The sequence below is a fragment of the Populus euphratica genome, unplaced genomic scaffold (genome assembly GCF_000495115.2).
Source record: "Populus euphratica unplaced genomic scaffold, PopEup_1.0 scaffold2.1, whole genome shotgun sequence".
Taxonomy (NCBI): Eukaryota; Viridiplantae; Streptophyta; class Magnoliopsida; order Malpighiales; family Salicaceae; genus Populus; species Populus euphratica.
This window is the reverse complement of record NW_011499846.1, coordinates 6,521,613-6,590,619: the sequence shown is the minus strand read 5'-3', so window position 1 is coordinate 6,590,619 and position 69,007 is coordinate 6,521,613. Positions and strand designations below refer to the sequence as shown.

Sequence of the window (69,007 nt, the reverse complement as noted above, 5' to 3'; positions counted from 1 at the left end):
ATATATATATATAGGTTCGATCCAAACATGCTGAAAATAAGTAAAGAATAAAAAATATATTCCAGGCAATTCCTGCTCACTGCATGCTCGGTAGATCAATATTAATGGCACTTTTACCCGATACGACGCGAGTATTATGGATGTCTAGCCATGACTTGATCTGGTTGAATTAATCTTAACACAATTATGATCGAATCTAATTAGATATATGTGTAATCCGACCAAGTTTAATTGATGTGGGTGCATCTAATCTATCACTCAACTTGTATCCTGTCACTTTTTTTTAACAAATATAGTTTTAAATTTTATTTTATGATTTTATATTTTTATTTTGTGATTCAATTGATGAAGATTTATTAATTGTATTGTTTTAGTTCTTTACAATTTGATTTTATGTTGTTTTTAATAAATTTTTTTTTAATTAAAGCGATTATACCAAGATAATTCAACTAGTGGCCGGTCTAGAGCCAAATTCCTTTTATATATATAAATAAAATCAAAATCGACATGTCTCTCTTTATTTTTACCTAATATTATTGTGCTTTAAATCACAAAGGCGATACCAACATTACCATCCTTCTCTCTGATCTCTCTCTTTTAAAAAAAAAAAAAAACTATTGGTAATAGATATTAGCTATATATTGGGTTTTGGAAATAATGATGTGTAAAAAAATCAATCTCCACCTATATAGTACTGCTTCTGTAGGTCCTTAATTTCCTATAACATTTTTTATGAGGAAAATATAATTCTTTATATTATTATTTTTTCATAATTGAGGCACGAGATCCAAATTAACAAATTAAATGAATATAAGATTTTAATTATAGCTAGATGAGCACAATATATATATATATATTAAACAATATTTTTTTTAAAGAGGTTTAAAATTCGAACTTCTTCCACTTAAAAAAGACATCAATGCTTAATAAATGTTTATAAACTTGCTCGTCTGTTTGCGTTTGTCGGTAAAGTTGCAGGTTCTTTTCATTCTTTTATTCCATGAATGAAACCTTCCCCAGCTGCTTTTGTGATGGGAGCCGCCAGACAACTAAGAATACGAACAGAAATCCATAATATATACTCACGAAAAAGTCTCATAATTCAACGGCCTAAAAATTATGGCTAATGAGTTGCCGATTCCCTTCTCCTCTTTTTTCTTCATCCTATTAGCCACTAGCTAGGCAGCTATGATCTTAATAAATTTTCTTTCTTCTACTGACTTAATATTGCTCTCTTCTTCTTTTTTCATCACCTTTTCAGTAAGCAAATTAATAAATGCCAGTAATCAAGGGAAAAAGAAGAAGACGCAGTAGGTATTAGCACTATATATAGGATTTCCTTTAATTAGTTCCTTTGTTTTGCCCTTTTGTTTTACACCTCAAAAGCAGCCTAGCTAAGCCTAGTTTCGGGTTTCTAGCATAGGTTTTACCCCCATTCGATTCTGTTGAGTTCCAAGTGTGCGCGAATGGGATTTTTATTATGGATCACTGACAATTTTACAAAAAGATGTGCCTGGCACTATTTACATCTTCAAACTTGAGAGCAAATTTTTTCACATGCTCATATGTATGGGTATTCATTGCACCATCTCGGAGATTAGAAAGGTGTCTGAGATTTTATCACACTTCCAAACAGGAACTGAAGATACGTTACTGATGCGGGACGAGAGAGAATAGAAGAAAGGAGAGGAGGAAAGGAAGAAAAAGGAAAGGAGGTGGGAAGAATGAGAACAGGAAGAGGAGAAGAGAAATAGAGAAAAGAATGAGAATTGCAATTCTTGTCGCCTTTCTTTAATTCATCAATAAGATGTCTCTTATGTAGAGAAGAATACATACATGTAAATAATGAGATTTATAAAGCTAGCAATTGGATTTATAGTTCATCAAAATTAATTAATGATCAACAATTAAACAAAATGAAATTTCATCACATAAATTTAAGCCTAATCTTTTGAACAAAAAATGACGAGTTAGATTATCATCGGTATCATACGTGTATATGAATTGTGTATCAAGTTTGAGATCTCCACTTTTTTTATATAAAAAAAAAATCTAGTAATTACGAGATTCAAGTGTCACATTTTTTTATCCAATTAATTTCTTAATTTTATCATTTGAACTAAATTTATGTGAAAGGTGACCCTAAGACACTCTAACTATATATATATATATATATATTGTTATTGAAAATGTAATGACAAATGATGGTTTTCGATTGAAATGAAGATGGGATATGTAATACTGTACATCTCCGAATAGAAAAGAGGTAGGCTAGCAAAAAAAACATTCTTATAAATACATTATGAAAAATTATTTATATAAAATAAAAGAGTAAAAAATAAAGATAAATTACAATAATTTATTTGAAAAATGATAAAATTTAAAATAAAAGGAAAACCACTAATTAAAAAAATAAACAATCAAAATTTAAAAAACAAATAGGAGGGCCCTATTTAAGATCTATTTGTTTTATTAGCAATTTATTTATCAAAATATTTATTTTTTGGACCAAAACTTTTGGAGAATCATGCAAAAATTTATAATTATCCTTTAGATGTATTAGAAATATAAAAATAATACATTATAATTTTTTGGAACCTGTTTTCAATGTGATTATAAAAGATTTGCAGAGAAAGCCAAAAAAATTAAACAAACTTGAAAAGAAAAAAAAATCGTGAAAGGCTAGAAAAAAATATCATGTTAATATTAAAGCAAATATTTTTAAGATATATTTCAAATTATATTTTGAAACTCTGAAAAAAAATTCAAAAAAAGTAGAAATATGCTAAAGAAAAGAAGTTACGTGGCTGAGTTTTAGTGGGTAAGCGCCTAGTCCATTGAGAGACAAGAGCCATACGCAGGCTTGCAAAGTCAAGAACATCTTCTTTTTTTAAAATAAAGGGGTGAATGATCCATTTCTTTTAATTAAATAATAATAATTAAAAATATCTCATAATATTCAAAAATTTATTAGCAACTCAAAACACCTTGAAATTTGTCCAAAAACACACAATTAAAACAAAACAAAAAATCTTTTTCACTCATTGTCTACTTTTTTGGCAAATTAAAAGTTAAAAAAACACCTTCATTCAATTACTCTCAAGAAGAAGAACCTATTGATATAAAAATCTTATGTTTTGGTATTAAAACATGGTTAACTAATAACGACCTCTTATTTTTCTCTTTTTGTTTAAGTTTCTCTCTCCTATCTAACACTAAAAAATAAAAATAAAAAATAATTTTTTCAACTAAAATAACTTTCCATGTAAAATCTTTATTAGTAATGTGGTTTCTTTACCTTCTACATTTTAATTCTCTATCTTTAAATTTTTATTTTTTTTTACAAATTTTATCTATCAGTCATTAAATAAAAAGCAAAAGAATCTAATCTAAAAAAAAAAAGGTAAGGATACGAATGAACAAAAGAGAAAGATTAAAGTGGTTCGCAGTTAAATTAACAATATTTTCACCTTAACTTTTTAGTTATATTGTTAATTAAATCTTGAATTTGTGTATTGAAATTACGTGGAATACTAACAGTCTATTTATTTTTTAAAATGTTTTTCATTCAAAAATATATTAAAATAATATTTTTTTTATTTTTAAAAAATTATTTTTGATATCAATGTATTAAAATAATTTTAAAATATCAAAAAGATATTAATTTAAAATAAAATTTTAATTTTTTTAAAATATAAAATAGACAAAATACAGATAAATAGAAATTAAGAAGGGCTCAACAGCTAAGCAAAAAAACCTAAGAAATGCGCAGGGAAAAGAATTTTAAAGCCCGGAATCTTGCGTTTGGCATTGCCATAGTTTAGGGTTTTTTATCTTAAAAAAATATAATTTTTTTAGGGTTTTTATAATATTTTTAAAAATTAATTTTTTAATTTTTTCAATTAAAAAATACTCTTAAAAAAGTCATCCGTCATACCATACCATGAAACACACACTTGAGTGAGTGCAAAACCTTCAACTTTTTTTAATGTTTTTGTTAAATACTATCATGCACCTGAATGCAATTTCTATTTCCAGCTGGGCAGATATGATTTATTAGGCATATATAATTACATTAATTGCTTGGATCCCATAGATTCAATATGGCACACTGTTTTGGTTAGAAAAACATATTTCTGAGCCATGGTAACTTGAAAAGGATTTGAAGGGGGGTTTATTTATTTTCTCTCTGAGAGGAAATTGAGATATTGATTTGGAGTGGGGGAACTGTACGTAGGGCATATAGAAGCCAGGTAATGAAAGTGAGATTTAAGAACTAGCTAGGGCACTGAATGGACGGTCCCGACCACCTGATAATTGAGGTAGAGTCCGATTATATATGTGATCGAAGCATGATCCAAATTCACTTTAAAAACGGGGTGGGGTCTTGGCTGGAGATAAGGCAGAGCATGCACGATAGATGATGACACTTTTGAGAGGTTTAATATCCTGTCAACAATGCATGTGATCGATTCGGTTCACATGATATAATTAAAGCCTGCATATAACCCAATGGATTTCCATGTCTAGTCTCCCTATGACTAAAAGACTTCAAATTCCTTTTGGGTTCGTGGAGCAATTGAAAGGGAATTTGGAAAATGAATATCTAGACGTCACCGCCTGCATTAACAATATTCCCCTCTCCCCACTAGCGCCAAGAATAAAATAAAAAAAACCTCCTTAAGTGCAATATATATACATACATACATACATATATATAAAATAAAACAAAATAAAACTCTTGAAGAGTTAGAAAACTTACAGAAAAAACAAAATTCTCCATCATAATCATATTTAAAAAGGCTCTCAATGAAAAAGTTATGACCATGCACTTCTCTATATGAACATGCTAAAAAACCACACATAAAAAATTAAATTGCATGTGGTATTGAATTCAGCTTGCAAGTGTCATGTCCGCATAATGTTTTTTCGTTTAACCCAAGTAACAGCATTGTAAAAATCAAATTCCACAACCCATTGATTTGAAAAAACATAATTGCAATCAATACTTAAAAGTAGTACCTTTTGAATTGCCAAGACCTTAGCTTCATTGGAGTCCATATTAACTATAGAACAAGAGAAAATACGGAGGAATTTATCTTCACGATCTCTTAGAACTCTACCAATTCTAGAAGATCATGGATTGTTATACACAGGCACGTCAACATTCTATGTTAGCATACATTTAATAAGAGGTATCCAAGATGAATCACTTCTCATTTTTATCTTATTAGTCTATATAAGAGTTAGACTCCGGAATTCATTGATTTGAAAAGGCATGGCTATAATTAATACTCAAAAGTAATGCCTTTTGAATTGTCAAGAGCTCAGTTTCATTGGAGTTTCATATTACATGTAGAACAAGAGATAATATAAATAGATTTTTCTTCATGATCTCTTGGAACTCCACCAATTCTTAAAGGTTCTAGATTGTTACTAGCAGATGTATCAACATTCTATTTCAAAATGCATGTAGAAGGAGGTATCCAGGATAAATCACCTCTTATTTTTATCTTATTAGTCCACATAAAAAAAAATCATTTAGTGAAAGTAGCAAATCTGACCCAATATAGCAGAAACTTTTATTATCATATTTTGCTCAAATTATAAATTGATGAAAAAAGAAATAATACACATTATCCCAATTTTTTTTTTATTAAAAATGAGGATCACTTTGAGTATTTCAAAACAGACCAAACCATTCACACCATATATTCTTTTTGCATAGATGCAACTATAATGCCATTCTACAATTAAAAAAAAAAAACTATCTAGATACTAAGGCAAGATTCATTGATGTCATGACCAATCTACCAACCCCAACCGAGACCATAACTTTCAAACCATATCATAATACAATATAAAATATATTTCATAGTTTCACTATTTTTTTTATATAAAATGAACAGATTAAATCATTACCTTGTTACATATATATATCTCATCGATATGGAAAGTCTTTCATAGACAGTGTAATTTAGTTTCTACTTTCTGGTTAGCTTGCGTACTTGTACAGGAGAGGGAAAAAGAGCAAATTTCATTCTCTTCTTCTCTCAGTAAATCATAAATCAAGAATTGATCTGTGATTGACTAGTTGGTATTGTTTACTATGTTTACTTGACAACATCCATTCAGCTGTATATCAATGCCCATGAATTCTTAATTTCTAATTTGAGCCTAGAGAAGCAGAGTAGAGCCGTTTTGTTTTGAAATTTAGCAGACGACATCATATTGGTAAAATTATTAAGATGCAAACTCTTTCAAGAGATATGGGATTTGAAAGATAAATAAGGGATTTGGATGTTACGAACCATTGATTTTAAGAGAGAGGTATCTGAGTTTCTTGCTTGTTTCATAAATAAATAAATTAATTCTTTTCGTGAGGAGATTTCACATGTAGGAAATGATGTTCGTTTGGATCTTTGAAGGAAAGAGGAAGGAGTGGAATGGCTACTGGCGAGGTTAAATAACCGGCGGGTAGTGGCTAATAGTTTGATCCAGTGTGTTGTAATAAATGAGCGAAATCCGAAGAATAAAAAGTAATTCTGTATCACTGTAAAACCCCAATACGAAAAGTATAACTAGGTTTTACTACTTCATCTACCAAATTATACTGCGGCGGGCATGCCAAAGAAACAAACGTTAAGGCAGGGAAGCGGAATTTTTTTCTTGTAATTAAAATTGAAAATCAGCTAGCAACATTTGATGATTGGATCTAGCTGGTTTTCGTATTGTAATTTTAAGTTGAATTCAGAATGAAATTCAAAAGGGTAATTTTCAGTGAAAAAATCATCTTTGTTTTCAATAAATTAACACTTTAACAGTTTTTTTTTTGTTTTTTATTGTAAAATAAATTAGAAAAGAAAAAAAATGAAAAAATAAAAATAGTTTTTTTTGTCACCAAACACACTTACATTCTAAGTTTCAGTTTTTTTTCTTTCTAAATTTATTTTTTTTAGAAAATTGGAGTAATACTTTAAAGTCTAATTAAACACTCCAAGGGTTTGTTCCCTGGATGAAAACTATTTTCCTTTTCTATTTTTCACTTTCTAATTTTCTTTTTTAGTTTTTTTCAATTAAAGATTTGGAAAACATGTTTATTTATTGATAATGAAGAAATTTTTACATAAAAAATAAGATATACATCAAGATTACAACTATTTTTCATAAAAAAAAGTCAAAATCATAATTTATAATAGTCATCTTAATATTTTGTAGAATATTAATATTTTTTTATTCAGATTAGAAATTACCATAAAAATATATTTTATTAACTCAAAAAAGGAAAAAGAAAATCTTTATTTTATATTAATAATAAAAATTAAATTTATGAAACTAACTAAATATAAGAATACTTATTTTAATCTTATATTGTTAAAAAATGCTTGTTTATAAAAGAAAAAAAATTATATTCTTCGTATATTTTCTTAATTTGAAAGATAATAAAGAAGTTGTGAAGAAGATCACTATATATGAATAACATCAAGAATGTTTTTTGTAAACTCAATATTTACAAATTTATAGTTTTTTGGCTGGTGAAATATGAATAGTAAACTCTAATTATTATTTTTTTTTCTGACTCTAATTTTTCAAAATATTAAAATATTATAATATTTATGAGCAACCTCTAAATCTTCAAAGAGCCAGTGTTTTTACTTCCACGCTTTCCATAGCACAAAAAAACTCAGAGGAGAAAACGTTTATACGAATCTTATTAATAGTTAAACAACCGCAGCGTCATGAATATAAAATATTAGATTAAAATTCTATGTGTTGTTTTAAAAGAGTTTTTTAAAAAATTATTTTTTTATTTTAAATTGATATTTTTTTAGTATTTTCATATTATTTTGATGTAACGATGTTAAAAATAATTTTTAAAAAATAAAAAAAATATTATTGTAATACTTTTTTGAATAAAAAACACTTTAAAAAATAATTGTAATTACACTCTCAAATATCTGCTAAAAATAGTCAGGCTTACAATAACGAGTGATTCTAATTGTCATATATAGATGTGCGATAACTAGATGAGGATTTGCTTTGGACATATTATGTAAATAGTTTAACAAATATATTTATAAATCAATAAAACAAGTCTAGAAACAAAAGAAATTTGGTTGCGCTAGACCAAAATGATGAGTCAAAAAAACCATAACTTTTTATTAGATTGTTAGATCAATTTAAAATATTTATAATAGTTTTCGAAGATTGTTTTTTCTATAATAGTCACTATGCGAATCATTGAATCTTTAAATATAAAAAAAAAAATCACACTTAAGCCTTAATTTTGATAATTTTGTTATTTCCCATGTGTTTTTGGATTTCCTACTTTATTTCAAATTTTTTTATGTTTTTGTTGTTATTTTTTAATTGAGATAGAATTTATAACCTTTTTAAGGTTTTATAAACTTTTTTAAAAAATATATTTTATAATTATTATTTTAGAGAGAATAAACCTTTAAATTTGAAGTTTATATTTTCAATTCTTTTGGCCCATCAAATTTCTATATTCTTTATTTGTTATTATTTTTAATTTATATTTGCATTAGTTTTCATCTCAATAATATAAAAAAAAAAAGATGTTATTTTAAAAAATTTTATAATTAATTTATATTTTTAAAGGATTGTTTAAGTTATTTTTTGACCGGTAAATAATCAGATGATACCAAGAAAACTCCTATATAATTTAAATTATTTTTCTACTAAAAAGCATGTTAGCAATAACTTAGATATTCTTTTACATTTTTTTTTTAAAAAAACCCACCTAATCTTACTTGTGACTTGGCGTGGAAGAATGATCCAAGCCTGACGCTATGAAAAGAGGAAAGATTACAGATGAAAACTGGTTGTAGTCTTCTTTTTCACGCCCGCGAATTCGGAGCTTCCCATATAAACATGCAGGAACCCCGGGTATCGGCCCATTGTTTTGTTCTGTATTTTCTTATTTAGCCTATAACATAAGTGGCTGGGTTCTTGAAAATAAACATGGGCCGAGCTATGGTAACCATCGATGTTATTGGGCTGCTAAACTGAAAAGGAGGCCCATAAAGAATCCTAATCTTTTCTTTTCTCGATAAGAGGCCTGCCAGTATGGCTGTGTACGGGAAACCAAAAACAGGTTAAAGAGCATATGATTGCCTTTATAAAATCATAATCTGGAACCACCATATCCCTAAATCAATTTCTTTTTATGAAGAGAGTCTCGATCTGTTTTACATGAAATCCAGCTACATGGAATTAATTACCACGCAGCTACTAATTGCTAGCTGTAAAAATTAAAAATTAAAAATTAAAAATAATGAAGCACGGGCATGTCGTGGCCCTCTCCGCACCTCACTAATTCTTCGCTACGTGTACGGAAACTAACTTATATCGGCATGGAAGATAAAATTATAAACGAGATTTTTTTAAAAGAATTATTTAACAGAGATAATTTTTATTTTATAAAACATAATTAATTAATTAATTGAAGTTCTTTATTTTACGTGGGGTGTCCGGGCCAGCTTACACGCACTACGACTAATCCCCACGGTCTACTGAACATTCTGCAAGCCCAGTGAACAAGTAAGATACTGTGAGAGTGACAGACATACATGGTAAAATTCAAATTCAAAGATGATAAGTCTCTTCCACCACTTATAAGAACCTCACTTGCAATTAATTGAAGTTCTTAATCATTACTCAAGTGTCGTCGTCATCTTAAACTGGCTCTAATTATGGTCAACCATACGTGCTTCCAAAGCTAGCATGGAATCTTCAGTCTTTCAATTACTCTGTTGCAACTTGTAATGGCCAACCATTCTCTTTCTCTAGCGTTCCACGTTTTTGCACGCGTGAGAAAAAATAAACTAAAATCCATTGCTCAGGCTCAGTCAACTCATATTATCTGGCGTGCTCTGCACAGGTAAACCACGAACTACCTTTTTTTTAATTCTAATTAAATTAAAAATTATAATTTAAATAGAAAGAAAAATCCAAATACAACAAGAAATATATTATAAATTTTAAATAGTCACTTCTAGTTATTATTTTAAAGCCTCCATTTTTTATGACAATGAGATTTTAATCTCATAAAAAACATGGTTTTTAGAATCTTTTATTAAAACATTTATTTGATTTCAGAGTCAAATTAAAAGTTATGTTCGGTTTATAGATTTTGTGTTGGATTTTTCTAAAATTCCTTAAAACCTATAAAATCTTAGCAATTAAAAAAATAATACAAAAATAATAATCATTCCAAAAATAATAAAGAAAGTGCCTTACCTCAATCTCTTAAAAACTTGCCCTAATTTAAACTTGACTATACCAAAAAATAAATATAATATTATCACTAATTCATGCACAAGTTAGCTTACTCTAAATATATTAAATCCAATTTTAGTAGAGATATATTCATATAAAATCTTAAAATCTAGAATTTCTTGAGACCTAACAAATCAAGATCACATGAAACTATTTTTTTTTTAAAAGAAAAAAGATGATGAAAACTTCAATTGATATATCTTGTTATCTCTTACAACAAAGTCTCGACCACCAATTAAATTTGTAGTTCAAAAAAATCAATTTAGTATAAATACGTTTACTTTGAATGACACGTACACACTTAATCAACCTCTTCAGCAATACAAATAAGTTGTTTTAGCTTTTCTTTCAAGATTGCCTGATTTAAAATATATTTTAAACTAATTCAGGAGCTTTTCTTAATTTCTTCTTTATAATACATCAACAAATATTGCAAATATTGCAGTTTTTGCAAAAGTATTGTTCTTGTCATGGTTATTACAATGATAAAACTATCTATTTTCAAGAGAAGACACCTCATTTATATTTTCCATCCTTGTTATTTGATATTTGATAAGGTTGAAAATAATAATAATAATAATAATAATATATTTTTTTATCATCCCAATATAAAATTTTCTCGTACAAAATCGTAAATTAATGATGGTATCAAAACTTTCCATTATGGAATTAAAGGCTTACCACTAGAGTTCTAAATTCTAGAACTTCAAATGGTGGTGATAAGGACAGTTTTGAAAGAAAAGGCCTGGTGGAGAATGTTGATGATGGGTTGAGATTATGGTGGTAGTCCCACAAAATGAAACGACCTTGCATTGCTCTTTCGGGCAGAGAATGCTGCATGTTCTTCCCGTATCAGAAACATTCTGTACTGGATTGTTATTTGCAACGAGGGAGAACCTCGGCTTACTAAGGAGAGCAAAAGTTTTACTGACGATTACTTCATCGTATCCAATCTCCTTGATCAAGACTGACATAAATGATCTTGCAGCATTGTTTAAAACAAACAAGCGCACATAAACAATTCAAATCACATAAAGTCCAAAATGAAGTTTGAACATAATAATCTTAAATGATGGTTGATAATCCCCTTATTACAATCAAAGGAATTCCCTCAATGAAAAAACATGGAACACGGCCATGTCAGGCGTCTACCGCCGCAGGGTGTGCAGAATGTACTCAGCATAAAGGTCCCTGCACCAAACAATGTATAAAAGTTCATAAAAAATGATACCGCGTCGAATTCGATAACTGGCATTGGAAGGAGATACTGAGCACAAATCCTTTTGTTGTTTAGAGAAACTTACATTGAGTACTGGATAGCTTCAACAGCAGAATTTGAAGGTAAAAAGTCATTAACTGCAACCTCCTTGTTCTCATTTTTCTTGTCTGTGCAAGCGTGTTAAGAAATCAGTACTCGTCACATTGTAAACAAACATCAAACAATACTTGCTAAAATTAACACTGGTTAGCACAAGAGAGAAAGGATACAATCTTCAAAGAAACGGCGGATCTCAGAAAGACGATGAGGGGCCAGCTCCCTGATATCAGTGTAGTGCTTGTACTCTGGATCATCAGCACACACTGCAATAATCTTGTCGTCTTTCTCTCCCTGCATCAAAATGAAAATGACAAGGTAATTTAATTGCAATATAAAGGAAAGAATTATCAATGGTAGAAACGTAAACTTTTAAGTATCAGTGATTCAATTAGCTTTAGAATTCCAGAAGATTACCTGGTCAATCATGGGCATAAGTCCAATAGCCCTGGCTCGCAGAAAACAGCCAGGAAGGACAGGCTCCTACTAAGATCAGAAATTCAATTGGATCACAAGGTGCGAAATTAAAAAACGGTACCATCAGGTTTGCAGGAAAAAAATTAAGCAGAATCTTGAATTTGACATTAAATATCAAATAGAAATCAAGTCACCTGCATGAGTACCAAAACATCCAAGGGATCATTGTCTTCGCATAATGTGCGAGGGATGAAACCATAGTTGTGGGGGTAGACCACCGAGGAATATAAAATCCGATCGACCTAAGCATTCATTTTGACAGAAAAAACAAACAAAAGGCTATGACTGATATGAAAAGAAAGTGTAAAGAACTTCCTCCATAGTCCAGGGTCTAGGACTTTTTTTTTCTTTCAATTTTGATGGATGCAGAATTATTCATACCTTGATTAGTCCTGTCTTCTTGTCCAGTTCGTATTTGACCTTACTTCCTTTTGTTATCTCAACCACCTGTTTAATTCAAGGGAAAAAAGTCAAGAAAATACTTCACCATGAAAACTACGAGCTTGGAAATCACCACTCAAATGTGCACTCTAGTTACAAGTCACAATTGTTTCTTGGGCAAAGGAACGTTAGTGAAAACATAAGCAAAGAAACAAATGATTTGATGCAATAGTTTTCATATGATCATAAATATGTCCTTTATTTCAGCTTTTTTGTTGGGTCTATGCAGTTTAATCTTATTTGATAGATAAAGTTAGAAGAAAGACTTACAACATTGAAAATGTGGGGAGCTCCAGGCCCTGCAGACAACATTATTTTGGAGCATAATTAATTTCACAACTCTTCTTGAATGTAAATCAAATACAAACATCAAATACGATCATCTTCTGCATAAATACCAATTTCAAGATCATGCCAAGGATGTGCAGCAACAGTTCTCCTTGACAAAGATGAAAGGATTCTCTCGTTCAGACGGGGTGCTTGGCGCTTAGCTTCAACAACTTCATTTTCCTGTGTTTTCGTTTCATCACTCATCTGTAACCAGAAGAAGAAGTTACTTCAATGTCTGATGATGATTGTTGAACTTGCAGGAAATTATTCTCAGCTAGATAAAGCTCAATTCAAGGCAAGTCTAAATATGGTATAAAGATACAGCCCAGGAGGGACCAAGAGAATGCAGACCATGGATCAATATTATTCATACAATTTAGGATTCATTTACGTTTCGTTGGTATAAATAGCTAAATGACTGGACACAATGACACTGATCTAGTGCCATCAAAGACTTATCAATAACATCCACACAGGAGGTTGACTATCCAAACCAGTTCTTGCAGTGCCAAGTTACTAAGACCTAATACAATGAATCAATATCATCAACTTCAATGGCGCGGAGGTGATTTATCGTGAAGATTAGTTTGTGTTTGCATTTAAATGGATCTCCAATTATTGTATCATTCTCAGGAATTCAGGACCACAAATTTAATTAAACAACTTTTCTCTTCAGTGGAGTTCAAGACATACATAACCAAAGTTTCTCCCACCCAAAAAAGAAGAAAAAAAGAATTGGGATTTGTGCCTGTGCACAAGAACCCAGAAAAAGACATAACATTATGAAATGTACGGTGATATCTACAAAAACAAAAGAGTATCAAAAAGTTTGATCGGTGAGTATTTGCAAAGAATCAGAAAAAGGCAAAAGAAAGAATAAAGAAAAGAAACCTTCTTTGTAAGGAAAGAAGAACATACCTTGGTCGATGAAGAAGGCACAAAAATATTGAAAAGAGAGTAGGGGCAGGGAAATGATCCTAACCTTGCGAGAAGGGTGTGCAGTATATAAGCGAGATATGTGCTGTATTGTATGGTATTTACGGAAGGAAGAGGGAGAGAAACAAGGGATGGTCAAATCGTCGTGTCTGAAGAGGAGAGAAGGTAGCTTGAAACCTCCTACCGCTATTTTTAGCTCAAAATCCTTAAAAGATTGTATGTGTTGTCATCGTGTGGAATGAAAACTGATAAAGAAACGCAGAGTACTACTCGTCTGGTATTATTGTGATGCTGGTTAAAGTTGACCTTGTCCATGGCCATTTAAAAAAGAAACAAAAAACAAAAAAAGGGGGGAGAAGACCTTGTCGATGCAACCAACACAGGATGACAATTGCAACCGGTTGGTGAGAACTTGTACAGTTTTTTTTTTTTTGTTCTTTTCGATTCCAATCACTCATCTCCAATTAAATTCTTTTGAAATTTGAGACCTGTGAGCTCACAGAAAAGAAAAATACTATAAATTACACATTACAAATTTAAAAAAAAAAAAAAACTTGTAGGAAAATCGCTGTACACTTGGAGAGAAAATCACAGTGGAGTATTCCATGATAATTTTGTTTTTTCAAAAATATATTTTCGTCCTTGTTTAATTCGTTGATATCAATGGGTTAAATTTTATACTTAGCTTTGAATAAAAAATCAGTTTTATTAGTTTAGAGAGATTAAAGTTTGGGGCCCCGATTTTAGAATTTAACAAATATTAAGTCGCTCCATTAGGGATTGTTTGTGCGTTCACGGCAATATATATATATATATATATATTTGATGAGTGTGTGTGTGGCGTTTCATTAATTTGATGAGTTTTGAAATTAACAAATAGATAGACTTATCTTGATTAATTTTATGAATTTTAAAGTTAATAAATATATAATTTATTATTTATTATTAATATTAATAATTACAAAACTTGAACTTAAAATTAAAAAAATAAAATTCTAAGTTTTTATTATTGAAAACTTATTTAATAGTTAAATATTAAATTATATATATATATATATAATTATCCTTTATATTATGGGTTGCATAGAATGATGTAACTCCTTGGCCATAAACTATATGCAAGATTTTGATTCAAATATTTTAGTTTTTTTTTATTATTATTAATATAGATATCTAGATAACTTATATATATATATTAACTAATTTTATAACTTTTAAAATTAATAATTATATAAATTTTCAATAACCTAGAATTTATCATACTCAAATTAATAATTTTTTAAAAATAAATTTTGGTAATTTAACGTACACCTATCAAAGTTAGATTTTAGTTATTTTTATTATTGTTGTAAAAGAGGGGACATCCGCATCTGTGCCTTATTCCCTCTTTAAAAAATCAGTCATTTGGAGATGTTTTCTTATCGGCAAGAAGGCTGGCTCCCTCCCTCTTTGATGCGCTTGTTGTGCTGCCATTTTATGTTAAATTTACGGATTGATGTCCTTCCCGGAAGATCAATTCTATTTTACAGCATAACAACAAACATTCAACAGGAAGGAGTGATGTTACGATAAACCTTGAATGGAGAAGAAGCCTTTAATGGAAAGGAAGTGTGTTGCAGAAGCAGAAGAAGAAGTAATAGCAGATTGGAAGCAGCAGGCCAGCATAACAGTTAGGGTGGTTAGTAGTTAGCAAGAATTTGTCGTGGGGTACCAACAACTTGACACGTTTAGTTAGATAGTAGATAAGTGACATGTTGTCCAATCACCTGGTCGGGTTAATTTTTATTTTAATATAAAACCGTTATAATCTCTGAGACATTTTTTTTAATATAAAAAAATGGCTAGGAGTTTATAACGATTTTAAAGGAGAAAAAAAAAAGAATTCGAGAGGTGCGTCATTGACTTGATAATCTTAATTAATTTAATAATATAATTAAAAAAAAAAACTTATAGCAGTTTGATGTGAAGGTTTTTGCCTTTAGACTTCTGTGAGATAGTATATCTAAACTAAAAAAAATCAATATGAGTCGAATTTTGATTTTTTAACTTATTTTTAGATTTTTAGAGTTATTAGGTGGTTTAAAAAGGGTTTAACAATGTTTATTTAATTTTTTTGTCAATAAAAATAATAAGTTGAAAAATAAAATTTTTAATCTAAAAACTATTTTCCTTTATTTTTAAAAAATAATGATTGGATTTTGGACATATAGATAATTAATTTGTATTGATTTAGATTGGTCAAATATATTAATATTTTAATATTTTTTATATAAAAAAAATAACATCTTAAGATTTTATATAGTGAATCCACGTGGTTGGATTTTTTATCATCTGATTTTTTTATATTGAAATAAAATTTTTAGTTTAATCCGGAGTGCGGTACAGTGGCATAGTAACCCGCTAACCGTCCTCCATGAACACGTGTAAGATGGTGCTTGATGGACTCCACATTGTCCAAGACACAAGGCCCATCATCTTTTTTGGGCTGGTGCCTCCTGTGTATTAAGGGCATCTTCAACTCGAGGGCACAGTTTTTAAATATTCAGTCAAATTTCAAAATCCGAATATCACTTTTTCCCCAACCCCCGAGACCGACAACTGCATATATTAGCCCTCGTTTGTTACTGTGGTTCAAACAGAGATTTATAAAAAAATATTTTAATATATTTTTAAATATTTATATGTTGATATTAAAAATAAAAATTATTATTATTTTTTATTTTTTTAAAAAATAACACCTACCATACCCTTAAATAATCATAAATATGCTTATGGATTATCTATATGAAAATAGTAGAGACAAGATAACAAAAGAAAAGAAAAGAAAGATATATTTGTATTTGTTAATGATATACAAGATAAAATAATTATTTTTATATCTTATTTAGTCATATTGGATAATATAAAATAAAATATAAAAAAATCTATTTTATCCTTAACATGTATTGCTATAAAACTTGCATGTTTTTTAAATTAATTATATTTTTTATTTTAGTTTATATTAAGTGTTAAGATTAATAATACTATAATAAATCTAGTTATAAAACAAGAATTAACCTAGTAGATTGACCTGAAACCGGGCCAACCCAAGACTTGTAATAATTCAAGTTTAAAAAAATAGAAAAAGAATTAACTTGATTTGATCCGATTAGAAATCCATGATGAAACACAAGTAAAAAACTAATTGATTTTTTTTTCATAACAAAGTTGCCTTAATTATTATTTTTTAAAATTTAGATTAATTCTTTTGACCTATAACTTAAATGTTGTCTCGAGTTAAGCCTTGAGTTAAATTTTAAAAATATAATAATTATTATTTTTATTTTTATATTAACCCAGGTCAACTCAAACTATAACCCGACTCTCAACCGATAACATGAGCTTTATCTTATATTAACTTTTGAATTGGATGTTAAAATTATTATAATAATTATTTTTATCATTATATATTTTTTTGAAATGAAAAGTTTTTTACAAATATATTATAAAAATAAAAAGAAATATTGAATTTGGTGACATCTTCTCCTTGCAACTTTTATTTTGAAAATATATAAATTCAACTAAATATTATTCAAAAATAGCACTTAAAAAGGAAGAAGAGAAACTAGCATAGACAACAAAAGACTTGAGTCAAAAACACAATTTGTGACAATTACGGCTGAAAAGGAGGAACATTAATTAAGTGCATGCTAATCACTTAGGTAGCTTTTCATTACATTGCTGGAATACAGGGCACAGAAACAGTGACTATACAAATGTACGTCGTTATATATATATAATTCTCAAATAAAACCTCTAAAGTAATTCAACAGGTAGATATTTGAGAAATAATGAGTGCAATTCAAACGGAGAGCGGAAACTGAAATTGTTTTGATCTTTCTGATATTATAGACATATAAAAGATCCATCAATACCGAAACAGATAATAAGACGAAGAAGAAGAAGAAGAATTTTACTGGGAATGCTCAACCAAATTAAGATGTATACACGCACAAGGAATCATAATCCATAACCAAAAGTAACCCTAAATTTAATCCCACGTTATATACATCCCAAAAAAGAAGTTATACAGTGCAAACAAAAACACCGAGAACCAATAAATAAAAACCCAAAATGGGTAGTTTGGTAAATATAATGCAACTACAGTGTTTTTTTTCCTTTTTTTTTTTTTTTTAACTACGATCTTATGTTCTTGCAGTTATTTGATTTTTTCTCTTGTAACGATGTCGTTTTTTCTAGACTGAGGAGAGGATATTTCTTGTACTGGAATACTGTGAGGGAGGTGATCTTGCTTTTTATATTCAACGCCATGGGAAAGTAACTGAGGCTGTTGCAAGGCACTTTATTAGGCAATTGGGTATTGTGCATGATCCATTTTATACCATCAATCTTGCTTTTATAAAATTTTCCGGTGATTCTGTTTTTATGAATTTTTAAAATAATTTCTTAACGTTTGAACATGGAAAGATACTGTTTTGGGTGTTCAACTCACGCTTTTAGTGTTCTCTGCAACTGGGTACCTGCCAATGTAACAATTCTTTTTTTCCTGGCTGTTTAATTAGTGTTATATTGATTATAGTGACCTATTTGGGTGTCTGTTTAAGTTTAAGATGGCTTGCAGTTTGTTTTAAGGATGATAAATATAAATTGGACGGGGAAAGAGGATGTTTAATTCAAGGTTTTTTCATAATTGGAAAGCTGGGAGGTTTTGCACAAAACAATTTGTTGGGAGTATATTTATCCCTTCCTTTTACTGCTGTTCACGAGGGAACTAAACAAACCTACTCTATTTTCTTTTTTTGGATACAGCTGTGGGGTTGCAAGTGCTTCAAGAAAAACATCTTATTCATAGGGACTTGAAACCACAGGTACTTGATTATTTTCGTAGTTCTATTCTGGCAGCATTTAGTGAGATTATCTTATTGCTGCAGTTGCTTTGAATAATTTTATTCTGGAAACAGAATCCTTTTTGTTAGGGCCTGTGCATCTGCACGTATTATTTCGCATCTACTCACACAGTACTCTAATGTTCCATTCCAGTTTGTTTGCCGTGGTTATTAGCAGCAACTTTAGCATCTCTCTTCCTAATGTGATTTTAAACTGAGAAGTTATCGTACTTGCAGAACCTGCTTTTGTCATCAAATGATTTAACTCCGCAATTGAAGATAGGTGATTTTGGCTTTGCAAGGTAAGCATGCTTTGATGTTTATGATTTTTTTTCCCGGGAAGTGCTACTACTTTTCAATTCTCGTAATTTCCCCCAACAATAGAAATGTCATTTGTTTTTAGCATACTCAACCAAGTTGAAGCTGCCCAATTTCCATTTATCTGGCTTGCCTTCGAAGTTTCATCGTGGTGTATCTAGCCCCTACATATTTCATAAGCCACATCCTAATTTTTTGTGTCCTTCAAAGAGACAATTTCAATACTGTGTTCCAATTCCGTATGAGACCTCTTAAATCATTTCAATAACACCACATGCTACTGAGTGCAGATTTATGTTCAGCTCTTGGTCTAGGGAGTGGTCATGGAAGTGCCATTGCTGGTTTCTATTGTCAGACCTCTGTGCAAACATAATTTTTTAGTAGCTTTGCTAATGTATTTGTTAACTATACATAATAACTAGTATGTAGAAAAGTCTAGTTCACAGGGAAAATTGTGAAAGCAACTTCATTCAGCATCTAAACATGACAAAACTCTGTTATTGATCTAAACAGAAAAGGCCTAAAATACTAAGTTGCCATGTAATGTTCATGAGATACTCTCTTCCACTCAGGCATCTCCCTGAATTTCTAATATGCCAGGTCCTTGGCATCACCAGACTTGGCTGATACACTATGCGGCTCACCATTATACATGGCTCCAGAGATTATTCAGAATAAAAAGTATGATGCAAAGGTGATGTAACATTTAGTTTACATGAAATTGAGAGCAGTTGATGTTAATTTTTCAAGTATTACCATTAACATAATTTCTCATACATACAGGCTGACTTATGGAGTGTTGGCGCAATTTTATTCCAGCTGGTAACTGGGAAGCCTCCATTTAATGGCAATAGTCAATATCAGGTTTCAAAAGAATTATATGCAAACCAAACATAACGAGAAACATTAGGTTTTTCCATACATTATGCAGCTCAAGGCTAATTCTCACTGCTATTTCTGTACACAGCTTTTCCAGAATATTTTGACATCTACAGAGCTGAGGTTTCCACAAGGTGCCTTGGAGGAGCTGCATCCAGATTGTGTTGATCTATGCAGAGGCCTTTTACGCCAAAACCCAGGTACTGATTACCATGGTGGATTTTTGTGCTTGTATATGTGCACATGGTTGGTGTATGTCTTTGCGTGTTGGTGTGGTGGTTTAGTGGTGGAACTATACAAGCCAAGTTAAAAATGTACAAGGGTCACTGCATAGTCATTGCTATAACTTACCTACAAAATTTTCATGTAAATGTTTCAAAACTTTCATTTGCAGTTGAGAGGTTAACATTCAAAGAGTTCTTCAATCACAAGTTCCTTGGGGAGCCAAGGTAATGTTCTGAAGTCTGAACCTCCATTTTTATTATGCATTCTTATTGGTGCATTTCATGTATGCTGCCACTTTCTGCTTTGGCTCATTAGCAGTTTGGCATATCGAAGCTACTTACATATGTTTACTAGCACAAAATTTTGTAGGCTATTGGTGAGTGCCAAATCTCCTCCACTTCCACAAGTGAAATCAGTGGCTGGGCAGTTTGATGCGTCTGCTTCTGATACAAGGTCTCAACTGGAGCATGACAACTTAACAGTGCTAGAAAAGGTCTGTGACAGAAATGAAAGTTTTCATGGGTCTTTGCCAAATATTGTGCATGATAGGATGGGGAAATCTGCTGATGGTAACCAATCTTTGTCAGATCAGCTTCAAGGTCTGTTTTTATTATATTTTATTTTGTTTGTTTTCTTAGATGAAACAGTTTAAGCTCGTGTTTTTTTTTTTGGGCAAGCAATGATTGTCTCTTTTCTATTCAGTTGCTGATTTAATGGAGTCCATAGAGAAGGATTATGTTATTGTAAATCGTCATTTTGCTTCAATGGAAAATTTCTCTTATTACCTAGAGACATCCCTGCATGATAGCTTCACCAGCAAAGCTTCCGTATACCTGCCTCAGAAGAATAACAAGGATACAGCAGTTGCTACACAAACGAAGGAGTTTACTGGTAGTTCTGTTGGCAGTGCAAACAATCCTGAGGTTCGTGGATCAGAACCATTAAGTGCGTCATGTGTGCCAACTATCTTAAGGGAAGCACAAGGACTACCCATACTACATCCCTCGATTAAGCTTCAATTCTTAAATCAGTATGCACAGGAAATTGCAGAACTAGCCCAAGAAAAGGTGAGTTTTTAGGTATGTTATGCTGAGCTCTTGTCTAACTGTTGTTGATTAATCCGTCAATTTTGGACGGGTCGTGTAATTGAAGTTAAAAATTCAGAGTCATCACTCATCAGGCATATTCTTTGGCTAGCACAAAGACGAAATGAATTATAAATCCAGACAATGCCTGTTGAGGCAGATGTACTATACAGTTGCAAAATTACATGAACAGAGGTTTTTTTTTTTTTCTTTGCTCTTGAGTTCTTCATGAGCAGCATGTTCAAAACTCTTAACTCAAGGGAGCTGGCATTTTTTTCCCCAAAGCAAGGAGCTTGCATATGCTCATTGTTTTTCATAGTATTTTATTTGTTGTGATGTTTTGAGTTCTTAAGGTGTTTACATGATTCCTGTTTCCTGCATCATTGATCATTAAGGCACCAGGCATTATTATCACAAACCTTATTTATTAAGAGAACCACTTTTAGTATTTCACATGAATTCTTGAGCCAAACCACAACGATGTGTGCAGAAAATTTCATTTGCTATCACCAAGCAGCTGAAGAGTAGAAAGGATACACTTATATAATACCACTGCTAAACATAATTGCACATGCCCAATTGCTCTTGAACAGATCTTGTCTATCAGTTACTGTTTAATTTCCTGGAGAAATGGTCCCTTTCTGTTTTTGATGTAAAGTTTTGCTGTTGCTTGCAGTATGATGCAGGAATGTTTCTAGAATCATTTTCAGTTGAGCTTGTTGTTTTGGCTATATGGAAGAGAGCTCTCGAAATTTGCAAACACTGGGCAGCCTCTACTGGAGGGAGCAAATTACATGAAAGCAGTTCAGCCAATGAATCTGCCCTTGTTTATGGAGGCATAGATTTAACTCCACTTGCAATTGGTAAATTGGATTTTATTGAGCCTTCATCAGCCTGCAAGTGGGCAGAAAAAGGGTTCATTCTTGCATTTGATCATGCAGAGAAGTTATCAAATAGCCTTCGAGACATGGATGGTATGGCTTATATCAATGTGCTGTACTTATGCATGTATTTTTTCCCCCGTGTTACTTCATTTGCAATTTCCTCATCTGTCAAATATGCTGTAGCTGCTGCTGAGATGCCTGATGCCATGGAGCTGATATTCCAAAGAGCACTTGCTGTTGAGACAAGTGGTGCTGTAAGTGACCAACATCTGTGCTGAAGCGTAATTTTCCTGTTCCTTTTACAAATACATTAATGCTGGGCAGTTCTTGTCTTCCTTCAGGTAGATGAGTATATGGAGAACAAGGATGCAGCTGATAACTCATATTCCAAAGCAATGCTTCTGCTACATTTTATAATGGAAGAAGCAACATCTCTCCCATTGAACCCTCCATTTTCATTAACTCCTGCTAGTAGGAAGCGAATCAAAAGCTACATTTTGAAATTGCAGTCTCGTAGGTCTGGCTTTTCAATGTTGCAGTCATTTCCTGAACAATCCTCGGATTCTCTTACCAAGTAAAATGTAACTCGTGTACAGCTACTTTCAGAAACTTTCCTATGCCGCAGATCACCAACACATCACCTGGAAATTAAGGTCAGATGTGGCATGCAATTTTAAGTTTGCATGTTTTGTAAATGGATGCGCACAGTAATATGCTAACATGACTAAAGAAGCACTTTGATGCATGTATGATGTACAGAACGTACAGCAGACTCGTCATCCTGGAAACGGAATGGTCTGTGTTTGAGTTGTGTAAATAAGACAGATTCTTCATTTTTTTTTTCCTGGAAAGAATTGTGAATATGAGTGCTTGCTTCAAGTTTTAAGTTCATCATTGTTACCTCAAATCAGTTGTCTTCAAGGTCTAATATGATGAGGTGAATAGCAGATTCCGGCTTTCAAGAACAAGGATGACAAACAAAGCATGCTAGTTTTTGGAGGCAAAATTACGAGCCTAACCCATACGTTATTCGATTGTTCGATCAGCCATCTAATGGTCTTGTTGGACGCAAAGCCTCAGACACGAACCCCTGACCTCCCCAGGTGAGAAGCGAGCTTGCTTGCCAAACCGTCGTCGGTTTTATTCGGAAGTGTGGGTTTTATCATCTACGGTCCGCGGACATGGACTGTTAACAAATGTTAATTCTTTATCCATCATCGTTGATACATGATGCAATTTAAATGGAAAGGGTAAATCCAACCTGTGCCAGAAGTTCTTTTTTTTTTTTGTTACAAGAGTAATTGTATATATATAAAAAATAACTATATAAAAGTAGGGGTGACATATCTCAAAAAGTATAAAGGCACATTTCTAAAGGTCGAAATGACTAAAGATAAAAAGTATAAAGGCACATTTCTAAAGGTCAAAATGACTAAAGATAACTAGAAAAATAAAAGTTAAAATAAAAAAAAAATAACTTCATGAAAAACTGAATTATTCCTTTCATACCAAATAAAATAAAAGGACTAATCGAATAAATAAATATAAATTTTTTTGAATCTATAAATATAAAAATTTTAGGTGAGTGTATGCTCACAATAGTAAAGATCATCATGTCATGACAGTCCAGCTCAAAACGATCTTGATAGAATTCCAAACTATATATATAAAAAAGTAATCATGTATCTTAACATGTAGCCCATAAAAGATAAATACCAAAGAGGAAATGATCTAGAAATGATGTAGCATAGATGCCTCATACAAGCAAGCTAGAGAATAAATGAGTCTACAGATGAATCCTGAGAACCAAAGACAATGGTGTATACAATTCGCGGGTCTGAACTTTTTTAAAATCTTTCATGTTTAGTCAACAGAGAACCTCCCTGAAAATAACATTTCAAATCATAATAAACTGAAGCTACGGACTACCCAATAGAGAAGCCGAAGTACCCTTCTTTAAAATGTCCACTACCTTGACATCCTAGAAGAGCCACGATAGCACCCAGGTTACAGATTGTTGCCCATTTGGCAACCATGTGCCAGAAGATTTCTCAACGGAAGTTCCATTTTCCTTCTCACTTCCGTGGCAAGGGGCAACTCGCCAGCAGAAGCACGTCCTTTCTTCTCGCAGCCATAATGTGACGAGGAAGAATAGAACAGTAGATATAGGAGTTAAAAAATAATTATGAACTTTAGAGGAAAAGGGCCATGGAAGGCCAATTCAATACTTAATGGTTCTTAAGTTCTTATCTACGTCTATTTAACGGAGTTCTTAACTGCGGTAACGGCTTCAAGAAAGTAAATAAGCCAATGTCGACATATAGTACACACAGTGACACGACAAGTCTTGTGGGTTGCAGATACTCTAATTGAAACATAAAAGGAATGATAGGCAAGCGAGGATATCATAAATTACATGCAAAAACAAAGGTTTTCCCTTGTTCAAGCAAGCAATATCAAATATCAAACTGGAGCTTCTCCTTCCAAACGTAACCTCTTGGGGCCTTTCTCCTCGCCCTGGCCGCTGCAGGTTCCGGTTCTGCTTTCTTTAGCCTCCAGTGAACACCTTTTGTAAGGTTTAAATCCGGTTCGACGAACCTTAAGCTTTCCGTGTCCAAGCCCAATCGTCAGCAGCCCCTCCTCCCCATAGTTTTCACATCTAGACAAGGCATTTTTCTCCCCTTCTTGATTACCAGAGCAGCACTCCCACGTTTTACTGTTGAGATTTATCAGTGATGCATCTCCATCTTTCTCATCTGCATCTTTCTTTTCTCCAGCATCTTCATTCTGGTGCATCTTACTCTTCAGATCATGTGGAGGTGAGAAGCTCTGGGGCAATACCTCTCTAGCGAAGAGTGCTTGAAATGCCAGCCGCCCCTGATAAAAGTTGTAACATAAGAAGAGTGGAGATAAATGCAAAATAAAAAATACAATCATAAGCTACTCTTGTGGGTCACAGGAATACCATTATATATTTTATCAACAGAGAAATATATTTATGAAGTCACCTCTTCGGAGACCTCTTTCCATGAATCATTCATGCTGCTGCTGCTTCTGCTGCGGCGAGAGCTAGACTCGGAAGCTGGATGATTTCCATCATCTTCTTTTGGCTCTTCCGTTCCTTTCTCAGCCTTCTCTAATGCATCTGTCTCAATTTCACTGCTAGAAGGTGTGTTTGAACCACATGAAGAACGGTCAATCAGTTTTCTGTTCTTTGTTTTGCTTGAATCCTGGACCTCGTGAGGTGTTGTAGTCAATTCATGATCAGTAATTTCTGGTCCAGTATTTAGCTTTGGGCCTCCGCTCTCTTCAGAGTCTGATGATGTTATCTTTGGTGATTTAGATGCTGAGTTTTGAGCTTGCAAAGCTGCAGTGTGCTCTGGGTTCTGTATTTGTCCCTGCAAAGAAGGATTTTCAGCTGTTTCCTTCCTTTCTGTCTTGGTTGCAGAAATTTGACCAGTATCCACAGACTGAATTGCAGTTGCAGATGCAGAAGGGCAGGCAAAAGAGGTATGAAGAGGGGCACACAAGGGAAGTAGTCCATGTGCTGTCCACCATGCGGTTGCTGCCGCCACTGTAGCAGCAACAATAGCTGCCATACTAGGAGCAGAGTTCAATTGCCTGGATTGGAAACCTCCTTGGGCACATGCTGGAGAAACCGCAGAACTCTCCACATTTCCATAGGGCCAAAAGATAGATGCAAAGCTTGCTGCAGCATGGGCTGCTGGGTTTTGTAGCAGAGAAGATACAATGAGGCTTGAAAATGTGGAGGATATGTGGAGGAAAGATCTGTAGTCATCTTGATTATGATGAGTTGGGGTAAAGGGAGGAGGAAAACTTGGAAATGATTGATGCATAGAGGATCTCGGTGAAATATTTGGATGATCAGTGGTTTTGGATGCAGCAGGATGTGAATATAAATTAGGACATGCTGGGATTTCTCCTATTGGATGAAACATGGATTCCTGAAACGAAAAATCCGAGGGAGGAGTTTGCATACATGTTCCCAGGCTCCCATCTAGAACGTGTACAGGGACATGCCTTGGATAGTTCTGCATGGTTTGCATCCCATCTGTTCGCAATGCTCCAGTAAAATCATCTGATTTCTTTTGCTGAAACAATTTCTCAGAAAAAGAGCAAAAGTTTTCTGATTTTGGATACTCACTAGTGCTGTTATCCTGTTTGACATCAGTGTTGTCCAACTTTTGATTTGCTCCAAGCTCGACGGTGACAGAGGATTGATTACTTGCATCATGATTTCCCTCCTTCGGTGAAGATACAAACTCCCTGAAAGGGCTAGCCTTTTTGAGAATCTCTAGTGTTGGAACAGAATTCTTGTTGACTGAAGGTACAGAAGAACAGTGAGGTTCTTGGAGAAGGGAAAATACTTCTGAGCAATTGTCATCCTGATTTTCCTTAGCATTGGTTGGCCTCTCATCTCCATTAAGTTTCTGAAGAATGTACAATATAAAGAAGGTATTAAAGGGGAAGGAACAGCTAAATGAATGAAGAGGGACAAAAGAAAATGACAGTTCACCTCAGGAAGTGGTTCTTTCTCCATGCCTAAAACTTGCTTACAACACGGAAAAGAAGCTGAAGTTAAAAGCTTTCCATCCTTTGCTCCCACCTGTGATGCGGGAGGACCCACGCCTAACTTTCGGGGATAAGGATTGCTTGGTTTCCTTTTGGGACGTGGTGGTGGAATGTCTATGTCAAGTGCTTGTCCTATTGGAACACCTTTAACAACAGCCTCCTTCTCCAACTGCAAGGGAAATATTTGTTAGCATCCTCAACAAAGAAGAAAAATACAAGAAAAAGATCTGCTGCACAATTTGGCAGTAATCATGGGTAACACCTCGGCGGGAAAATGTTCTATTATGGGACAAATGTTTCTCTAAAACTTCTAATATATAGTGTGAAACTCTATTCTATGAACTCTGAGAAAGCATGTTATTTTGATTGAGAAGAACAGGCCATAAAGCAAATATATTAACATATCAAAAAACTTTCCATTATCAAAACAGGAACACAGAAAGGAGAATAAATTTAGGTTGATATATATTGTCAGATCAGATGCATTAAGCCTGAGCAGAAATTTTTGCTACCTCAATAATCCAATCATGCCACTCTATCCCAGAACCCATCACCTAAAATGTTGCAGGACAAGATGAGAATTTTATGAGATGACATTATCTCCATGCCCCAGTATAGAGCATTCAGTGTGTATACAGCATTCAGTGTTGTTCCTAGGTCCAAATCTTCATGCTGAACATCCAATGCCTGCTGTACTAATCAGCACGCACGCATGCACAAAAAAGGAATAATCCGATGCATCAACCTCCTCAATATGAGAAATTAAAACACCCAACTTTCAAGAGTTTCCATAAGGTCCTCTAAAAAAAATGCACTCATGCACCAAAGGAAAAGGAAATATGCTACTTAGATAGTATCCTCCTTCACTTGCTCATTTGGCACTCTCACGCAGATTCTCTGCAATGGCCTAGTGACCCCCCACCTAATCCTAAGTAGACATTTACTTGTAACATTTATGAAAAGTTTCGTTCAGAATAAGCATAGGAATATGGGGTTTCTTAGCGATACTTGTTCCTTTCATTTTTTAAAAATAAAGCCTTCCCACTTAACTCCTTGAACTCCAAAACTTGCAAGTCCTCACAAAACTGTCCACCTTCAATCATGTGCCACTCTTTCAAATCAGAAGCTAAAGTAGTTTAGTTCCCTAGTCTCTCCTAATCAGTTGAATATGCTGTAAAGTTAGTTTGATTGAACATTTATAAAGAGTACATTTGTGCATACACTCACTACTGTTCATATTTTAAAAAAAAGGGGACTGGTTTGCCAAGCTGTCACCTTGACTAATTGGCCAAATCATCCCCACTTATTGTCAGGACAGAAAAAAACACACGGTGATCAAGTTGGGACAGACATAAACGGACCATGAGATTTTTCATAGGCACATTTTTGTGTAATTCTGACTGAACAAATTCAGAATCTTGACAGATTATGTAGGAAAATAAACGATAAGAGCATGTTTGTTCCAATTTCTGACTGAACAATCAGTAATATCAAGGAGACTCTATATCTTCACACATTACTAGCTTGGGATACCCATCTCTGTTCACAAGGCGACTTCATTTGAAACTAATATATTGACTAAAATCTTGAAATTAGTTATTTTACTCTTTTTAGCAAAAATCAATGCTACCTTTAGTCTTTTAAAAGAAGGGAAATCTACCTGTGGAAAACAACCCAAGGTTGATAACAAAAAAATCCTGGAATTCATTCACACCATCATGGTACTCTGCTCTTCAAGGAAGAAGGGTGGATATGACAGTCAGACAACGGGAAGAAGAAATTTTTTGAACAAAAATTGGGGCCACCCATTCCAATAAGACCAGACAAGCCTGTTGATTACTAGATCAAGCATGCCCCTCTCCCATTAACTTTCTCAAATATTCCTAGCCGAGGTTCTACTGCCATAATCCACAAAAGGGCTACAAAAAACAGCCAATATCTACTGAAGTGGCTATTTGAACGAGGTCATATAACTTTATTTCATGAATGAATGTTAACATAATTGATTAGCAAGTTCACTGTTGTCACTAATCAAAGATCCAGATTTCCCAAGTGCCACTGCCAAAATGATCATCAATCTCCAATGTGTTGTTCATCATTCCACGGAACTGACTAAACAAAGTATAACCATATGAAAGTATGCTAGATCCTTCTGAACTCCAGTAGGACCCTTTCTTAGAAGTTAGTGCCTTCCGATGTAGTGTATGTCTATCAAACATTGTTGTTGACTGAAGTTTTAATGGCTTGGTGTAGAACAACACATGGTTCAGATATAATCTTCATAACAGCACAAAGTACACAGATTCCAATGAAAAAGTGGTAAGAAAAGAAAACTAAGTAGTCATCAGCACCACCATATGTCAGCACAAAAAAATTAACAGCATGTAGATTACTACGAACTTCCACCTGATGATATAAGATCAAATCCAAGTAGCTACATTGACAAGCTAGTACAGTGATCTGGATGACATTCAAAAGTGGAAGGCGGTCATAATAGAAAGAAAGCATCAGGGAATTTCAGATACTCCAGTCCAGGTATACTAAACAGCCCAAAATGAAACTTCCAACCCTCATGTATTATTTGAAGCAGATTTTGTCAGCACAAAAATCTCCATGCCCATTTCAAACCTATAATGATCATGGGTTTGATTTTGGAATAGTACCGAATTTGTCCAAAGTAGAAAATGTTGGCTGACATGAGCCTATATTCTCCACAGCACATGTCAAATTAAGTTTCCCAAATCTCAGCTCACCTAAAAAGGTCAATATGAAGTTTGCCTATTGTAACAGACATAGGTACCACCTACATGACTGCAGAGACAGTAAAAGGGAAAACAATGTACAAAAAGCAGAATTTCCCCAGTAGTTATCTCACCAATGGATACTTAATCAAAGATATTGACTGGTGGTGTGTAAACTGCTTAAAAACCTGAATTGACAATTTTCCTTGGGCTTCTAAGCACATTGTGTAACTACTAGTTCTATTTCAGGGGGGGTGTTTCAAACACCCTATTCTTTTCTCTAACTTTCCCTGACTACTTAATGACCAAGCATCTATAGAGAGAAATATTTTATGGGAGGATGTTCTGAAAGATGAAGGATAAAAGATGGGAGTAACAAACAAACCTCAATATACATCTCTCCTCTTCCTCAAAAAAGGCAAGTTAAATATTATTAACTCTTATGCATGGATGTAGTCAATTACAAGTTCAAATAAATCCAAGCAAATAGTCTCCTGCAGTCAATCTCACAAAAAAATCGATAAGCTATGAGGTTGTTGTGCAATGAGCATGTGTGAGAGCAACATATACACTCGAATCACTCCCAAGCACAAGAAACAGTTTGCTTCTAGATAAATGACCAGAAATTCAAATTACATATATGATGACAAAATAACCTTGAGGCAAATGATATTAAAATAGAAAATATTCTACAATTAAAAAGGCATGCAACTGAAGGATCAACAATTATACACCAAATCAAAAAATATAGAGGCAGAAGAATATACAATTGATATAGAGGCAGATGGATACTGACCTTTGAAAAGAACTTCTGTGCATGACTTCTGATCTGAACGGCAGTCTTTGTACCAATATGTTCTGCACACCACCACGATGAAAACACAGAGAGAAGAGACCGATCTCCAATTAAGAGTAAAATACACAAGAACATTATTTCATGTATTCCTATAAGGAATATCCATATCATTCCCCTAGTTTAATTTTACAAACACTCCATGAATTACAATAAATCAGCCCACTTCAATAAAAATTAAAAAAATAAATTAAAAGATATATGAAAATTAGACCTTCAATTCGCTGCCAAGCTCGTCCATAGAGCTTCAAGGCCTCTAGGAACCTGCTATGCTCCTCCTCTGTCCATCTTTCTCGTTGCTTGGTAATTGTATATGGTTTCCTTGTCTATCATTAACACAACTTAATAATTCAGATAAAATTAAATTAGCACTTAAAACTAATACTATTTCAACTTGAAAGAAATATGTTAAAGATTAATAATAATCTATAGATTTGTTTTTTTACCTTAATAACCAAGTCTTCCCCAGAAGAGAATATTTCCATTAGTGGACCTTAGGCAGCCAACGCTGCTTCAAATCCTCTCTAACGAGCAACGGATAAAAAAGAAACCTCCCTTCATTTCTTGCAACACTCAATACTACAAATAAAGCCGTCGTTTTATTTCAACTCCACAAAATCAGATTATTCAATACGACTGCAAACACACAGACACAAAAAACAACAATCGATAGAGATCCGTCTCTCTGTTTAATCCGTATGTATGTAGTTATACTTCTACGTATATGTATAAATATATTTCTAATTTTACTAATAGTATAAACGTAGAATGTATGTATGATAAATCATTCAAGAACATAAAAGAATCCACCAGAACAGATAGAGAGAGACACGCTTCTCCGCTACAACTTAAAAGAAAATTCCTTTATTCAGAATCCTCACCAAGACGAACGCATAGACTCCAATTCCTTCCCAAGAGAAAAAAAAAAACAGTGAAATCCAAATCAGTAACTAAAAACAGCTTCCAATAAATTCAACAGTATATTGTAATTGATTCCGAGGAAAATTTAAGTAAAATATCGAAAATTTACACTGATTTAACAATCTGGGTGAATTTTGAGAGAAAAAATCTGGTTGAATTTTCTCGGCAACCAAACGGAAAGTGAAAAGAAATAATACCTAGATATGAGAGAAGGTACCTTGAGAAAAAGCCATGGTGAAGTAAAGCTGTAGAAGTACTGATAGAATTCGCGATCATGCACGCACTGAGCTCAATGAAGAACTCACTGTTTCAGGCAATGGTGGATCGGAAATTAGGGGGAAAGGAAAAGGCAAATTCTGTGTCGAGAGAGAACTGAAGGAGAAGAAGCAGAAGCAGAAGCAGAAAGTAAAAGCAGAGAGAAGCGAAAGCTAAGTTTCGGTGAGACCTTTAACACCAGAAACTACACCAAGGAACAATCTCAGCCACTATAATTTTTTGTGGATTTATTTTTGTTTTTATTATTTGAGGCTGCTATTGAAGTTGAACGCTGAAGTAAGAGGGAGAGATGGGAGAGATAATGCCATTTGGCAATTATTTAGTGGCGGATTAGTCTAAAGCACAGCACACCCCTGCACTTTTTCCCCATTTTTGCTCCCCTCGCTCCATCTTCAAATCTCCACCACAAACTCCCTAGCCCTCAAGGTTAAGTCCGTAAAAGCCAATATTGCGTGTGGGGTCCTTTGGTGACGTGGCTCTCTGCGAAGGATCGGTTCTATACGGTAGCGTTTATGTACGTAAGGGTAAACTGGAAATAGTGGACAGTTCTATGCCAGCGTGGAGAAAATACCGCTACGTGGCGGTTTATGAAGAAAAAGCGGAGAAGTGCACACGTTTTCTACTCCAGTGAATGCTCGTGAGGTTCGTCCAGTTTGGTAATGGACGGTGTGATCAAGGGGATGGAAGTTCGTGTCCATCTTGCCCGTTGAACGTTTATTATTTCTGGGTGAATCTGGAAGTAGCGTGTTTGTTAAAAAATCTAGAAGGTGGATGCAATAGGACAGCCCTGCTTTTGTGAGCTGGGCCAATAGCTGGGCCGATGGTGTAACTAGACAGATGAATTCGGGTTTCTTTTTTCGAAAACAATTTGGAGATGGTTGCTTTCTGTGCACAAGATCAAGCCTGGAAAGTTCAAAATATGAACCACTTGAATTTTCTTTGTTCTTGATTTTATTTTTAGATTGAAAGGATGGCTTAAAGCCTAAAATAAAAGAATTACAAATAACATAATTTTAAGAAACACAGTCCGATACATGTGTTTCAGAAGAACAATGAAGCACCTAGAAAAGCAAGAAGCAAAAGAGTGAATACCTTACTCGAGAGAAAGAGAGAGAGCATGATTTTCCATCCAATTCGTACGGAGACTAACCTCCCTATAAACATAGTGAATTTAAACCTGTCATGGTCGTGTAAGGAGTTCTTGGATAGAGTAGATGATTTTGGATATTAGAATTATCACTGGTTTGAGTACCTTGAATGAGATGCACTGCAACTGCAGAATCTGAATCCACCATAACATTTCTGAAGTCTTTCTCCCATGTGTGGTGTGAACCAATAAGCATGCCTCATAATTCAGCTCTAGTAATTGAACAAATACCAATATTGTAAGAGAAATATGCTGTGCAGTCCCTGGGAAGCCCCCCTGTAGTTGCTCTTTCAATGGAAAATCTCATCGCACCATTTGTATTAAGACTGACAGAAGCATCTTCCAACCAGTTAGACACACTCCATCTTTGGATTAGTGGCTCTGTCCACCTTCTGCAGATCCAACCAAAATATAGATGTAGATAGTCGAGGATGTGAAGATGAAAATAAGAAAATATGATCAATTTGGCATGCATGAAAGCTAAAACCCAACACTAATCGATAAAATCAATCAAACCACGCTCGTGGTGCCTTTCTAAGTCCATGAAAATACTTGTGGAGCTTGCACACATGAGAGGTAAATTGAGGATAAAAAACCTATAGGTTACGTCATGTAATCATTGGTATCAAGGAAAGCCATTAAAAAACATCATGAATGTCCAACTGATAAATAAACCAGCACTATAAAATGACAATAGCCAATATTTTCCAAACAATAACCCGTTTGATAACTAGATTAAAAGTCTCATCAAGGTTAACACCTTATTAATTATTAATGATAGCTCTTGACTATTGATTGAGCTTTATAACACTTAATAAACCCATTTATTTTTCATTTAATCTCGAATACTTATTTGCAACCAGCAATATTCATCAACGGATAAAAACAAATCAAAAATAATATATATTTTATTATAAATCAACATATCAATTTCCACGGCCATCATCGAATTCCACTCTAGATCTCATTTGGCCTCAGAGTAACAAGTAGGATCAAATTAGATAGATGATGCAACCTTGGCTAAGGAAATATGATCAGGTATGAGATAGTGTTCAGGCTGACAAGGGAGAAGAATCAGATGGAGATACTGGGAAAACAAATCAAAGAAAAAGACGACCATAAAGTAAAGTGGTTTAGAGTTAGTACCTACAAGTTATAACTACTATAAGAATCATATGCGTTTTCTCGTTAAGCTCATTGCTCAGATTTCTGTATAATAATATGTTTTTCGCTTGTAGTGCATCGACGACAGATCTTGAGTTCTGATATATAACGTATTTGCGTAATTCAAGAGGAGGAAAGAAAAAGGAGTTCTTAGCTACAACTTCTGACGGGAACAATTAAAACCCAAACTCGCAACTGAGCTCGGTAGATCAAACTTTCCAGCCTACATATTGTGTTGCCAACAACTGGAGTAGACTGTTTTTTTGTTAGAAGGGTGAAGTCCAAAGCCAATAGCCTAACAATTTTATAGCCTCCTCTGAAAGATGGCTAGCGTCCAAAGACGGCCAAATCTTTTAATTTATCTTTCCAAAACATTCAACGATGAGTAATGATGATTGTGATATGTTATTCTTACACACAAAAAATGTTATAATTGTTTGAATATTAGGTAAATAAAAAAAATTCTATCAGGTATTGAAAATAATAAAACAAAATGTTTTTATTGTACTTTACAGAGTGAAGAGATATCAAATCAACAAATTTTGATACTGAATAAAAAGATTTAATGGAAAATTATTTTTCATAATGCATATGCACTTGTCATTATAAAAAATAAATAGCTTTTATTTTTGGAATTGATTTAATTTAATTAATTAATTAATTTTTAAAATTAATTAATTAATTATGCATGATAACTGTTATCAAGTTATTTTTTTAATTTAACTAAAAAGTTGTATTTTGAATTCTATAGATATGGTTTATGGAGATGTGCCTGTTAAGTTTTATAAATACTTTATAAAGATATGCTTTTAAATTTATATAGATATATTAATTTTAAAGGGTATTATTTTTTTTTATAAATATTAGTTTGATATTGAAAAAAATTAATTAGAAAACAATCTTTTCTTCTTGTTTTTTTCTCTGCAAACTAAGAAATTCTGAAAAGAATTTATAGAAATTGTTGTGTATAAATTTTAAAATTTGTTATATCATGAAAGTAAATTGCTTTAACCTTGTAATAAACATAATAAAAACAATTAATATTTTAAAAATAATAATTTTCATGTTTCAAATATTTATATTTTTTTAAAAAAAATATGAATATTTGAAAAAAAAATTAGATCTTGAAAGCTTTTTATTATTATTATAAGAAGTAGGTCTTAGAGTTTGTTTGGAAGTATGGTTATAATTGTTTATAAATATTAGTTTGATATTGAAAAAAATTAATTAGAAAACAATCTTTTCTTCTTGTTTTTTTCTCTGCAAACTCTTTATTTATGTTTATTAGAAAAAAAAAAGAAATTCTGAAAAAAATTTATAGAAATTGTTGTGTATAAATTTTAAAATTTGTTATATCATGAAAGTAAATTGCTTTAACCTTGTAATAAACATAATAAAAACAATTAATATTTTAAAAATAATAATTTTCATGTTTCAAATATTTATATTTTAAAAAAAAAATATGAATATTTGAAAAAAAAATTAGATCTTGAAAGCTTTTTATTATTATTATAAGAAGTAGGTCTTAGAGTTTGTTTGGAAGTATGGTTATAATTGTTTTTTAAATAGTTTTATGTGTTAAAATACATATTAATGATTTTTTTTATTTTTTAAAAATTATTTTTAATATCTTTATATCAAAATAATTTAAAAATATTAAAAATATATAAATTAAAAATTAAAAAAAAATAAAAAATATTTTTAAAACAGAAACGAAAAATTAAAAAAAAAAAAATATTTTTAAAACAGAAACAAACAGGGAATATCCTCTGACGTGGATAATCGATAATCCTGAGCGCTACCAAATTTGCAGTTTTAACTTTTGCAGAAAACTGGCGGATTCCTTCTCTCATGCCTATGCCTATCAGTAAAACCGATGCATAGTACAAAGGAGGCCCACGTGAATTCAAGGGGATGACGAGAGATTCCAATGAACTGTACGTTACCACGTTTACAGGCCTGTTACAAAAAAAAATAAAAAAATAAAGCAAATAAAAAGGCCGCACTCTATATATATATGACCTAGCTCACCCCTCTCACGCACCAGCACACAGCCTGAAAATCTTCAGAAGGCAGGATCAATTAGGTGATTGCAATGGCTACTGGAAAGCCAGTACTCTTATCGGATCTTGTGTCTATTGCAAGCGATGTTCCCTCAAATTACATCAGACCTGTATCTGACCGACCAAAACTTAGTGAAGTTCTGTCCTCGGATGGTTCTATTCCTCTAATTGATCTCCAAGGCCTTGGAGGTCCTCACCGCTCTAGCATTGTCGGAGAGATTGGCCGAGCTTGCCAAACCCATGGTTTCTTTCAGGCACATATATTTGCCTTTTTGCATCATTCGAAAATTTAGTTTTAGATTTGATGAGACATTGTAAATTATATTATGGTGATCATTTCGTTTAAATTTTTTATTTTCTGAAGGTTAAAAACCATGGAATTCCGAACAAGGTGATTGATGGCACGCTTCGCGTTTCCAAGGAGTTTTTCCATCTAACTGAGAGAGAGAGGCTGAAGAATTACTCCGATGATCCCATGAAGACAACAAGGCTCTCCACTAGCTTCAATGTGAAAACTGAAATTGTATCCAGCTGGAGGGATTTCCTAAGACTTCACTGCTACCCATTGGAAGACTACATTCATGAATGGCCGAACAACCCTCCATCTTTCAGGTACGTACACCATACCTATATGGAGAACGAAATTCTCTCTAATTGATATATAATTTTCCTGTCTTTGCTTTCTTGGTTAACAGAACTTTGTGGCGTGCAGAGAGGATGTTGCCGAGTATTGCAGGAATGCTAGAGAATTATCAATCAGACTGCTTGGAGCAATATCAGAAAGCTTATGTCTTGAAACAGATTACATCTGTAAGGCATTGAGCAAGCATGGACAACATATGGCTGTTAATTACTATCCTCCCTGTCCACAACCACAGCTCACGTATGGATTGCCTGCCCATGCTGATCCTAATGCCATCACCATCCTTCTGCAGGATGATGTGCCGGGCTTGCAGGTGCTCCAAAATGACAAATGGGTTGCTATAAACCCGATTCCATATACGTTTATTGTCAACATTGGGGATCAGATACAGGTAAGTTAAAGATTAGGAGTGCTTGATTTGCCCTTCTCCCATAAATATGATTTTTTTTCTTTTCCTTGTTCCACACACAACTCTAGATGATCAGTCCATGATCCATACCTGCAGTACCGCAGTAGGAATGGTTCCATTAACTTTTGGTCCTATGAACTTCTTTTTTTCTCGGTTTGGGCGACCCCACGAGCTAGAGACTACACAATGAGATAGTCCGTCTCCATTTCCCTAATCCCCATTCATCTCTCCGATTGTTTGAACATGATAATTCCTACCTATGTTGGTGAGACTCGGGATCTAATTAATATGAAAGGTGAGTGTCTGATACGCATACCTATGTCCAACTCAACTTGAAAAAAATGGTACCATATTTTTCACATAAATATGATAAAAAATGGTCGTTGGATGTTATGATCGGTTGATTTGTAATATTTATATTATGGTATATGTTTGTTAAATTTTTCAAGAAACTGTGCGTGTCTGATTAATTCATAAGAGAAAAAGACATTAAATTATTTATGAAAACTATTTTTTTCTAATTAAGTGCGTTCTTAAAAATATAAAAAATAAAATATAGAAAAGGCAAGCAAGGGAGAGGTATTTTCAAATAAAAAACAAAATACTCTCTAAGATTTTGACATTGCTGTTTCAAGAAATACAAGAGGGAAGGGAAAGATTTAAAGCGCTTAGAAAAAGAAAGAGAAACATAGATAATTTTAACAAATTCTTAGAAAATAAAATGAAGAACAATATATAAATTGAATCAGATGGAAAAAATAAAATAGAGAAAAGTATTGGAGAAAAAAATGAAACAAAGCCAAGCCTCACACGGGTCCCTAGAGGATGCGTTTTGACCCAAAGAGGATAATGATAAAGTAGAAGAAATCAGTGGAGGATACAACATCCAAAAATGAAAACGACTCCATGATTTCAAGGGACGACGGACTAGGTAATGGCATCTTTGTACTGTAAACCATCAAGTCGATGTGCGTAGAATGTGTATTAATTTGGATGATCCAAAAAAGAAATTTACTTTGTAAATTGATATAAAAATATCTGTGTTCGTAAAGGACACGAACAAAAAAAAGTTGGACCGCCATTGATTCAAACCCAGTCAACTGTTAAGGTAAACCATTTGCGGGCGAGTTAGGCTGCCATTTCAAATCATAGAGTATTTGTTAATCTAGAAACTTGGAAAATATTTGTTAGATAGTTATCTTGTTTTGCCTTGCTAACCAGTAAACTGTTGCTTATGATCCATCTGAGTTTCTGTCTTTGTAGGTCATTAGCAATGATCGTTACAGGAGTGTGCTCCATCGGGCTGTGGTGGACCGCGACAAGGAGAGGATCTCTATCCCTACTTTCTACTGCCCATCACATGATGCAGTTATTGGACCAGCCCCATCGCTAATTGATGATGATCACCCTGCTCTGTATAGGAACTTTGCTTACAGTGAGTACTACCAGAAGTTCTGGAACCATGGGCTTGCTACTGAGACCTGTCTGGGCATGTTTAAGAACTAAATTTTCCTTTCCAATGTAACTTCATCCATGCTTATATATGTGTATCATCTACCATGGAGTTTGGATTGGTAATGCGGAGCAAATTAAATGCATTTACCATAACTGTTAAGTATGAGACTATAATAAAGCTTTCCATTTGTATGTGAAGACACATAAGTGATTTTGTACGTTTAAATGCCAGTCTTGATTTGTAATAGCATAGGAGACACTAGCCTTCTGTATCAGCTTTATCCATGTCAAATCCCCAGAATGACATCAGTCATTTCAGCCTGGTTTAGAGATATTACCGAGTTTCTAGCTAGAAAGAGACTGGTAGGGTACTGAAGCCGTTCTTATATCCTACAAGAGGCAAAACCTTCTAGACATAATCTATGAGAATCCTTTCGCTAGTCTCCTCTTCTTCTGGACAGAGCTGTCGCTTGTATTAGACTTTTCTGTCAGTCTGCTCCTTATCCTACAACCTGCGAATAGTTTCTGAACGTAACTTGAATTCGTTCAACAATAAACATGGTGAGTGACAAACAATGAGGTGATGCACCACCAAAGGAAATTGATCATTGTGGTTAGCACAGCTTCTATTTTCCGTCAATTGAACTGTTTCATGCCATTTGAAGCAAGAACAGTCATTTTCATGATCAATAACTCATCCCAAAATTTTTGTACTTCATCGCTATCCAAAGTAATCATACTTATTTTCTTTGCCTTCAACTCTGGTAATGGACAAGCATACACAAAATACAGAAACAATAAGACATATATATAATATATGGCTTCAAAAAAATCACACGAGAAGTTCACTATACAGGATACAAGTGAAGAGGACTGCTTTTATGCCATGATACTGTCAGGTAGTTTGGTCTTCCCTTAGGTGAGCTATTAGAGAGATTATCAAAAGCAGGGCCATTAATTATGTGTCTTCTTAATTTATAACCCCCGCGAGCACCTATGATTGTGGACCGGATACTGTGTCTTCTAGCTAGCCATTATTATGCGCTAACTCGCACCAATGCTATCAATCAACCGTGATGATGGTGATGGTCGCCATGTCTAAAGGGTTGATTTTATTCCAGGCTTGATTTTATTAGAACATGTTTTTAAATTGCAAGTATGTTTTTTAAACAAAAATCCAACATGGTTTAAAAAGTAAATTTAAAAAAAAATTAAAACTCAGTCTCGTTATTTTGTATATGATTCAACACAAAAAAAAAAATTGATAAATGTGATAGAAATATATCAAAAATATATTAAAACTTTTAAACAACATAAATTTTATGTTAATTGAGTTTTCATGAGCTTTTTTTTTCATATAAGGCACATAATAATTGAAAAAATATGATTAACATTTTCTTAAAAACTTATAATATTATTTGAGAAGTATGAAACTAATAATTGAAAAATAATATTAATTTTTTATAGTGCATTTAAATGTAAATAAAAAATAAAAAAATAAAAAAAGTTTGAACCTAACATAAAATCTAGCATATCGAAGGCCAGACATGAATGGGCTTGCATTTAAATGTAAATAAAAAATAAAAAAAAGTTTGGACCTAACATAAAATCTAGCATATCAAAGGCCAGACATGAATGGGCTTACTCTAGCATATCAAAGGCCAGACATGAATGGGCTTACAAGGCTAAATCCATGAGTTAGCCCTCTTTTTTTTTCTTCAAGGAACATACAATTACATGTCATCTAATTTTTAAGAGAAGTAAAAGTAGACAAAAATTTCACCTACTTACTTATCTTGGACACCAAAAAGGTGGCAGAAAATCAAGTAGGGATTTTTTTTGTTTTTAAAATCCATGTTTAACTTATTTTAACTTAAAAAACCTAACAAATATACTTATTGCATCAATCAATCAATCTCTCAACTAAAAACACCTCTAATCTAAACTAGTCTAAGAACACAATCAAACTGAAAAAATCACTATATAATTTTCAAGCAAAATAAAATCTAAAAACATTTCAATAGAACTTAGCTTGTCAAATAATATTTGTTAATACAAAATATTGATTTTTTTTATAGCTAAAATATGGGCAATCGATGACTTTTACTTACTCATCTTTTTTACAGTGACTTTGCCTCTCCTCTCTCTCTCTCTCGATTCCATAGATTTGAAAAATAAAAAAATTAAAACTAAAATTAAAAATAAAAATAAAAAACTAAAAGGACTATAGAGGAAGAAAAAAAAAAGTAAGTGAATCAAAAAGAATTTTTTGTGCGTATTTGAAATCAAACATGTGATTTCTTCTTGTTTTACACATTAATTATTTTTTATTGGATTTTATCTTTCTATAATAAATTATAAAAAATAATAATCATTAAATCAAAAATAAAATTAAAAAATATATAATTATCATGGATTACTACGCTATAAAGTCTAGCTTAAATGGGCTTTATTTGATATTGTTTACTGTTTCAATATATTGGGCTTGAAGCCCAATTACCATCTTATGAAATTCATAAAACCAAGAAAATTTGATAAAATTGTTGAACTCAAAATATTATTTCAATCCTCTCTTTTATTTCTTTCTTTTCTATATATATTTTTTTCTCTCTTTTATTTCTTTCTTTTCTATATATTTATTTTTTTCTATGAAATAATTATTCCTTAAATACTTTAGTTGGGTTTGTTTTAAATTATGATTTCAAGTGAAAAAAAAAACTATACACTTAATATATATATATATATATATAGAAATCTAAAATTGTTATATTTTAATATAATAATTGTTTGTGAGTGTTTTATTTTTTATATTTTGATGGCTAGAAAGAAAAAAATAAGTTTTGAGTTATTTTAGTGTTTTTCAGTAAGAGATATATTTTGTATGATATCTTATAATTTTTTTATTTTTTATAGGAAAGTTTTATGATTGTATATATCTAAATTATTAAACCATGTAAATTTTTATATATGATTTGTATGATTGATTAGTTTATTTTTTTACATGTTTCTACATGTCAATTAATTAGAGATTTTATAATTGTTTCCCTGTTCATTTTGTTGACCTAAATAATTATTTTATGAATAATGAAAACAACTTCTATCAGCTATCATGCTATAGAAATCTATATGCCCTGTGCAGAGTGACGAATTGAGTTCAGATTTGTATCGAGGAGAATTATTTTAAATTAAAATAACACTCTAAACATGTGCATGACAATTAAATGTTATAGAATATAAGTTCGGAACAAACAATTCTCTGCCAGTAGTAAATGGAGAAGAAAAAAAGAAGAACAGGTAGAAGAATGGGATGAGCAAGGCAGACTCCTCCAAACGCGAACATAACTGAAAAAGTAATTAATTTTTTTTTTTTTACAATACAAAATATTAAAGACCACGTCATCTATTTAAACATGAATAAAAAGAGTTGAAGATATTATACTTTCATGATATGCTCTGCCAAGGTTTCTAAAAATGGTAATCACATTAAAATTATATTAATATTTCAAGATATGTTCTGTTAGGATATGCTCCATTATTATTTTGAACCTAAGATTATTTCAATTAATTCATTAAAATTTTTTTAGTTGGTTGAACTGTCATAGCATGATAGGTTGTTGTCATTAATACATCAATCTCTCTTCAATAACTTTTTTTCTTAGTTGGTTGAAATATTGGGTTATTGCCATTAATATATCAATCTTCCTTCAACGACTTTTTTCTTAATTGAATGAACTACTATGCTGAGTTATTTTTATTAATACACCGGTCATTCTTCAATGTCTCCCCACTACCGTAGCTTGAATTGTGGGAGTTTACAGCATACTAGCATACTGGGTTGTGCCAATAAATGAAAATAGTATAAACTGTCTTTATATATATAAAAAGAAAAGGTCTGATAAACACAGATAATGAACAGCGTTATGAACTGCGATCTGATTTTGCTATATTACACTGGGCTGTCCTCAAGCTTTTATTTATTTATTATTATCATCAGCTTATTATTATAGACTATCATTATTTTACTATATTATAGCGGGCTATCCTAAAGTTATTTTTTTATCATTATCATCGGCATTATTACCAGCATTATTATTATGAACTATTATTCTGTCACGTTAATTTTATGGGATGGGATTATTTTAAATTCTTAACCATCGATTAATTATTTTATTTCTTCTATATATAAACTTTTGCATGATGGGCTCGAAGAAAAATCTCCTTCCTCGATCCGGTCAGCATACTTCAATTGTTTTAACAAATTAAAAAAAAAAAAAACAAGTCCCTTGTCTTCACACGGCTAATCTAGAATTTTTCAAAATAGTTGGAACAGGATCCTCGTAGTCAAGGTAGGATATCATTCTCAAATTCGTGCGTATAACCAACATGAACAGTTAATTCATTTTACTAACTCTAGGGCAACCCATGTAATAATAACGCTCACGAGGATTGCGTTTATTTTGGTACTGAAATCCCATGTTGTGGATACAGGATCACCACTTGTTATTCAACATATTAATTTGAATGGAATTCTAGCATTTCTCGTTTGTATTAATTAATAGGAGAGTTATTTGATTTCATACAGGCCAGGTTAGGAATGCATTGTTGCAGCAAAAATACAATATCTATTTGTAAAGTATGTAGCTCGTCAAACTGCAACCTCGGAAATGCTAAAGGCTGATGAACATCAGCTATTTATTTGGTTCATATAGTTTCGATCCACACGGGCGGCAAGGAAAGCTTCAAGCCTGATAGCTACAATGTGAGGATACATCCTTCAATTTCCACAAATGCAATTTATAAGCAATAATCTACTTGAAGAACTCCATCACCCAAAAATTACAAACAAAGGCTTCGTATTTGATTCCACGGAATCCAGCTCCAGTGGCCAGGGCCATGAATTCATGTTCGGTCCGTTCTTTCCCTCCTGGGTTTTGAGTCATCATCAGCACATCAAGTTGAGAGATCGCTCTCGCAGCAGGGCTTGTCTTGGCGGTGATTGAAAGAACTGATTCCATAACAATCACCTTGCCATTATCTGGAATAGCTTTATAGCAGTTCTTCAACAACTTCAAGCAGTGATCATCACTCCAGTCATGAAGTATCCACTACAAAATGTCCATATTAGTCGTCGTTAGTGATTTTGGGGTCTAAAATTGAGCAAAAAAAATATTAGATGCCGATCAAATTAATTCTGGTACCTTCAAAAAAATAGCATCTCCTTTTGGAACACTTTCAAACATATCTCCTCCCACGTGTTCCACACCTGAATCAGAAATCAACCACTTCTATTAAGATTTAGTAGGGCTTTCAATGTCTTGTTTTTTTCCCTGTTCTGTAATGCCTGTGATGCTTTGCAAACATCTTATCTAATTTTTCCTTGTTTTTCCGGGGGTTTACGGCAAACTTCTTTTTATGGCTTCTCGAGTTTTAGACCGTGGCACCTCTACTTTAGATTTTGGTCAAATGAGGTTTGAAGTTTCAGGCAGATTAATTAACACGTACGGAGCATCTTATCAGGCTCTCCCCTAAATTCTCTCAATTTTTCAATTTAATTAGGTCCAAGTATTAGTTTAAGCAGAGCATAAAATTTAACAACCACAGGGAGGAAGAACAAGACATACCAGGACAGGATGGCGCATGCTCTATAACATGTGGCAAGTCGAAATTGATACCCTTAATTTGGGGATACTTAGAGATTATTGCCTTCATAGTGTGTCCCATGCCGCCACCAATTTCAACCAGCTGTTTCAGGTTCTTAAAACCAGTGTATGCCTGAAGCATATTTTCTAGGACTACGGTAGTTTGGTTGTACATTGCTGCGTTGAAAACCTGGTTGAACCTAGGGTCCAAGCCAGGGTACTCAAAGGCGTGTGCTCCATGGACCCTGTCAAATGCAACTCCTCCTTCAAGAACTGCGTCTTTTAGTTGAGACCTAACAGTGAATGGTTAGACATTGAAATTAGCTAGCTGCCCTTATAAACATAAGAGAGAGCGCAGAAACAAAAGGAAAGTAGAGGTACAATATTGACGATATACTATTATAACAAATAGAAGTTAAAAAAACTGGATATAAAAAAATGCGACCATAGGAATTGAGTGACAAACCAACTCTGCAAGAAAACGTTGTCTTGAATCAAGGCCATGAAGGGGGCCAAAGAAACACCATCTTTGTTACGCACGAAGTGCTTGGACACAGGAGCCAGACTGTAGAGCCTCTCCGAGCCATCCACAGAGCAAACAAGCACATCGTGGCTAGCCAAGAGCCTTAGTATACGGTCCAGCATCATGGGTGCATCTGGGTTCTTTGTGGGCAACTGGGCAGCAACATCTGAAGCAGAGAGTTTGGCATCTGGACCTGCTTCGGCTATTATCTCAAAAATGCCAAGCTGAATTGCAGAATACATTGTCATGGGTAGCACTGAGCTCAACGCTAGTTGCATGGCGTATCCGAAGTTTTCATCTTTTGCTTCATCAACTTGGCCAATGTGACTTTCTATAAAAGATCCCATGTTTGTCCTTGGAGGAGGTTGATCGTTGATTTTTAGATAGAAACTGGACGCATAATGACTCCCACCATTCCCGTTATTTATAATGGAAAAATATTGAATTAAATGGGTGGAAAATCTTTTTCTTCTTTTTCTTTTTTTTTTCTTTTTCTTCTTTTTTTTCTTTTTTTAATTCATGTGAGATATCCAAACTAACTTACATATGCTTCAACTAATATACTGCAACTAATCCCTACAAATCTTAAAATTAATAACCAATCAGATCCTTTGATTTCAAGCTCTTGCAGATATCAGTGAAAAATCTTTTTAATGATTATTTATAACCGACGTGAAAAAACTAGTAGGCTACCAATTTAAACAAATATTTCTAATGTAACTAAATAATATTTTTATAGTTAAAATTATATTAAAATAATATTTTTTTATTTTTTTAAAATTATTTTTGATATAACATATTAAAATAATTGAAAATAATAATAAAATATTAATTTAAAATAAAAAATAAAAAAATAATTTTTCAAAAATATTCTTACAACAAAAAAAACAAACATCCTAGAATTAAAAAAATATGACGTAAATAATGAAAAAGGTTCTATAAAAGTACAGAACGGTGGGTAGCTTGAAAAGTACCGGGGCAATGAGGCATGCTGCCAAGTAGGAGGCCGAGCCATCATTTATACTTTCACGACACAATTTATTGGAAAGATAAATCTAGAATTATTAAACTTTAAAGTCAGACATATACCTATAGAAAAACTTTAAAAAAACATTCTTTCATATTTTTATTAAATTTAAATAATAATTTTAATTTTCATAAAATATATTAAACATCTTTGTTTATATTATTCCTAAAATCTTTTATAAAAAAAAATTCTAATTAAAACTTATCTAATTAATAGAATTTATCTAATATTAGAATTTTTAAATAATAAAATATTAATTAAATTAAAAATCACAAGTTAGGTAAAAAATAAATAGTTAAAATTTTAAATTAATTAGGAAAATAATTGAAATAAAAAACATTAACTTCATATTTTATATGCAATGCTTTCGAGTTTTTAAGGACTTCCTTTCAGGTTTTGTCTTATTAATCTGGTTTATAATTTCTTCATTTTATTTATCTACATCAATTTCCTCCACTTGAGAAAAACATATTCTCAAATTATTTATTAGAAATTGAATTTCTCCTCCCCAAAGAAATAAATACTTCGAATACAATTGTCATCACTCATTTTTTTACCACTATTTTTCCTTATTTAAAAAAATTTTAAAAATATATTTTTTTAGTAAACTTAGTTAATTTTAATTATTTTTTGTTATTTTAATTATTTTTGTGTTTAGAAATAATCATAAAAAATATTAAAAAATAATAAATAATATATACATGAAAAGACTTTATTTGATTTAGATTACAAAATTTAAAAAGTCAAGAATGAATCTTGAAATGCTTCACCAGATTAAAAAGTCAATTAAAAATTATTTGAAAAAAAAATCAAAATTAAAAGTTAGATTGGTCAAAACTTTATAATTTTTTTGACCAAAATTGAATATATTATAACACAAGTTCAATTAACATTACAGGAATTTACAAAACAAGGACTATACAAGTTGGGTTATGGTGCATCATGACCTAGCTTGAAGTTAGGTGTTGGTATCTCCTAGCCCAACGTGGAGTTGAATTTAGAGAAAATATAACTTCATTTTAAATTATGATTTTCTTTAAATGAAGAAGGTTTTTTAGATAATCCATCAATTTCACATTTCAATTTAGCATGCATTACTATTATTTTTAATAATAATTTTTTTAAGTGCTATTATTTTTAAAAATTAATATAAAAGTACCAGAAGATAATATAGCATCCAGAAGATAATATATCATCGTGTGTGTGTGTGTGTGTGTGTGTGTGTAGTTCTGTTAAGAACCAATGGCTTAGAATTGAAAATAGATGTTTGGTGGAATTGTCAAGAACTATTCTCCAGCAAGAATTGTGAAAATACATGTTTGATGGAATTGTTGAGAACGATTCTCCAACAGTAGTTGTGACCAATAAAAATTCAACAAGATTAGCATCCTCTCTTCCCCAAATATTAATATTTAAAAGCTTTTTTATTTTATGTTTGATATTCTAATATACAGTTTTTCTAAAATCTATTTTTCATGTAAAAATAAATTTTTTCAGAATTGTTTTTTTACAATAGCATATTAAAACTATCATAAAACATAAAAAATATTAATTTAATATTTTTTTCAAATTAAATATATTTTTAAAGCGAGCTCACATATAATTTTAAATGTAAAGACAACCAGCAACAATATTATTAACTCTATTCATGTTATATTATTTTACAAAATTGAAAAATGATTAGATATATGAGAATTGTATTCCTCTCTTTCCTAGAAAATATTAGATCTACTACAGTTTCCTGAATAATTCATGCAAAATTGGGCAATTAGAGTTGTGTTTCCAATGGCGTTATGCAATTTGCTACTTCAAGAAGTGGGTGGCGAAGTCCTTGCCTAAGCCAATTGCGTAAGTGCTTACCTCACGACTGAACCTCTCCTTGCACCGACAAAACTCGTGACAAAGGTCCGACAACTATACAAGTTTTGTTAAAAGGATATTTCACTTCAAAGGTTAAAGCTATAAATTTAAATTTTAAAATATAATTTAAATTATTTTTTAATATATTTTTAAATAAAAAATTAGTTAATTTTTAAAATATAATTTATATTATTTTTTAATATATCCTGAAAGCTTTTGAACCTGAAATTTATATAAGTTTGTATTATTTTATGCTTAATTTTTATTAAATAAACAGGTATAGTAAGATTTGAATTTGTGATAATTTGTTTATTAAAATTCTAATATCATATTAAAGAATCATTTTAACTAAAAATTTAAATTATTAAATTAATTTTTAATATATAATTTATATTATTTTCTAATAAATTTTTTTTGTTTTTGTAAGGACAAGGTCCTTCATTACACAACTTTCTTTTTCTATGTTTTAATAGAATATAATGAGATTTGTATTGAATGACTTTTCAATTAATTTTTTTAAAAATTAATTGTAAAACTATGTTATATAATAAAAATAAACTAAGTAAAAATTAGATCCCTTACAGTGGGTGCAATGCCACATGCCTTGTATCTTGTACAAATACCATTATGATTATTACGAGTAAGCTCTTTCACTATAGGGTTAACAGCTTCAAAATTGGAGACTTTCATATCTAACTAATTTCCTTATGTTCTCTCAAATCATCACCTTCCAAATCAACTTTAACAACAGTCTTTGGTTTCTAGCGGAAACAATATATCCCTCGGTAATCATTTTATTCGAAACCAAGAAGGCAACAGGTGGCCTATCTTATATGACCAAAATCATCCTAGACCATCCTCTATTAGGAAAAAGCTCGATCAATCATTTAGTCTATATGCGACCAATCTTATCATACTAAACTTGTCATATTCGGCAACTCGGTCGAGAAATTCCTCTATTAAAGTTAGGGATATCAACTCACAAACAAAATTCATTGATTTTATAATGATTTGTTTCAAGACCTATTACTATCACAATCGGCAAAACCTCTGTAACTTCTATCAATCTTATCTTCCTCAATTTCCTCGAAATAAACAGGTTGTCTATATAAGATTGTACGAACATGTCTAGGACTTGAGCTATCTTGAGGCAAGTCTCTAGGAACACCCATCTTCTTATCATGATCCCTGTTAGCCTAACAATAGTTGATTCAACTGCTCAGTTATGTTTATTACTAAACGTTATAATCGATTAATTCCATGTGATAGGATTTTATGTGGTCTCTTTGGATGGCCTTCCATCCTTTATTTATTTTTAATTAATGTGAATGTTCGAAGAACTTGCATATCTTGCATGTATTTCAGTTAATTTTATAAATCTTAAAATTAATATTATAAAAAATTTTAATATTCTTGAAATTTATAAAACTTAAATTAATAATTTTTAAAAAACAAATTTATAACCTGATAAATTAAACTATATCTCTTACAGTTTATTGATCCTTCATTCGCTACAATTCTTTGATCTTTCATTTGCTTTATATGGTGGGATGATAATATTAATGTCTTTTCTATCAAATAAATAAACTTATTTTAATACAATTAATATATGGTATAACAAAAGGAAAGAAATTGTATTTCACAAATCCTAAAATTATATCCAAATTATATTAAAAAATTATAATTTTTAAAATTTTAAAAGTTGATAATTCTTAAATATTCAATTTTTAAAAAAAAAATAAACTAAAAAACCCTAATTATACTAGTCATAAACCTAAATCTTCATCCTTATAGGAAAATGAATTCTTATTGATAGTTCTTAAACTAATATAGAATTCAATTAGTAATAGAATTTCTTAACAATTTTTTTAAAGTAAAATAACCAAGGAAAATAAAGAAAATTCCAAACAATTTTTTTAATCTAATTTAGGATGATAACAGCCCCAGACTTTTCCTTATCATAAACTCACATAATAAACTTCCCGTAGTTAGATACCAAAAAAATTGTCTTTTCTTCTAGAATCCGACGAACTTTCACCAAAATCCCTCTTCAGACTAACATGTACACGTTGAGAAATTATTTCTTATAAAGCCAGGTTCAAATCTTGTTATAAATCCGACTTCTTTATACGTACATGGTTAAAAAGAAGAAGAAGAAGAAGAAGATTGGTTGCCTACGAATTCTACTATGCTTTTGGAAGCAATTCTTATTAATCTATGCATATTTTAATTTCTTTTATGAAGTCAAATTTCTTTCCGATTATCTCTTACCGGCGGGCTGGTAAGAAAATAATAATATGACAAATGTTTTTGTGAAGCCAAGTATTCATTCATAGGTGGTCTGATTTAATTTCCACTTCCCAGCAAAATCCCTAAATACATGCCAAAGGATTTAAGGTTGACAGAAACCAAGCATATATTTTCATGCGGTAAGGTACAATTTATAGCTCCGCCGTGGGTGAATGCTAAGAGGTTGACGAGCATGCATTCCGTTTAAACAAAAATTACATAAGAATTGCTCCCCCAATTTCCACGGGTGCTACAATCTACTTGAAGAACGGTTTCATATCTTATGCCACTGAATCCAGCTCCGGTGGCCAAGGCCACTGGTTTTTCATATTTTATTTCCATTCTTATGATAGGTAAAAAACATTGGTTTTTCATATTTTATTTTCATATCTTCAAAGGAAGTTTTGTGTTGCTATTTTAAAATCCATCTTTATATATTCTCAAATTCATTAAAGGGAAGAAACATGGGACAATAGATTCAAATTTATTTTTTTACTAATCACTTTTCACTTTACTTCCCTTGAATCTTGTTTTTTTTTAAAAAAAAACATAAAAATAATTTTCAGAATATAAGATTAATTTTTATACCAACGACGTTGAAAATGAATTTAGGATTTTTTTTTTATCATAATAGTTTCGCATAGGTGTTGATTTGCTAAAAAATGTTGAACTTTTTGTGGTATTATTTATAGTCCTTGGCAGTCTCGCACAAAAACAGGGGGCATCATGGATAGAATTGATAATAAATGTGGAAAATTGGGTTAACTACAGAGCTAGATGAGAAGCTCTTTTAATCATAAACTCTATCGCCATACGCAAAGAATGAGGACCAATACACTGTATGCCCACCTTTTCTTTTACAATATCCCTTTTGCTTGGTGAAATGCACGTTTCCTCTAATTAATCGGTTTTCAACTGGAGTGAAATTGCGAAAAGTAAGGTATTTTTTGAGTGCTTGAGGACGCAGAATGATAGAAAAAAATAATTGATCATTAAATCATATAGCAAGAAACTAACACGTGGAGACTGAATCAAACAATTGCCTGTTGATTACTTTATTTCAAATTCAAATGTCAATTACTTTCTCTTTATTGTTATGAAATATAATTAATGGAAGCTATCTCTCCATTGTATAGCCTAAAAGTTTTTCAAACTTTATGATAAACTGAATGAAGATTATAATGCAATAACACACACTACTTATAATTTATTTTGGGAACGTTTGGCATTGTGCCCAAAACGTCATTTGCTTAAAATTTATTTTTTTCTTTACTTAAAATTTACTTCTTTGGTATTTTTAGGTTATGCTAATGTAAAAAATAAAAATATATATTATTTTAATATATTTAAATACTTTAAAACGTAATTTATACCTATAAAATTTTATCTTAGAAAGGTTAAAAAATTTTATTGATTGGTGCATGACGCTAACATCTTGAAACCAGATTAAACTAATAAGCAGTCAACAAATTATTATTTTTTTTACAAAAAAAAAAGATAAAAATAAATTATGGATGCTAAAGAGAAAAAAAAAATCTATGAATTGGTTTCAAGATTTTATTTTTAAAAAGTAATTGCAAATCAGTTAATATTTTGGGGCGAAAACTAATAAATCATAAATTTAGTTACCTTATTGCACAAAAATAAATTAACGAATAAAAAAAAACACTAGTATTACAAGTTGATCATCCACGATAGTCTAAAAGAAGATAAATAATCAAGTTAATTATCTAGGTGGTGGTGGTAAAGTGGTAAGAACTTGGGATTTAGATATTTGCTCTCTTTATAGTCTCAGGTTCGAGTTATTGATTGCTCATATGATGGCTACTAGAGACTTACATGGTCGATAATTTTAAAACATGTAAGATTAGTCGTGATATACACAAATTAGTCTCGATATCCATATTAATCTAAAAAAAAATAATCAAGCTGGACTCGGGCTAGTTTGGTAAGCTGTGAGTTTTGAAAAAGGAACCTTGGATAGTTTGGCAAGCTGGACTCGGGACGCAATCCGTTGCCTTTTCGTGTTCAAAGAACTGAAACTCAAACAGAAGACAGATAATCAAGCTCGAGGCAAGTGGCAAATGTGAACAATGGAAATCATTTTTTGAAAATTTTGATAAGATCTAGATACACTCGGCACAATTCAAGAGCATATTCCCAAAAGCTAAAAATTTCAAGACCAAAAGAAGCTTAAACCCCCACTAGTTATGTTGTTGTTCCATCCTGCGCATATCTCCAGCCCCATTACATCTAAGCTAACCATTGAATGTGTAGTGCAAATAAAATCATTAGAATATATCAATGGATTGCATTCCGCCTTCTTTTTTTTCTTTTTTGGCTCCACTGAAATTACATGAATATCCATGGTGGATGACACTGTAGTCAAACAGAGCGTAAGAAATAATAGACAGGACAATAGTTTCTGCCTGTGGAATCTTTGTCTACGAATTTATCTAGCTAAGGGCACTTAGAAGATCCATGTGAAGTCCTTCGGGCAGTTTATTTCTGGTGCTCTTTTGTTCTATTGTTGGATTGTAAGGTCTGTAACTTGTTTGCTGATCTGGTCATATTTTGAGCTCTAATCTAGCTCTTTATTTCTCGTATGGGCCCAACCACTTTTTTATTAGGCCAAATTTGGGCTTGTCAACTGGCTGGGATTGGGCCAAGCCTTACCGCACAGCTTCGGGCAAATCAAACAAGTTGTTGGGCCTCTGGGGGTGGGGGGGCCGCGGGAGGAGAGGAGAAAAAGGAAAAAGTTCAGTCGAAAAATGTTGAAATGAATGAAAAATACGGAAAAAAGCAATCCAAAGAAAGTTTAACTCACTTGAAAAATATAAAGTTTTTGGATCTTTAATGAAATTCTTCTGATAATTGAAATTGGTGATTGTTATTTCACACTTTGTCATTCCATTAGAAAACTATAAATACATTTCATTAAATTATTTTTAAAAAAAATAATTTTATAAATATCAACAGCTGTAATTAATCTCTAATTTTAATAGATTATTGATAAGTTGTAAAACAGTTAAACTAATTTTTTTATTTATAAAAATTATCTTAAATAAAACAAATAATAATAATTAAATAATTAAATTTGATAAATAAAAAATTAAAAAATAATGAATTTTTTTATAAAAAAATTGTATGCTAGCAAATTCCTTTTCTTTTCAATTAAAAAAATATTATTTAGCCTCTATTAAAAAAAATTATTTAACTGTTAAAAATCTTTTTAAATGAGTTTATATATTAAATGAGATTAAATGTTTTTATATGATTTTAAAAACACATCACTAAGCTTGGCCTAATGCATTTAAAAACACATCACCGAGTATATTTACATTTTATAATAATTATATTGAAGTTGAAAAATGGTAAATGTTTTTACAAATCTATTTCGAGTTTTTAGCACCGAGATCTCTATAGTCTTCGATTTGCGAAGTGCTATAAAAGGAAAAGGGAAAAATAAAAGGAAAGGAAGGGTCTAAGAGAGTCAAATGGCTGGATCACTATAATTAATATATATATATATATATATATATATATATATATATAAAGTCATCAATTCGAATCATTTTATTTCAGATGTAGGGTATAATAAAAGATGACACAAAGTTTATTACAAGTTCAAATTCTTAAAGGTGTCATGTTTATACTATTTAATAAAGCCTTCCTACTGAAACTTATAACAACATTTTAAATTAAAAAACTAGAAAACTTTAATCTTAATTAAAAAAATATAATAGAACAAAACTAGAATCGTAATAATACTAAATATTAAAATAAACATCTTTCCTCCTTAAATAAAACTAATGAATCTTAAAAAACCTTAACAATTAAATAAAAAATAATATAGTTTAAAATAATGGATTTACTTTCCATGTCATTTCTTTTCATGACGGCAATAAAAAAAGTTGAGAAAACTGGGCTACCATCTCTGTCCTTCTGCGGTGTCTATACTTTTGCTTGGTTCTACTTTTTGTGCAAAGCAATGGCCAGAAATAAAAAAAAGCAAAAGAACCAAAAGCACGGAGTGAGTCAGTCAATGCCAATGGCCGCCTCTGTTACAGAAGAAGAAACTACCCAAAATGACAACCAAAACCAAACCGTAGAAAAAGAACGAGAGAGCTTTACTTATGCCATGCGACTCGTGAATGCCTCAGTCCTTCCCCTGGCTTTAAAAACCGTCGTTGATCTTGGTGTCCTTGATGTTTTATCCATGGCGGACCCTGATGTTGGGCTCACTGCTGCAGAGATTGCCGAGAGGATTCCTACCCGGAATCCGGAGGCCCCTGGAATGCTGGAGCGAATCCTCAGGCTGCTGGTGAACGAGGGTATTGTTTATTGCAGTTCTGAACTTTTTGGCGAGGCCCCAGTGAAGTACCGCTTGGGTCGTGTGGGTAAATACTTTGTGCGTGATGAAAATGGGGTTTCTTTGGCCCCTTTGATGGCCTTGGCTCACGACAAAGTCTACTTGGAAACCTGGTTTGCCTTTCGTTGTTTGTTTTATCAATCTAGTGTTTTTTAAATTTATCACATGGGAACTTTTTTTCTTAGTATTGAATCACAGACCTAGGGACTCCGAAAACAGCTTCAGCTAATTTAAACCGTTCGTTGCGAGCCCATGGTGTTTAAAATGATATTAAAGCCAAATGGGAAGAACTATTTTGTTTCTGTCTTCAAATATTCTGATCTTGATGTATCTATATGCCCTTTATTCTATGTTTCTGTTTTATGTGATTCTGTTTCTACTTCGCGAGGACCTATAGCAGGCACTGTGACCTGGACCCATCTAGCTTTTCCCATAACTAGAATATGCAGCTAACTCTCAGCTTACAGGTCACATCTGAAGGATGCAATTCTTGAGGGAGGAACTCCATTTAACAGGGCCCACGGGACACATTTGTTTGAGTACTCTGCTGGAGATGCCAGGTTTAGTCAAGTTTACAACACAGCAATGTTCAACCACACTACTCTAGTTTTTAAGAAGATGCTGGAGTCCTACAGTGGTTTTGAGAACCTCAAGCAGGTGGTTGATGTTGGTGGTGGAATCGGAGTAGCCCTTAGCTTGATCACTTTCAAATACCCTTTTATCAATGCTATTAACTTTGACTTACCTCATGTTATCCAGCACGCCCCTCCATTTCCTGGTATGATATCTCTTCCCATGCAAACCTTTCTCTTTGCTTGTGATATTGCAAATTTATCGTCTCCTTTATTCGGGCATACACATGTAAGGAGATGAGTTATTTTTCGGGGATATAAAACTCATATGATTAATGATTGGCCCAAGGTGCCCTGCATACCATGGTTTATACAAAAGCATGTTGTCATAACATAATTGAGCTGTTATTCTCATCTATATTCTTGTTGTTTAATCATTATGTCTAAGCTTGCCAAATAACTATATCACTATCAGTCATTTGTGATAGAAATTGATGATATATTGGTTCGAAATACTCTGCACCCATTGTCTTTATTTAAGTTGTTTAAGTTGAGGTTTTTGTGATTCGTGATCCTTTAAAAATGTAATGCACTATTGCATGCGGAGAAGCTAGTGCTATTTATCCATTCAATGCCTTTATCCTTAGCTGAATCAATTCTTACCGAGTTAGAATTGATAGAGGTCCTATCAACTCAACCCATATACTATTTAGAATTGATAGAGGTCCTATCAACTCAACCCATATACTATCTATAAATTCTTGATCCTTAATTGATTAGAAGGGACCAAGGTGGCTCTATTGTGAAATGTTAACAAAGTAGCAACTGAAAGAGAACATCTATGGTGCAGGTGTAAAGCATGTGGAGGGAGATATGTTCAAAAGTGTTCCAAAGGGAGATGCTATTATACTGAAGGTGAGTTAAAATTTTGTTGACTGTTTTCCCTAATTGACAAGGCCCCGTTCAATCAAGGTAGTTATGTTTTACTGTAGCATAGCAAAATACTAGAAACACTAATATATGTCATGGGTAATGACTATTCTTCTTAACTTTCCATTCAACTGAGGTTGCTATGGTATTATTACCAGTAATAGGCGATACATTATCATTTTGTTTCTGACTATATTGTTTTTTTAGTTGTCATCTTGGTACATGCTCTCTGGTTTGGATTGTTCTCAATCGATAATGCTTTTGATGAAATCTAAGGAGATTATGGATATCTTGCAGTGGATACTCCGTGACTGGGATGATGAACACTGCTTGAAATTGTTAAAGAACTGCTACATGTCTGTTCCTGTTGATGGAAAGATAATCGTCGTGGAGCAAATTCTTCCAAGTTTTGCAGAGATTAGTGCTGTTTCCAAAGACAAATCTCAACTTGATATAGTTTCACTGACTCAAACCCCAGGAGGAAAGGAACGGATGCAAGGTGACCTTTTCAATTTGGCATTCAGTGCTGGATTTAAAAGTATCAGTCTTGTATCATATGTTTATCACTATTGGGTTATGGAGTTCTTGAAGTAGATGACATCCTTGCCTTTTTAGGATTTTGCAGTTATCCCAGTTTAAAAGCAGTAAGCTCATATGAGCCCTTGTTAGTTACTCATCCTAGATGAGAAACGAAGTTGTTTGATGTAAGGTTTCCTAGCAGAAGCTGGAAAATGGTGTTTAATAGAAGTGTCATGATAAACTTGGGTGAATTTGTTTGAACATGGTACGAAAAGACTTGATGGTGCATGGATGTTGTGAAACTACAAACTAGCATAATTGGAAGATGCTGTTTGACAGAACCGTTCTAGCTTGTTTTAATAGCATCACAGATTCCAAATGTATCTTCTCTGGTTTTCACCATACTTGACATTACAACGGAGATCTTTGATGCACTGAATTTCTAGGGTAACTAGCTTTTGTCATTGCTTATCTAATTTGGGCCTCGGATTTATGAAAACCATGATTTCCTGAACTTGCTAGTCGCCAAAACATAGGTGGTGCAAGGTACTCTTCTAAATTTAGCTGCTCTAGACCTTCCATGAAGAAGGTGATTGCGGGCATAAATGGTTCTAAGGGCGAGGAAGCAAAATATTTAATTACATGTATCTTTAAGATAAAGGGTACATTACACGGATTTACTCTGGTTAGAAACTTCGTAAAGAAAATGAAGCGAGGCAACATGTTCATGCACAATGCTGCACGGTTTTTCTTTTTTAGTGAAAACAGAAAGTTCACCTCATTGCGGCAGTCTTTCAATTGGCTTTCTTTAGCTGCTGCCGATTACTTCCTTGTATGTGTCTTTTATTTTCGCGATTAAAGCTTCCCTGCAATTTGCCCCATGTGTATAAACATAATATTAGTGAGCCAAACATGATACGTTTTTGCACCAATCTCTACGAGGATGTGTAGCGAGTATATAGTTACCTGTCAGGTTTGAAAACCAGGTTCTTGTATGCAAACCACTGCAAGGAAAAACAAGAACCGCATGCTAGCTCATTAGAACCAAAAAAATATATATATATATATATATTGTATTGTCCGCACACTATATAAACAACAAATTTTAATTTTTCATATGTCACAGACAAAAAATAAATTAAATTAATTTCTTGATTATTAAGATAATGTGTTGAAATCCGTACAAGTTCCTCTATATCATACATAATTTCACTAGTTGCATGACTAGTGCTACATCATGGGTAGATATTTTTATTTTTTATAAAAAAATTTGAGATATATATATATATTCAATGCATTTATATAGTTCAAGTTAAGATCAAATAAAAACTTTTATACATACATGTAATTAAATAAATTAAAAATTATATGTATTAATAAATAAATAAAAAGTTATTAATATACATAAAAATAAAACATGTTTTTCAATCTATTTTTTACCCAAAACCAACCCCTATAAAATACTATAAAAACCATGATAAACCTATTTATAACCTAAAAAATCATCTCAAAAATCAAAATTAACCTAAAATAAAAAATAAATTCAAGTGAAGATGTTTTTTTTATAAACTTTAAAGGTAAAAAAAACATTTAATATAAATTTATTTTATCAAATGGAATTATTTGATATAAATATTATTTTATTGGATAACTTAAATTGATATTAATAATATATTTCTCTTTTTATTATCAAAATCCAGCGAGTTTCTTTTTCTTCTCTCAATCAAGAATTAAAAAATTAAAAAATAAATTTTTATATTAAAATTAAATTAATAAAATATTGAGATACTAAAATTATATAATTTATGTGATTTTTGAAATTTAAGAACTAAAGTGTACTTTGCAAAACTTATAGCTCACTATCTATAATTAGCATCGATTTCATTCTGTTTTTTTTTCTTAATTTTAGTTTTTTATAAAAAAAATAAAAATCAATTAATTTTTAATTAAAACTAAGTCACTGAACAAAAAAAGTTTAAGGAACAAATTAAAAGAAATTACGTAGCCCGTACACACTACTATGTAAAAGGGAAGGGATGAACAATAAAGCCTTACACGGTGAAAAAACACGCATGTTAGAGTTATACTTATTAATCCGATGTTGATGATACCAAAGCATTCAGATTTAACAAGGAAACTAAAATCTACTGTATATATTTGATGTTTTTATAGAAACCAAAACTGCAATATTGAGTGAATAGTACTTACTCCACTGTACCCAATTCCAACAAGCTCAAGAACCCCAGGAATCAAAGGAAGCCTGTCGATTGCCTGGCACAGAAACACTTCTATCTCTTAGATTTTATTTAACAGGAGTAAAATCAGTGCCAAACACAAGAGGATTAAAAGAAATAACATTAAAAGATAAAAAATAAAAGATGTCCACTTAGAGAAGCAGCTCACCGAGATCAACCCAGTCGAACCCCAGAGGGCAACTCCACCAGCTATCACAAGTGAACTCACTGCATACTTGTCTTCAACTTTATCCCACTGTCCACCAATAACAAATTTATTAAGAATTCCCACCAATCCCATTAAAGCACATTTCATCAAAGGAAGAATTCTTACAGCCTCTTGAACTGCCTTGACAATCTCTGGAAGCTCAGTTGAAGCAACTTCTGCTGGAGCCTCTCCTGTGGCCATAGTCATAACATTGCGAGCTATCTTTCGACCTAAGATTAAAAACAAGAATCATTGTGAATAAAATATCACACTTGCATGTCTGGTATGTAATACTGTGTGCCTACATGTATGTGTATATGCCATTTGAGACTCACAGTAAGCAGTGGCTTTCCAGGGGCGGTTTTGGGGCTGGACAGGAGGGGGGAGTGTAGGGAGGCTCACACACTGTGGTGATGCAACTGCTGATTGGCGAGAAGCCTTGGCATCAATGAGGCTTGATGATGAGGAGATTGATAGGGGTGTGGAGGAAGTTGAAGCCATGACAGCAGTAGCGAATCCCTAGAGGTCCTGTACTGTTTGTCCCGCGAGGATTCTTCTGGGGAGAGCAAACGCGGAAATGGTTACAATATGGTCAAGTTAATTTATTTGTGAATGTTTTTTTTTTTTTTTGTGGGTTTAGTTGAAGTGTTAGATAATTTTCTTGATTGAAATGTGGAGAGGGATCTTCTTCCAAGTTTGAAGCTAGAGCACCACACATTCTTTTCATCTAGATAGGATGCTGACATGGCTGTTTGGATAGCCAATCTATGGTGTTTGATTGGATTTCTTCCTCCAGGTTGGAGCTCTGCTGTGCTTACAACTTTATTCTGTTATCTTCTCTTTTCTTTTTCCTCGAGGGCCAAAAATATCTATGTCTACTTTAATATCCATGTCTAATTTATAATTTATAATGGTGTTTTTTTTTGTTTATACCTTTTAAAAGTATTTTTTATTTTAAAATATATTAAAATAATATTTTTTATTTTTTAAAATTATTTTTAGTATAGCATATTAAAATAATGAAAAAAAAATTAAAAAACTAATTTAAAAAAAATCCAATTCAATTTTTTTAAAAATAAAAATAAAAAAACTTTACTTTAAAATCTATATCAACACATGCAATGGTGAAACAAATTGTAATTTGTATAATTTTTTTAAAACTGAAACAAATTGTAATTTGTATAATTTTTTAAAAAAAATATTTTTCTTTATTTTTTTATTATTTTAATGAGTTGGTGTTAGAAATAATTTTTTAAAAAATATATTATTTTAATTTATTTTTAAATAAAAAATATTTTTAAAACAACACCGTACTCGCGGACACCCCCTAATTTTTCACCCAAAAATTACTTATCAGATAACCAATTATTCCCATTTTCTATAATAAATAAGTGATAGTGGAGTATGCAATTCTCCATCCATAACGTTAGTAAGTGAATGATGACTGCAATTCATTATTATATAATAATCAAGCAAACTAAAATCATTGTATTTGCAACCTGTTTTCTTTAAAATTTCATTATTTTGGGATAAAGAAATAAAATTAAAAAATAATAATAACAGTTCATGTTTACTTGTCATCCCTTGACTTAAGGAGTTTTTTTCTTTATTTTAATCCCTCAAGTTCTCATATTATCTGCTTTGATCAATATTTTTTTTTTATCTTGATATTTAAAAGTTATATAGTTTTACCCGTGATATCTTTCGATGTAGATGCTCTCATAAATGTGTTTTAATATGAATTATTCATAAATTAGATTAAATATCATTATTATGAAATAGAATTATAGGCCATAGTTTAAAAAAAAATTAACATTAACAAAAAAAAAAACATAAAGAATTGTTTTTTTCATTTGCGTTATTTAAAAGGTGTCTCGTGGTACTACAATTTGATCTTTGCAGTTTTCAAAATTTTTATTTTAGACATAAAACTTTGTTTTTATTATATTTTAATCTTTATAGTTAAGAGAGATGAGAAGGAACTATATATGTTGAAGAATAAAGTTCAATTGAGGTAGTTTAGCACTTTAATTATGTCAATAAATGTATATCTAAGTTTCAATAAGTTTATTTTAATTTGATTTTGCATTCCCTAGGTTGACTAAAGTGCGCTTTTGTGGTTCAAAATGGAGTTACGGAGGTTAATAATTTATTTATTTATTTGTAAAAACATCTTTAGATTTAGGTTTTGAAATTTAAAAAACTCGGATGCTTATTTTTCAATCACAAGAGGTGGCTGCAAATTATTGTAAAGAATGACATGTAGTCCGTTCATATGAAGAATTCTCTAGAAAAAATTGTCAAATGTGCCTTAGTTTGGTTTTTAAAGGCTAAGTATGTGGGCCTAGCATTGCAAGTGCATGTGTGCTTGGGCATCATCCACTAGACCTTTATTCTTTCTTTCTTTCTTTTTTCAATCATCTTTTATATTTTAATTTTTTTTTAAATAAGTACAATACTATTTAAAAATTCATAAATTTATGTTGTTGTTTTTAAGATTTGATGTTTTTATGGTAATATTAAAAATTATTATATTCAAGCCTGATATACAATTGTTTTATAAAAAAACCGCTAATTGACATTCATGAAGAATAATGTATATTGTTATATTTTTGCTGTGAATTTTTTTATAGATTTTCTTTGAATTTTTTTTTAATTTATTATATAGTCACATAAAAACTATCAAGGAATTATTTTTTATTTTTTGTTTGAAACTTGCTTTTCAAATCGTAGTTAGTTTATTTTAAAACACAATGCTTGTAATAAAAAAGACAAGCTTTTTTTTATCAAAATTTAAGATGTAAATGAATAATTGAAATGGGTTTTTTTAGCTCTATAAATACACTTATTTTTTATTGATTTAAATTATTAAATTTTTTATGAATATTTATTTTAATTACTTGAGTTTTTATTAGAAAATAACCATGTTGTTGATAAAAAAAAAAGATATATTGTGTCCAAACAAAAAAGAAATACATAAATAAGGAAAGGAGCTTCTTGACAAATAAAAAATATGTTTTCCTTTAGAATTTAAATTATTGGAAATTCTTTATGAATTTGGAGAATTTCCTCGTCTATGATATCTATAAGCTGAAAGGTCTGCATGATCAAATATGTTCTTAACTATAAGATAATTGTTGTTCAAAATGTTCATTTGTATTACAAATTTAACCATTTTATTAGATTAGATTATCACCATACTTCCCAATAATAATAATAATAAAATAATAAAAACGATTCGATATTCTGACTGCTAGCTTATTCGTGTTTATATGGATAATAATTCTTATCCAATTAATTATAGAAATGCAAGATCTGGGCTTGACAATCCGTACCTTTTTGTGGGCCAGAACATTTTTAACCTCGTCGATGTTAAAATGGACTCCCCCTCCAGGATTTTATTAGAAGATTTAATATACGGTGATTATTTTTTATTGGATTTAAATTTTATTAAAAAAATAAGTAAATTAGTTTTTTTTTTAAAGTAAAAAATGAACTAAATTTGTTCAAAGTAATTGATTTTGATTTAATTATTTTAAAATAAAAATCGATTTAAACCAATTGATTCTAATTTTGTTTGGTTTGACTCAATTCTTTTTTATATAACTTGGTTTTTTAGATTTGGATTCGATTCAATTTTTTTGATTTTATACTTATAAAGTCGAAATCAAAACTGAATCAATTATTTTTGTTAAATTTTAATTAATTATTTTTCATGGTTTGATTTTTTTAATTTAATCAATCTTTTTATTTTTCTCTCACTCCTAGATTTTAATATACGTTCGGTTATTAATTTCTGGTGGAAAAAAAAATCCACAGATGTCATGACTGGTGGAAAAAAAAATCCACAGATGTCATCATCACTCCCTCACTCCCTCTAGGATGGCTTTTGCAGAGAGAGGCTTGATCTGGCCTTTTTGAGCCTTTAATATGTCTTTAGTTCTGGATTAATTAAAGCAAAGCACGACTTGTTAGTTGTGAATTAGGATGACTTCAACATCACTCTTGGCTTGGATTGCTGAAAAAAGAAAAGGTTGCTCCAATGCCATTTAAAATGAAAAATAAATAAATAAATAAAAACTTTATGGACCTATATAATTCTTTCAACATCATTAAAAAATAACATTAACTTCATTGAATTTCTCTAATAAAAACAAACTCTTTAACACTGAAATTATATTTTTTTATGGTTGAATTGTGGTCATATAAGAATTTTTTTCTCTCCTCAATATTTTTCTAATAATTTTATTTGTTCTCTCTCGACATTTAAAAAATCAAATTAGAGACTAAACAATACATGAACTCAAATGCGAGGAGCTACAATGAAGCTTTTTGTGCCTTTTTGGCATCGAGATATGTTTTTTTTTTTCATTTTTAACTACAAGCTAAGATTTTATTCCAGAAATCTGAACTTTAATTTAATGTCAAAATATTCTTTGGCATTCCGTACATTGCAAAGACAAAAAAATTGACACATAAAATTATGTTAATAAAACTTAAAAAAGTTAGACCGGGAAGAAATAAAGTTAAATAACCAAAATAAAAAATATATATATATATTCTTATAAACAGTACAGTAGAGGGTGTTTGTTTTTGTGTTATAACTTGATTTTTAAAGTGTTTTTTAAATTGAAAAATTAAATTTGATTTTTTTTAGATATTTTTAGACTTAAATGTGTTGATATCAAAAATAAAAAATAAATATAAAGAAACACTAAATTAATATATTTTTAATTATTTTTTAAAATATTTTATATCATAATATCAAACATATACAACCAAAAAGAAGAATTTGGGCTGGGCTCAGATATTGCCTGCCAAGTCTTTCCAAGTATTATGGTTCTCGAGGTTCACCAAGTCGCCGCTACCACAATCCACGAGTCCACTCCTGGAGGGAAAAAAACTGGTGGTCGTTATTTGGGATTGACTGATAATTAACATGCTAGTGGGCTCGTGATTTTTTCTTCTTTATTTTCTGTTCTTAACAATATAGGTATTTTTCAATCAACTTTATCGTATAAAGATTTTAATCATGACTTGAACAAATTATGCCATCGCATCAGTACTTTCTTTTCATATATATATAGATATATATCAACAACGGTAAAAAGGTAAAATCCAACAGCTAGGCAAAAGAAAAGGGTATGGTATTGAAGGACATGGGACACCATAAGAGAAAGGTCTCTGTTGACGGTTGCTTGGTTTTGTACTTGTTCTTTTGAATAAAATTTAAAGTTCGAGTACTGTGTATACAATTTATTATTAAGGAAACTTTATTTTTTAGTTTGCTGAGCTAATTTGACCGAATTAATAGAGATTTAATGAGTTTTTAAATACCGAGATTTAATAATAGTGAAAAAAAAAAAAAAAAACAGAGAAGGAGGTCTTTAGTTCTGGGGATCCAAATTCCTCACCACCCCAATTTCCCGACCCTGTACCTGGACTCCCAGACGAACTATCCCATAGGCCACACCACCATTACCTTTAATAGGAAAATTATGAACTGTTAAGGACGACTGATCCAAGTGTTCAATTACAACGACAAGAGACTCTATGAAGTTGTTTTTGAACGAGACTTGCTAGCCTGTTCCACACTTGCAATCTAATTAAATTAATATAAAATCATTTTAAAAAACTATTAACAATGAGCAAAACTAAATCTTGATTGACTGATCTTTTCTATAGATTTAAAACTTTTATTAACTGGACAAGTGTAATCCTTCTGATCTAATCTGATTTGGGTGAGATTTGCTACATGTGAATAGTACAAATTAATACAGGCGAGTTGAAAACTATAAATGACGTACTATAATGAATTAAAATTTCTATATATATTAATATTAATATTTTATAATTACCCAAAAAAAAACACATGAGGTGAGACTCGCAACATGTGGGTGGTGGAGATTAATAGAGAAGTGTTGAAAATTATAAATGAATATATTGAATTATAATTTCGAAATTTATTAAGTAATTGATGAATATTTATTGATATATTAATAATTTTTCTTGAAAAATAAATAAACAAAAATACCTTTTCTCCTTAAACCATAAAAAAAATTATGTTCCTCCCAAAAAACCCAGAAATAATTATCTAAAAAAAATTGGTTCCTCACAAACCCATTATTAACTACCTCTAAAAAAGGTTGTTTTCGCCCAAACTCATAAATTTCGTTTCCCTCGAACCCAAAAATAGTTCCCAAACCCAAAAATAGATTTGAAGAACGATTTTTTTTTTTTAGATTTTGAAGAAATAAAATAAAGATTTGACAAAAAAGACAAACCAAAAGGATCACGCATCTTTTTTACCCATTCAGAACGCGAATTAACTTGCGTTTTGTGGTTAATAAATCTCTTCCATTACTGTTTATGGGTCTTATAGCTGTATAATTTCGTAACTTTTGAGGTAACCATTATAATTGTTGACTGATTGGAGTGCAAAAGCAACTTTCTAAATTGGTCTTTTGAGGTCACCATTATTATTATTATTGAAGCGGGAAAGCCATAGCTTAGGACTATCACACGCCGAAAGCTAACATAAGCCCAAAGCCTTTCTAGGTGGTGGTGTTTGTAAATGTGTTAGAGGTTTTTTTAAAAGCTTTTTTTACTTGTAAGTATATTAAAATAATTTATTTTTATTTTTTAAAATTAATTTTAATATAAGTATATAAAAATTAGCCAAAAATAATTTAAAATTAAAAAATTAAATCCTAATAAAAAGCGCCGCAGCCCGTGCAAAAGCATGCACCAGCATCAACAAAAAGTGCGACAGACATGTCACACGCGCGCTAGGCATGGCGAAAGCGTGGTTGACCATACAAACACCAAAAACCAGACCTTTTGACGCTTTGACTTTTTTAATTTTAGAGAGAAGGAAAGAATCCAAGAGAAGACTGACTGCGCTCGGAGTAACCACCCAAAAAACAGAAAATCATGCACTTCAGCTGCAGGTGATGATATATGATTTCTTTTTGACTCGTTGGTCAAGAATCAGAAAAATGATTCTAATTCTCTGCACGGTAGATGATGGGCTTAAGGGAGTGGGTGTTATTTTTAAGATATTTTTTATTTAAAAATATATTAAAATAATATTTTTATATTAATACATTAAAATAATTTAAAAATATAATTAAAGCTAATTTTTTAAAACACTATTAAATTGCAATACAAAATAGAATCTTAGCACTATTAAATTGCAATACAAAATAGAATCCCAGATAAGTACATTTCAAGCATCAACTTAGATTCGTAATACCTTTCTTTTATATATTTGTTATATTGCATAGAGAAGTATTTTGGAACTTAGTATAATTTTTTTAAAAATAATCTAGTGCAATATCAAGTATAAAAAATATTTAACGATTTAATATATTTTTATTTTATTAATATGGATGTTCAGACTATCTTGTACAAACTTTAATTAATTTTATAGATTTTAAAGTTAAGAATCATGTAAATCTCTAATAATTTTAAGGTTTGTTAAACTTAAATTAATAATTTTTAAAGAGTAAATATAAAATCAGAGTTATATTTCTAAAAGTTAAAATTTAACATATTTAATTAAATTATAAATAACACATACAATATAAAAATCACAAATACTATTTACAACTCAATAACTATATTTTTTACATGTGACTCAAGAATTATGCATGCTAATTACGATCACAGGCATGCATGGTGAGGTTCGAACCCAACTTTCTTTTATATATTTGTTATATTGCATGGAGGACTATTTTGGGAACCAGGTATAATTTTTTTTTAAATAATCTAGTGCAATATCAAGTATAAAAAATATTTAAGGATTTAATATATTTTTATTTTATTAACATGGATGTTCAAACTATCTTGTACAAACTTCAATTAATTTTATAGATTCTAAAGTGAAGAATCATATAAATCTTTAGTGATTTTAAGGTTTATTAAATTTAATTTAATAATTTTTAAAAAGTAAATATAAAATTTAATCAGTTGAGTTATATCTTTAAAAGTTAAAATTTAATATATTTAATTGAATTATAAATAACACATTCAATATAAAATTACAAATACTATTTATAACTCAATAATTATATTTTTTATACGTGACTAGGAATTGTACATGCTAATGCTAATTACGATCTTGAATCATAGATATTATTTATAACTTAATCAAAAGACTCACCTTGAGATAGTTTCATCTATTATTAATATTCTACCCAAAAAAATTATAATTTGCATAATTTAAAATATAAATTATTTAATATTAAAATACAATTTACATAAATATCGTATAATTTTATAGAAACAAAATTAAATCCACGATAAACAAAATTACATGGAGTCTATACATGGGGCCCTCACTATGTTAGCTCAGCTAGGATACGGGATGGCCTAGCTAAGATGGGGAATCTTCGGTGATGTACCAGAGAATCACCAGAAAAATAATAGAAGCCAGCCTTTAGTAGGTTACCCATGTTCATACTCAACCGAGAAAGAAGACAATTTGTTTGGGTAATAATTAGGATGAGTTGTGCAGTTTAACATTTGGAAATGGTGCTAATAGAGAGGCCAAAATAGAACCAGGCAGATGGGAGACAGGTTGTCTTTGGAATTTGTAGTGTAAGAGACAGGTATTGGTAGCAATAAGATGCACTTTTGTACAATTTGTACGTGAATTTCCATCCCTTTCTTTGGAATTTGAAGATTGATTTGAAGGGTTAGGTTTTCTTGCTTTGTTATCGTTCCTTTCCCAGGTTGGATGGATTATTAACCTACACCCATGACATAGCCCATAGTTAGCAAGGAAAGGAACAAAACTCTTTCGTGAAACAATGACAAAATTGATTTAAAAAGGAAATACCATATTTATAAAGACTAACTCTACTGTTCCTGTGTTTACTTCTTAGTAATTATTATGAGTTTAACTATTCTCATATCAACTTGTATAGTTATAAATTCTAGAATTCATGATATATAAAATACATTTAAATTAATTTAAATATTTATATTAATTAAAAAAATACAACAATCCTGTTATTTAAAAAAATAATATATTTTTAAAAACAATTTAAGAGATGTAGCTCAAATTGAAAGATTTTAAGTTTGTTTTTTAAATATTATTAATTTAAGTTTTACAAATTTTAAGATTACTAAAGATTTATATAGTTGTGAATTTCAAAATTTATAAAATTAATCGAGGTATATATAAACTTTAAGTTTGTTTTTTAAATATTATTAATTCAAGTTTCACAAATCTCAAGATTACTAAAGATTTATATAATTGTGAATTTCAAAACTTATAAAATTAATCGAGATATGTATAAATTATCTTAGATCTCAAATATTGATTTTAATTAAAAAAATAATTTTTAATTACTAATATCACATTATTTCACTTACATGTCAAATCAAATTTTTATTAATAAAAAATATAAACAAAAAATTAACAAAAACACATACTGAAAAGGAATTTCACAATAACATTTCAACAATTGATGTTTCAACATTTTTTTACAAATTATTAATTAATAAAATAAAAAATAATAATAATTAGAATTATGTTCGAATGTTAAAATAATATTCACAATAAATTTGGGTCACCCATGATTCTTTATTGATTAACGTGATTATACTTAGATTAATGATGCAAGATTTTTAGGATATAATTATATTATTTTCTCCATTCCCTGCATCTTTTTTCCATCAGTAACAAAGTCTTCACTAGTACATAAGGTATTCATACTAGCAAATGGCTGAGGAACATGAATCGAATGCATGCATCAGCCACAAGAAACACAAGACATTACCAAGTTACCAGGCATTGGAAAGTCGGGGAAGATGCTGTGGAAGAAACAGAAGAAAAAACAGTGGAAAAGGCTGATTTTCAAGGAAAAAATATGACTTGCAGTGACTCCCCTTCTTTTTGTTTATTTATTTTATTTTTGTCCTTTTCCCTTTTGAAGTCTTTCGTCATTGCTGTTTTCAAACCTGACGGCGATATCTTTGGTAATCTACCATTTTGAGACTTTCAACTTCTCTCACAGCAACCAGAAACCTTTTCAATAATACATGCTAATGTGCTCGAAGAAGCAACAATAAGAAAATGATAATATGGAAATTCGAGATTAATATAATATAATGCCAATGATAACATGAAAACGAGATTAATTTTTGAATGTGCTGGCTCGGCTTCCCAAATAAAACAGTCTCCTATTCCAATATCTGAGACCAATGTTCCTTTTGGATCCATTGTTATCAAGGTGGAAGTTGCCCAAGGCTAGTGACTGGCTTAACTTTAATAAAATATAAATCGGGATAAGCAACATACCATTTAATAATCATGTCTAGTAATCAACCCATCATTAAAAAATCTCAACCATACAAATGGCCTGTACACTCCAAGAACCACAGAGATAACTTTCAGCTGTTTCAAAAAATGCGAGGATTTGGAAAAATACTTTATATAAACATTAATATTATGAATTAAATACTTGTAATAAGAAATGATTA

At 31.4% G+C, this 69,007-nt stretch overlaps 7 protein-coding genes across 14 annotated transcripts; 3 read left to right on the top strand and 4 right to left on the bottom strand.

Annotated features, from left to right (window-relative positions):
• Positions 1–11,207: 11,207 nt before the first annotated feature.
• On the bottom strand, positions 11,208–14,173 carry LOC105136045 (soluble inorganic pyrophosphatase). Of its 3 annotated transcripts, none has more exons than XM_011041231.1 (9): positions 13,848–14,173; positions 12,934–13,069; positions 12,806–12,834; positions 12,476–12,541; positions 12,229–12,336; positions 12,035–12,100; positions 11,791–11,911; positions 11,607–11,688; positions 11,208–11,493 (listed from the first exon to the last, which is right to left on the bottom strand). In XM_011041231.1, the coding sequence occupies exons 2-9, from the start codon at positions 13,067–13,069 to the stop codon at positions 11,451–11,453; spliced, it is 651 nt and encodes a 216-aa protein (XP_011039533.1). In that variant the 5' UTR covers positions 13,848–14,173; the 3' UTR covers positions 11,208–11,450. The 3 variants fall into 3 exon arrangements, with proteins under 3 accessions (XP_011039533.1, XP_011039525.1, XP_011039516.1); XM_011041223.1 differs by having other exon boundaries at positions 13,784–14,172; XM_011041214.1 differs by lacking the exon at positions 13,848–14,173 and adding an exon at positions 13,257–13,434.
• A 3,741-nt stretch (positions 14,174–17,914) lies between these two features.
• On the top strand, positions 17,915–23,040 carry LOC105138346 (serine/threonine-protein kinase ATG1-like). The gene is made up of 13 exons (XM_011044407.1): positions 17,915–17,926; positions 18,041–18,158; positions 18,611–18,669; positions 18,925–18,989; positions 19,606–19,699; positions 19,789–19,869; positions 19,973–20,084; positions 20,279–20,333; positions 20,479–20,708; positions 20,812–21,176; positions 21,871–22,168; positions 22,262–22,332; positions 22,420–23,040. Exons 1-13 carry the CDS (start codon positions 17,915–17,917, stop codon positions 22,654–22,656), a joined length of 1,797 nt encoding a protein of 598 aa, XP_011042709.1. The 3' UTR covers positions 22,657–23,040.
• Positions 23,041–24,250: 1,210 nt separating this feature from the next.
• On the bottom strand, positions 24,251–31,694 carry LOC105136014 (protein LHY-like). Of its 6 annotated transcripts, XM_011041193.1 has the most exons (9): positions 31,404–31,693; positions 31,147–31,172; positions 30,712–30,844; positions 30,480–30,591; positions 30,209–30,270; positions 26,616–26,840; positions 26,244–26,529; positions 25,087–26,150; positions 24,251–24,955 (listed from the first exon to the last, which is right to left on the bottom strand). In XM_011041193.1, the coding sequence occupies exons 3-9, from the start codon at positions 30,748–30,750 to the stop codon at positions 24,542–24,544; spliced, it is 2,202 nt and encodes a 733-aa protein (XP_011039495.1). In that variant the 5' UTR covers positions 30,751–30,844; positions 31,147–31,172; positions 31,404–31,693; the 3' UTR covers positions 24,251–24,541. The 6 variants fall into 6 exon arrangements, with proteins under 6 accessions (XP_011039495.1, XP_011039469.1, XP_011039478.1 ...); XM_011041167.1 differs by having other exon boundaries at positions 25,087–26,529; positions 30,712–30,901; positions 31,076–31,172; positions 31,404–31,694; XM_011041176.1 differs by having other exon boundaries at positions 25,087–26,529; positions 30,712–30,901; positions 31,404–31,694.
• A 4,174-nt stretch (positions 31,695–35,868) lies between these two features.
• Positions 35,869–38,394, top strand: LOC105138339 (flavonol synthase/flavanone 3-hydroxylase-like). The gene is made up of 4 exons (XM_011044394.1): positions 35,869–36,090; positions 36,201–36,448; positions 36,549–36,870; positions 38,152–38,394. The coding sequence occupies exons 1-4, from the start codon at positions 35,869–35,871 to the stop codon at positions 38,392–38,394; spliced, it is 1,035 nt and encodes a 344-aa protein (XP_011042696.1).
• A 4,551-nt stretch (positions 38,395–42,945) lies between these two features.
• Positions 42,946–44,923, bottom strand: LOC105136006 (caffeic acid 3-O-methyltransferase-like). Its single transcript, XM_011041145.1, has 4 exons — positions 44,449–44,923; positions 43,965–44,275; positions 43,542–43,606; positions 42,946–43,448 (listed from the first exon to the last, which is right to left on the bottom strand). The coding sequence occupies exons 1-4, from the start codon at positions 44,850–44,852 to the stop codon at positions 43,152–43,154; spliced, it is 1,077 nt and encodes a 358-aa protein (XP_011039447.1). The 5' UTR covers positions 44,853–44,923; the 3' UTR covers positions 42,946–43,151.
• Positions 44,924–53,612: 8,689 nt separating this feature from the next.
• LOC105135998 (caffeic acid 3-O-methyltransferase-like) lies at positions 53,613–56,508 on the top strand. The gene is made up of 4 exons (XM_011041136.1): positions 53,613–54,166; positions 54,521–54,831; positions 55,476–55,540; positions 55,853–56,508. The coding sequence occupies exons 1-4, from the start codon at positions 53,673–53,675 to the stop codon at positions 56,147–56,149; spliced, it is 1,167 nt and encodes a 388-aa protein (XP_011039438.1). The 5' UTR covers positions 53,613–53,672; the 3' UTR covers positions 56,150–56,508.
• A 190-nt stretch (positions 56,509–56,698) lies between these two features.
• Positions 56,699–59,164, bottom strand: LOC105135991 (protein CURVATURE THYLAKOID 1B, chloroplastic-like). The gene is made up of 6 exons (XM_011041122.1): positions 58,852–59,164; positions 58,643–58,746; positions 58,478–58,564; positions 58,283–58,345; positions 57,041–57,078; positions 56,699–56,940 (listed from the first exon to the last, which is right to left on the bottom strand). The coding sequence occupies exons 1-6, from the start codon at positions 59,015–59,017 to the stop codon at positions 56,883–56,885; spliced, it is 516 nt and encodes a 171-aa protein (XP_011039424.1). The 5' UTR covers positions 59,018–59,164; the 3' UTR covers positions 56,699–56,882.
• Positions 59,165–69,007: the final 9,843 nt, after the last annotated feature.

Bases quoted from the DNA above. Each gene is read 5' to 3' on its own strand.
- LOC105138339 (XM_011044394.1), top strand. From the start codon at position 35,869: ATGGCTACTGGAAAGCCAGTACTCTTATCGGATCTTGTGTCTATTGCA. The intron at 36,091-36,200 runs GCACATATATTT...TATTTTCTGAAG, and splicing joins AAACCCATGGTTTCTTTCAG to GTTAAAAACCATGGAATTCC. The intron at 36,871-38,151 runs GTAAGTTAAAGA...CTGTCTTTGTAG, and splicing joins ACATTGGGGATCAGATACAG to GTCATTAGCAATGATCGTTA.
- LOC105136045 (XM_011041214.1), bottom strand. From the start codon at position 13,313: ATGGCACTAGATCAGTGTCATTGTGTCCAGTCATTTAGCTATTTATAC. The intron at 13,070-13,256 runs GTAAATGAATCC...TTCTGGTTACAG, and splicing joins GCTATTTATACCAACGAAAC to ATGAGTGATGAAACGAAAAC. The intron at 12,337-12,475 runs GTATGAATAATT...ATGAATGCTTAG, and splicing joins AGAAGACAGGACTAATCAAG to GTCGATCGGATTTTATATTC.
- LOC105136014 (XM_011041167.1), bottom strand. From the start codon at position 30,750: ATGGAAATATTCTCTTCTGGGGAAGACTTGGTTATTAAG. The intron at 30,592-30,711 runs GTAAAAAAACAA...TGTTAATGATAG, and splicing joins GGGAAGACTTGGTTATTAAG to ACAAGGAAACCATATACAAT. The intron at 30,271-30,479 runs GTCTAATTTTCA...GGTGGTGTGCAG, and splicing joins AGCTTGGCAGCGAATTGAAG to AACATATTGGTACAAAGACT.
- LOC105138346 (XM_011044407.1), top strand. The intron at 18,159-18,610 runs GTATTGTGCATG...TTTTGGATACAG, and splicing joins GCACTTTATTAGGCAATTGG to CTGTGGGGTTGCAAGTGCTT. The intron at 22,169-22,261 runs GTATGGCTTATA...AATATGCTGTAG, and splicing joins TAGCCTTCGAGACATGGATG to CTGCTGCTGAGATGCCTGAT.
- LOC105136006 (XM_011041145.1), bottom strand. From the start codon at position 44,852: ATGGGATCTTTTATAGAAAGTCACATTGGCCAAGTTGATGAAGCAAAA. The intron at 44,276-44,448 runs GTTTGTCACTCA...ATTCACTGTTAG, and splicing joins AACGTTTTCTTGCAGAGTTG to GTCTCAACTAAAAGACGCAG. The intron at 43,449-43,541 runs GTACCAGAATTA...GACATTTTGTAG, and splicing joins GAGATGCTATTTTTTTGAAG to TGGATACTTCATGACTGGAG.
- LOC105135991 (XM_011041122.1), bottom strand. From the start codon at position 59,017: ATGGCTTCAACTTCCTCCACACCCCTATCAATCTCCTCATCATCAAGC. The intron at 58,346-58,477 runs GTGAGCTGCTTC...TTTCTGTGCCAG, and splicing joins GTTCGACTGGGTTGATCTCG to GCAATCGACAGGCTTCCTTT. The intron at 56,941-57,040 runs GTAACTATATAC...GGCAAATTGCAG, and splicing joins CTGGTTTTCAAACCTGACAG to GGAAGCTTTAATCGCGAAAA.
- LOC105135998 (XM_011041136.1), top strand. From the start codon at position 53,673: ATGGCCAGAAATAAAAAAAAGCAAAAGAACCAAAAGCACGGAGTGAGT. The intron at 54,167-54,520 runs GTTTGCCTTTCG...CTCAGCTTACAG, and splicing joins AAAGTCTACTTGGAAACCTG to GTCACATCTGAAGGATGCAA. The intron at 54,832-55,475 runs GTATGATATCTC...TCTATGGTGCAG, and splicing joins GCACGCCCCTCCATTTCCTG to GTGTAAAGCATGTGGAGGGA.